This window comes from Octopus bimaculoides, chromosome 2 (assembly GCF_046866305.1).
Source record: "Octopus bimaculoides isolate indiv1 chromosome 2, ASM4686630v1, whole genome shotgun sequence".
Classification (NCBI taxonomy): Eukaryota; Metazoa; Mollusca; class Cephalopoda; order Octopoda; family Octopodidae; genus Octopus; species Octopus bimaculoides.
The window spans coordinates 93627103-93694368 of NC_142929.1; the positions used below are offsets into that span (position 1 = coordinate 93627103).

General features: G+C 38.5%; 1 protein-coding gene and 1 long non-coding RNA gene across 3 annotated transcripts; one reads left to right on the plus strand and one right to left on the minus strand.

Annotated features, from left to right (window-relative positions):
* Positions 1-10221: 10221 nt before the first annotated feature.
* Positions 10222-52385, minus strand: LOC106872192 (pseudouridylate synthase RPUSD1). 2 transcript variants are annotated; one of them, XM_089347186.1, is made up of 5 exons: positions 52296-52385; positions 25706-25930; positions 20595-20718; positions 18123-18327; positions 10222-15800 (listed from the first exon to the last, which is right to left on the minus strand). In XM_089347186.1, the coding sequence occupies exons 2-5, from the start codon at positions 25927-25929 to the stop codon at positions 15505-15507; spliced, it is 849 nt and encodes a 282-aa protein (XP_089203312.1). In that variant the 5' UTR covers position 25930; positions 52296-52385; the 3' UTR covers positions 10222-15504. The 2 variants fall into 2 exon arrangements, with proteins under 2 accessions (XP_089203312.1, XP_014774580.1); XM_014919094.3 differs by lacking the exon at positions 52296-52385 and adding an exon at positions 48471-48608.
* Positions 48660-58563, plus strand: LOC106872199 (uncharacterized). The gene is made up of 2 exons (XR_001409746.3): positions 48660-48872; positions 58292-58563. It is a non-coding gene; the product is annotated as an uncharacterized LOC106872199 (long non-coding RNA).
* Positions 58564-67266: the final 8703 nt, after the last annotated feature.

Genomic DNA, 67266 nt, shown 5'->3' on the forward strand with positions numbered 1-67266 from the left:
ACTTATTTTAAATACGTGGTTTAATTATTTCATCACTTAAAATGTTTATTCATTCTTTTTTTTCTTTTTTTCTTACGTGCTAACTACCATTTGCCAACTGCAAATGCAAATATATGATTCCTTGATCTCTCTTCCAAGCAACCTTCCGACTATCCGACAGCATATTCATCAATCAATCTTACGCTATACTCGCGACCGTTGTTGAACAAATCTGGTTTTCAGCTAAAAGGAAAACAATCATTGAATAAGTTATTTAATTGTTTCTTGCAGTTTGTCCTATTCTTTCTTAGAGAATTACCCACAATAATTATTTCCATAATTACAATACGCATGTCGTCTGTATGTGCATTGTTGTTTTCACGATTCTGAAGTCATGTAAACTGAGAAAGTTTCTTTCCCAAACATCAAACATAGTTGAGCTGACAGCCTACCATTTACTGTAGAGCGATTATTTTTTCTCATAAATTGGTACACAATATCCCTCCTTTAAAATTATTCATATTCATTCGTTTGTAAGCAGATAGTACCTGGAAATTGATTATTAGTGTCGATAGAGCTCACCAATTTTCACGTTGAACTTTCAACAATTTCGATAAATTTTCTTCAGGCGCTGGCCATTACATAATGCCAAATCGTTTCGATCGTTTGGCTTTTGGTAATTCAGAACAAATATTTTGTTCTTCTTTCTCCATTGTCTTGTAGAGTTTCCCATCCCTTTTAAATGCACGATCAACTTCTCGATTAAGTTCTTCGGTACATTTCCCGGTTTCCAGTTTAAATCTTGTTGCGTAGTAACTCTTACGCGATTTATCAATCATACGACCATGATGGAATTACCGAGAAACCCCGGTAATAGCCCTTGAAAATAATTTACTAATTTCGAAATCATTATCACTTATAGAAATCCTTCATAAAATGCAATTTGTAGACAACTGTATATACCAAGAAGGTATTATAGGAAGTTTATTTCTATTTGATGAATTACAAAATAATACAAGAGAAACCGCGGGTCATTTATTTAACTTGAAGTTTAATTATTAATTTCCAGCCTCTTAGCTTTCCTTTCCGACTAACGACATATTTATGGCAGTAGAATTATCATCCTTACTGAGGAATATTGATAAGTCCTTCAACCACTTACTACGCAAAGACATCATCTTATTCACAGAAATCTGCAGAGGATCAAGCGTACACTATTAATATCCATCAGCGTCTGGTGAACACCATGGAACACTAGAAACGCCCATAGCAAGTCCAGGTCGAAACCCAATCTCTGTTCGAGATTGCTGCAAATTCATTTCACTTCTGACGCTTTGCCCTTTTATCCCGGCCCTGGAAGAAATCGATATAACATTTAATAGTGTTATTATCTATCAATGTCTAACAGTTAGCAAAGAATGACATACAATGCCCGTATGTGCGTCTGTATATATATATCTATATATATATATATCTTATATACACAGGTATGTTGATGCAAACAGGAAAAGTACCAACGCATGAAACTCTCAGACCTTGACTTACTCTGTTACTTCTGCTATATATTAATACACACACACACACACATATATCTATATATATATAAAACAAATAATAAATGAGTATATGCATATATACGTACAGGTATGTGCATACCTACGTCTACCTGTATATATAGGTGCATATCTGGGTACAGGACATTGCAAACAAAACGTAGACAAGAAAATAATAATAACCAGAGTACAGAAAACACACAAGCCACATAGAGAACATTTTCCTTCATCAGCTACCCCCATTTTAACACCGGTGTTTCCCTAAAAATGGGGAAGGCTGGTTTATGGGATTACCTTAGGTTTCCAGTCCATAAACGATGGGAAACCGGCCTTCCCATTTTTAATATATACTGCTCTACATCTGAGAGAGTGTGTCTTTGTTCAGATTTATGTTTTCTACAAACAATACACACACACACACACACACGAGTGAGTGAACAAATGAAAGAAGAACACTTAACACATTTATTGGGAATTACATGTATGGATCAAAACAGTTTGATTCAGATTCCAGGATACTTAAAGTTTCAAAGTATAAGATGCTTATCCTCAGCCATCGGGAATTTATATTATAAGATTTCTTATTCAAATTTCCAATGGCTGTGGATAATAAGCATCTTATTATGCTTTGAAATTTAAGTACCATGAAATTTGAATCAAACTGTTTTGATCATTACATATATATGTAAATAGGGTTAAGATCAAAGCTATATCCTCTTGAAGCACATCTTGTCCCAACACTCCAAAGTCATATGTAGATGCAGTGTTTGTGTGAGGTATGCATAAGAGATGAAAATTCCGGAAAATATTTTTTGCTGAGTAATTTCACAAGATTTTATAATTGTAATATTAGAACTGCTGAATTTTAGTTGCTGTTGTTTCTGAAAAGATTTATGGTCAAATATATTTCAGCCATGACTATTCTCACTTCCAGATATTTCATATATAGGACTACCAATACACAATGTGTTACTCCGTTTTTTTAATGGTACAGAGTATTTTGTACAAGATTGGGCTACTAATTATAGCATATTAAGTGACTGCATTGAAACTCCTGCATTGGGTTTTGGCTTTTAGTTGTTGCGGACAAAGTGGAGGTGCACAATTAGAGTACTGGGTTTTTACTCTCAGCCTTAGAATCAATAAATAAATCTATGAAGAGAATCACCAGTCTTTATTGATTGTTGACACTAAATTGATTCTTTCCAATATCAATATAGATATTACTTTTTTACATAGGCACAGAGCTTCAAATTTATAAGGAAAGAGATATAAAATTTCTCAAATCCATTAGCAATATAAATAAAATGAAATGGCTACTGTCAAAAATTCAAACTGAAATGTGGATTCTATGGTGATTGCCAAGACCTATAAAATTGTTTTTAAATCTCTCAATAGCAAAATTCGCCTGTTTAATCATCTATAATTTCCACTCAAAACATTGTAACAAACAGCTCAATTCAAATAAACTTAATTTCTGTAACTTATTTAGCAGCAACGTTTGGTTGTGTGGGGTATAGAGCACTGAGAAGCTAAGGAATCTTTTCCCCCAGTTTAAAGCTGACCAGAGGCTACAAGCAACGGTTTCCATCCCATCATTTTGTGGCACTGGAGAAGAGATGGAGTCTGGAGAAAAAGAGGAAACACACTAGTCCAAACTAAAGGCAAGTAGGAGATTGGTCAAAATCCATACATTATTCAATATGTCTCTTCCTTTTCAAGATTGTAGGGTGTATTTTGAACAAGATTTGGTTACTATTTATAGCACATTCAGCAACCATATATAGACTCCTGCATTGGGTTGTGTGAATTTTCCTGATGAAGTGAAGGAGCCCAGTGAGAGTAGTGAGTTTTAATTTTCTGGTTTAATGTCACTGAATAACAAATGTATGAAGAGAGAACCTCCATCCTTTATGGACTGTTGAAACAAAATTGATTCTTGTCAATATCAATATATATATTGCTTTTTTATACAAGCACAAAGACTCAAACTATTGGAAAAAGAGATAAGATTTCTCAAATCCATTAGCATTGTAAATAAAATGAAATAAAATGGCTACTGTCAAAAATTTAAACAGGGACATGAGTTCTATGATGCTTACCAATTATTGTTTAGTTTTAAATCTCTCAGTAGCAAAAGAAATCCTTCTATTCAGTCATCAATAAGCTCCACTGAAAACATTACAAAAAAACAGCTTATTTCAAATAAACTTCATATATGAATTGACTTTGTTTCTGTATTAGATAACTTATTTAGTTATTAACATACCGTCTAACCAAAAGTATGGTTTTTTTTTAGTCATTGTTCTTCTTGAAGGCAATTATTTGAAAGATTATCTAACCTGACTCAATCAAGTGATGTTATTATTTCTGAGTAAGCTTGATACATTTGATCAAACCAATGGCGCATCTTCACATGCTTAGGAGCAACAACCTGGATCAACAAATATAAGATGCCTCGTTCACTGGTTACAATGATTGCATTTAATGAGCAGCCTAGACTGTCTTTAATGAAAATAATACCGTCATAATAAATTTAGATAAAACATTTGATTCCTGTTTTAAAGAAAATTTAAGGAAATTCAGTGATTGTTGTGTTTAACTTTAGGCTAACCTGATTGATCAGATCTAGGATCAAAAGACTTTCCAGCTATGACTGTGCCATCTTTTTCTCAGTACTATATTATCCAATGTATTCTTTCTTTCTGATGACAGTTGGATATAATTTGAGGCAGATTAGACTGTTGTGTCTAGCAGGTTGGGCAGTTACAGAGAACCCCCTTCAATCACTTGATTTGGAAGTTATACTGAGCAGGTTGAGCAACTATATACCCGCAATGACACAATCAATCAGTAATATGATATAAATATTATACAAATGATTGACAATGGAGCAAAAAGGTTCCATAAATTAATGATATAGGGTAATTATGGTAAGGTGGATGAAAGAAATCTATTGGAAAAGTAGGATTACACTTTTCTAATTTTAGCACAAGGCCAGCAATATTGAGTAAAGCGAGGAAGTCAGTTACATTGATCCAAATGTTCAACTGGGTCTTCTTTTATCAAACTTTAAAAAATGTGAAAAGTAAAGTCAACCATTTGATTTCAGAATGTAAAGAGCCAGAAGAAATGCTGCAAAGCATTTTGTCTGGTGCAGTAACCTGCCTTTACAACTGAAAATAGTGAAACCTAGAGATGAAGTGACACTAGACTGTAATTCACAGAGAAAAGTTTTGTTATAGTTTTAGCAAATTCAGCATAAAATAGAAACAAAACAGTCAATAAGGATAATGATAATGATGGTAATTAATCATTAGCTTAAGTAGTGATTAACACTTGCCAAACTATTAAAATAACAGCATTTTTAACAACACTTGAAGTCTGTTGAATAAGTGAGTCACTATGAACTTGCTCAACTTGCTAGAAACAACAGCCAAATCTTCCTCATATCCTACTGTCTTAAAATTATATTATACAATGTCATTGATATACAAAATAGATGGAAAGGTCATGGCCAGAATGCTATGATCATAGATCTGCTCAATCAGAGTTGACCTAGAGTTAACAACATCAACACCTGATGATTATTGTTTTATTCACAATACTCAATGTAGACGATTTCTCATTGAATTTGAATCACTTGGACTGTGATTGTGACTAAGAATACCATTTGGGCTTGGGTATCAAAGGTTGGTTGAAAAAGTACCATGGCTTAATGGTGGTAGTTACCCGTGGCAATGGTAGATTAGGGGAGGAGGCCTGAGAAAATATAGCAATATTAGAATAAAAAACAATTGGGACTCATAGACATGCTGCCACAGAATTAAGACAAATGGTGATATACTGAAAGCCTTTCAACTAACATCATGGCTAATACATACAAAGTACTTGTAGTGACAATCATAATGGTTTCAAATTTTGGCACAAGGCCATTAATTTTAAGGGAATGAGTAAGTCGATTACATTGATCCTCAGTGTTCAAATGGTAGTTATTTTATTGATCCTGAAAGAATGAAAGGCAAAGTCAGCCTCAGTGGGATTTGAACACAGAACATAAAGTGCCAAAACAAATGATGCAAAGCATTTTGTCCAACACGCTAGAAATTCTGCCAGCTCATCACCTTGATAGTGGTGATGATGAGGATGAGGAAATGATGACTACACATTGGTGGGTAGTTAGAGCTTACTGGAGATAAACTAACTGAACAGAATATAATACAGGAATGATAAATAAAATTAAACATCCTTGGTGTTATCAGTTCAATTGAAATATATAATTTAAATTCGATTTCAAGTTACGACCATTCTTTCTATATTAGGTTTATTGACCTAAAGATTAAGATGTATCCTCTAGGATTCACAGGTACACAAAATAGTAGGAATTACTGGAAGGAAGAGAAATTTAGCTGCTGTGTTATCTGTAATTAGACATATTATTCTACTTATATAATACTATGTGCATTTGTCTGTGGTTGCAATGTCTTGTTGACAGTCACACAACAATGAGATAGAAGAAAAACCTGCTGTAAACCAGGCAAGCTGAGACATGTGATATGCTGAGGGACAAAACACACAATATCTGTAGTAATGTTTGAAGCCTTGACAACATGATTAATATACCAGCATCTTAACTTCAGTCATAATGCCTCTTTTGAATTCTTATATTTTTATGAGAAACACAAAGACCAGACAACATATTAATTGTGAGTCAAAGGCTGTCGGAATTATTTCCAACATTGCTTGCTGCAATACATTTCATCAGGTATTTATCCATTTCTCTCATAAGGAATATGAATATCTATAGGATCTCAGCCTTGAATAACACCAAACCATATATCAGGATTAACAGAAGAGACAGAAACAAATCTTTCTTTTGAAATTTTAAAAGCAACCAAGCAACAAAAAAAAAAGCACACACACCCCTCAATAATCTACATTCTTGAATCTATTGGATAAATAAATGAATTAAACTTTAATTTATTTTTTATGTGTCTTCCAGAGAGTATCAGACTTCTAATTACATCACTTTTGATTTATACCTTGTCATTACTGATGCTGTACTGAATCTTTGGTCAAGACATTCAAATGACCCAGTTCACTTATCTGTAAATAGGTACCATCAGTGATGTAATTTGGTAAACAGTATGAGCCTTATATTAAAGGGTTGTATTAGCTTGCAATGCTGTGTTTATTATTTTTATAGGGAAGTGCTTCACCAGATAGTGTAAAAAGTGAATAAGGTTTTCGAAGGGATCCCTTTCATTCAAAGGTTACCAAGTTAAAAAGCTCACTTTTATTTATAGTATTTTAAAGCAGGTCTAGTTTAATTTGCAACTTTATCTCATTTGCTTTGATCTGTTGAATTAATCCTCAGCTCATCTATATATGTTTAATATATTTATGGAATTAATCACTAATATGATCTATCCACATTGCTTTGATATATGTATCTATTCCAGCATGGCTGCTGTGTAACCCATTAGGATTTTTTTATCTATGAAATATAAATATAAATCTTTATATAACCCTTTTTATGTTGCAGGATCACCATAAAATAATTCATTATCATATAATATCAAGAATAAGATGGCCTATTGCGAAATTATTACCTTCCTTGGAAACAGGTAAGGGTTGGTGACAGGAAAGGCGTCCAGCCATAGAAAATCTACCTCAACAAACTCTGTTTGATTCATGCAAGCATAGGAAAGTGGGAGTTAAATGATGCTGATGTTTTAAAACTTGATTACAATGAAAAATAGCTGATACAAAAAGCAACTGAAGTGAAATGATTAAAATGAGGACCAAATTTAGTTTGGAAATTCAGTTTACAAGAAGCTACTCTGAAGCAAAACTATCTACATACATCATTTAAAATTTGTTATGCACAGATGGAAGATGGAATAAAACATAACTCTATGACCCAGTTTTGAATCCCTCTTGCAATTATTTCAGTTGCTTAATTATGAGTATTATATTTTGACAGAGTACAATTTTACACATATATATAAGAAAATAATATATACCTAATTTAAAATCTATTCCTTGTAAATCAGTGAAAAATGCTATGAAATCACACAGTAGCAAGAAACTCTGGAGAGAGTTGAACAGAAGGTCTTTAGAGAAGTATTCTCTACCCAACCCCATTTCACTCTCCTGCAAGTGTTTTGGCTTTTAACTCCTTATACTCTAAGGGTACTGGATCTTATGCAGGTTATGACTCCTAAATACCCCTCTGCTTTCACATTTTATGCTACTGTTTGCATTCCAGCCTATATCTTCCTTGATGGTCAGGGTGACTCAGAGCAAAGTTACCTTGGATGGCATAAGCATCTAGGTCTGAGATGCCACTTGAATATTGAGTAAATTATTCCTTCCAAAGTTCACTGTCATTCCTCCTTGACCAGATCCAGTTGGAACTCTTCTCAGCTGCTTCTGGAATTGCCCTAAGAGAGCTCTGGTTCTCTGTTTCCCAGAAATTGAGAGATATTTAATAAGATTATAGGAGATTTTTGCTTACAAACTCCCTTGCTCTCACTTTGGCTTAGAAGCCCGATTCTCTCAGTTTGCTGACTAAATTACCATATTTCTCAGTCTTTTAGATGTTCACTTCCTCTATTCTGATTTCATATAGCACAGTGAGTTCAAACAGAATCACTTGCTTTGATGTTTGATGAGAGTGAGCAGAGTACACTACCCAGTCTCATACTATTTTATTATACAGATGCATGTCTGTAAGAATATACATATATGGACACATTAAACATACACAATATCTATCTATCTATCTATCTATCTGTATATATATATATATATATATATATATATATATATATATATATATAAATTAAAAGGGTAAAGGTTTATCAATTTATTAATTTATTAATAAATCAACAATTAATAATTTTTACCAAGCCCTTCAGTATGTAAGCACCATTATCAGTGGAGAACTTATTTAAAAGTTCATATACATTTATAAACATAATTAAGGAATCAGCAAACATTTGCTTCACCACATACCGAAGTTCAGAAATAGCAGCTAAAAAAGCTGAGACTCCAACATTACTTGTAACTCACAAAGGCAAAAACAATCTGTTGGAGTCTCAGCTTTTTTAGCTGCTATTTCTGAACTTCGGTATGTGGTGAAGCAAATGTTTGCTGATCCCTTAATTATGTATATATATATATATTTACTTGGAGAATGGAGCAACAAATACAAGAAAAAGCATTTTCGTTGGACTAGATAGCCGTTGTTTTATTTCATTTAATGTCCACTTTCCATGCTAGCATGGGTTGGACGATTTGACTGAGGACTGGTGAACCGGATGGCTGCATCAGGCTCCAATCTGATCTGGCAGAGTTTCTACAGCTGGATGCCCTTCCTAGCGCCAACCACTCTGAGTGTGTAGTGAGTGCTTTTACGTGCCACAGGTACGAGGGCCAGTCCGGCGGTACAGGCAACGGCTACGCTCAAAATGGTGCTTTTTGCGTGCCACCTGCACAGGAGCCAGTCCAGCGGCACTGGCAACGACCTCACTCAAATGATTTTCTAATGTGCCACCGGCACAAGTGCCAGTAAGGCGATGCTGGTAATGATCATGCTCAAATGGTGCTATTTACATGACACTAGTACAGAAGCCAGACAGCTGCTCTGGCAATGATCACGCTCAGATGGTACTGTTAGTGCTCCACTGGCACAGGTGCAGGTCATCGAATATGGTTCAATTACGATTTCAATTTCACTTGCCCTAACAGGTCTTCACAAGCAGAGTTTAGTGTCCAATGAAGTAAGATACGAATAAGTGAGCTGGCTACACTTCTGGCAGAGGCCACAGATTATGCTCTCACTTGGCTTGCCGGGTCTTCTCATGTACTGCATATTTCCAAAGGTCCCGGTCACTAGTCATTGCTTCGGTGAGGACTGAAGTTCAAAGGTTGTGCTTCACCACCTCATCCCAGGTATTCCTGGGTCTACCTCTTCCACAGGTTCCCTCAACCGCTAGAGTGTGGCACTTTTTCAAACAGCTATCCTCATCCATTCTTGCCACATGTCCATACCAGCGCAATTGTCTCTCTTGCACACCACAACTGATGCTTCTTAGGTCTAACTTTTCTCTCAAGGTACTTACACTCTGTCAAGTATGCACACTGACATTATACATCCGTCGGAACATACTGGCTTCGTTTCTTGTGAGCTTACGCATGTCCTCGGCAGTTACAGCCATGTTTCACTGCCATGTAGCATGGCGGTTCGTACACATGCGTCATGCAGTCTGCCTTTTACTCTGAGTGAGAGGCCCTTTGTCACCAGCAGAGGTAAGAGCTCTCTGAATTTTTCCCAGGCTATTCTTATTCTAGCAGCTACACTTTCAACGCACCCTCCCCCGCTACTAACTTGGTCACCTAGATAGCGGAAGCTATCAACTACTTCTAGTTTTTCTCCCTAGAATGTGGCAAAGGTTGTTTTCTGCACATTTTCAGTGTTTATTGCTCCTGAGCATCTGCCACATACAAAAACTATCTTGCTAGTTAGCCTTCCTTTGATATTGCTGCACCTCTCATGTGTCCATAGCTTACTATGTCTACAGGTTGACTCTAAGGCCCTTCGATTCTAGTCCTTGCTTCCACACCTGAAACTGCAAAACAAACACACACACACACAAGCACATATAATAAATGAAGATGAATAGATATTCAACAATTCATTTTATTCTACAAATGTTTCAATAGCATAGCAATTTATTTGCACTCAATGTATTACATTATTTTATATACTAAATTGCCCTTCATTTCATCTGGCATTTATAGTCTCAGGTTCAGTCCTACTGCACTCTACTTCAGGCCAGTGTCTTCTAATATAGCCCTAGGTCAATCAAAGCTTGTGAGTGGATCTGGCAGAAAGAAGCACATCATATATGCATGTGCATGTGTTTGTGTGGTAGGGAATTTTACAACTGATCTGGACTCACAAGACATGAAAGTACACAGTGCTGTACAGAACAACTCTATTGAAAATGAATATTGCATCTGCAACAAAAATCCAAGACATTTGCAGGCTTTAAAAGCCATTGTAGGTCCTATAACCATTGAAAAAATACCCCAGAAACAACTTGTCAGTGATGGTCATAGTCAACTAACAAGCTGATACCTATGATGATGATCATCATCATCGTCATTATATATATAATTACATATATAAATATATATATACCCCACTACACTCTTGGACTGGTTGGTGTTAGGAAGGGCACCCAGCTGGAGAAACTGCCAGCCCTCAGTTAAACCATCCAACCCATGCCAGCATAGAAAGCAGACGTTAAACGACAACGATGATGATGATAACGTGTGTGTTTATATCTTGTGTGTACTAACAGATTTACGACTGCTACTGTTCAGTTCAGAGCTCTACATGGATTATCATCATCTAGTTTTCTTCCAGTGTAGTGGTTAAACAACTACTATACCTAGTAGTATTACTAGTTATGATATACAGAGCAAATGTACAAGAAATTATGAAAAACAAGTTTATTTTATTTGTTCCTATACATGTTTCATCATTGTGGTTGTTTAGAACTCTGCATTGGATATTCAACTGAATGCTTAAGCACAAGAGATCATCATGGAAAGCTTTATTACATTATGTTACGGAGAAGTAATGTCTGACATTAGTTCTGTTGCAGTTAAGCATCCAATTTCACTTGGAACATCCAATGCAGAGTTCCTAACAACCATAATGATGAAGCATATGTAGGAACAAATGATATAAACTTATGCTTATTGTAATTTCTTATATATATAATCATCATCATTTTTATTTAGCATTTGTTTTCCATGTTAGCATGAGTTGGATGGTTTGACAGGAGCTGCCCAGGCTCCGTGTCTGTCTTGGCATGGTTTCTACGGCTGGATGCTCTTCCTAACTCCAACCACTTTACAGAATGTGATGGATGCTTTTATGCAGCACCGACATGAGTGCATTTATGTGGCAATAGTATGGGTGCTTTTTACATAGCACCAACACCCATGAGTCTGCAAGGTTAGGAATGCTCAACTGGAAAGGGATGCAAGAAACAGCCTGTATGCAAGGATAACCATGCTTTTACTTAGCTTGATGTGTCTTCTCAAGCACAACAAAATACCAGGAGTCTCAATCCCCTGTCTTCCCCTCTGTGAGTCCCAATGTCTGTAGATCCTTTCTCACCATTTCATCTCACATCTTCCTGGGTCTACCCCTTCCCCATGTTCCCTCTACAATTTGAGGTCAGTACTTCTTGATGTAGCTGTCTTCATTCATACGCATTACATGGCCATGCCAGCACAGTCTTCTCTCTTGCATGCTACATCTGATGTTTTGTATACCCAGTTTTCTCTCGTCACTTACACTCTGTCGTATATGCACACTGGCATTACCCGTTCATTGGAGCATACTGGCTTCATTCCTTTCAAGCCTTTGCATATCCTCAGTAGTTGCTTTTTTTTTCATCCTTTCAGGGTTGATAAATTAAGTACCAGTGAAACACTGGGGTCAATGTAATCGACTTCCCCCTCCCCAAAGTTTCAGGCCTTGTGGCTATAGTAGAAAGGATTATTGTTGTTGTTGTTATTATTATTATTATTATTATTTGTTGTTGTTGTTGTTATTTCTGTTGTTGTTGCTGAGAGAGAGGGCCTTCATTACTAACAGAGGTAGTAGCTCTCTGAACTTTGCTCAACCTATTCTTATTCTAGCAGCTATGCTTTCAGAACATCCTCCTCCACTATATACTCATACACATTCTGCTTCACAATCCAAGCAAAAAAAAAAAAAAAAAAAAAAATTAGAGAATCATACAAGTTACACTCTCCTCAAATATTGAATATGGAAATACAGCTACAATAAATGAAAATACATTTGGAAGTTTTGCCTTTATAATTGATCAGAGCTGTTGGTTTTGTTTTAAACATGTTCAACTAAATTGTCTTGATTCAATACAGTGTTCATATCTAGTTTGCTTTGATTTCAATTTTAACTAGTTAGAGCAGTCTATAAACACTGCTTTCTTTGGATGAGGCAAAATACTAATTTTGTTGTAATGGAGTTGATTAAATCAATTTCCAGTATATTACAGGTAGATAAGTTATCAACACTAGCATAATGAAAAACAAATTTAACTTGTAAGATTTTAACAGAGACTGTTGTAAGGCAAAACTATATAGAGGTGCAGGCATGGCTGTGTAGTTAAGCTTGCATTGCAAATATTTGGTTTTAGGTTCAGTGCTACTGCACAGCACCATGGGCATGAGTCTTCTACTGTAGCTCCAAGCTGACCAATGCCTTCTAAGTGAATTTGGTAGCCTGAAACAGAGTGGAATCCTGTCATGCATGCACATGCATATATGTGTGTATGTTTGTCTACCCCCCCCCACACACCATTTGATTTACAGTTCTATATTTGACAGATAAGGAATTATGTACATTATTTACATTTGATGGATATTTGTCCTCATCTTGTTTGTTGTTAACACTTTTCAGCTGATGTACTCTCCAGCCTTCATCAAGTGTCCTGGGGGGATTTTGAACCTGAGTTCTCATTCCTAAGGTATTTTCCCCATGATGATGATGATGATGATGGTGGTGGTGGTGGTGGTGGTGGTGGTGATGATGATGATGGTGATGTTGTTGTTGTTGTTCTTCTTAGTAGTAGTAGTAGTAGTAGTAGTAGTAGTAGTCATGTCACTGCCTGGAATTGAACTCAGAATCTTGGGGTTGGTAGCCTATGCTCTTAACCACTATCCCATATGATCTAGTGCAGATATGAGTAGCATACGGGAACCAGTGTTAAGGAAGGATAGGAAAATATTAGATTTATAGGCCCTAAAATTCACTCCATAATTGCCCGTGGGCATATAGCATAGTGGTTAAGAGTGCGGGCTACTAACAACAACAACAATAACAATAATAATAATAATATCAGAAAAATACCTTAGGAATGAGAACCCAGGTTTGAAATTTGCCCAGGACACCTGATGAAGGCTGGAGAGTATATCAGCCGAAACATTGTGTTAACAACAAACAAGATGAGGACAAATATGTCAAATGTAAATAATGTACAATGTTAATTTGCTTACATCTCCATAACTTAGCAGTGTAGCAAAAGAGATGAATAAAATACAGGGGTTGGACAAAATAATGGAAACACCTAGCATCATAGCATCAAAATTTTGAAATACCTATAAAACCGTCAAAAGCTTGTTTGTTTTTATGTTTTTTGATTTATTATTAGTGTTGCTTGACATGTTTTGCTAAAATTGTTGTTTCTTTTCAGATATCATCAGAAAAAGATAATCACAATTCAATAAAATGACAGATCTATTGGACTTTCAAAGAGGTCAAATTGTTGGTGCTCGTATGGCAGGTGCTAGCGTAACAAAAACAGCCGAAATGTTTGGTGCATCAAGAAGTACTGTCTCAAAAGTAATGACAGCCTTTGGAAAGAGGGAAAAACCTCCTCATCGAAACAAAACTCTGGAAACAAACCAAAACTTTCAGATAGGGACTGTCGGACTCTTATGCAAATTGTTAGAAAGGATCACAAAAGTACAGCTCCCAAAATTACTACAGAGCTTAATGACTGCCTTGAGAACCCAGTTTCCACAAAAACTGTTCACCTGGGGCTGCACAAAGCCAGATTTCAGGGGAGGTCTGCAATCAGAAAACCACTACTTTCAAAAACAAACGTTGCAAAGCATTTAGAGTGGAGTAAAAACCAACAGAATTGGTCCCTAGAGCAGTGGAAGAATGTTATTTTCTCGGACAAGTTGTCCTTTAGCTCATTTCCGACCACTGGCCGAGTATACATGTGAAGACAGCCAAAAGAAGCATTTGACCCAGACTGCCTTCTTCCAACTGTTCAACATGGAGGAGGATCTGTGATGATCTGGAAATCTGCCGGCCCAATGGTTTCTCTTCATGGCAGAATTAATAGTCAAGACTATTTAAGCATTTTATCTGATCAAATTCATCCTATGATTGCAAAACTATTTCCAGAGGGAAACACAATCTTTCAGGATGATAATGCACCAATTCACACAGCTAAAGTTGTTACTGAATGGCATGAGGAACATTCTAGTGAAGTTAAACATCTTATCTGGCTACCACAGTCCCCAGATCTCAATATTATTGAACATTTATGGTGCATTTCGAAGAACAAGTAAGGAGTCGATATATCCCCCACCATCATCACTACAAGAACTGGAGACTGTTTTTGCTAAAGAATTGACAAAAATTCCTTTGGAAACGATTCAAACTTTGCACAAGTCCATACCTCATAGAATTCAAGCTGTAATTATTGCCAAAGGCAGTCCTACGCCATATTAAAATAAATTTGTTTGAAATTTTAAGGTATTTCCATTATTTTATCAACCCTTGTAAGTACCAGAATTTAAAAAAAAAGTACTGAGGTTGATTTGTTTGACTAAAACCCTCCAAGGCAGTGCTCCAGCAAGACCACAGTCCAAGTAAAAGATAAAACAAGTAAAAGGCAAAATAACATGCATTAAATGATATTCAATGATGCTAATCCCAAGTTAATTTTTAGAGATTTCATTTGACCAGGGAGAAAGTAATTTTTAATTATGTTTAATAATAAAACTTATTTCATTAAACTCAGAGGAGTAAAGGATTGAGCAATGCCATCTCAGTCAATTCCACCAATTTATCTTATTTTATTGAAAATTATGCTATAGTTCATTCTGGGTAATTCATTACCAAAATATTTTCTTCTTTTAAATTGCAGTGCCATGAATTTTTCTGAGTTTTCTTTGAATACTTACGGTTAATACCTTAATATTTAGCTTCAATTTTGGAGATAAGTTCCAAGAGGAAAACAGGTGTGTAGTTCTTTGGAAGATTCTGGCAGATTCTCATTCTTTTAAATTCTATTCTTCTATTTCTAGCAATTTCATTTTTAGCACGACTAGTTCATGATGTCTACTATTTTGGTTTGTCTTCCACAATTTTTCGTTTACTAGCCTCTGAAGACTCAAAATTGACAACAGCTTCTGAATAGTCAGAAAAACATTCTGATGGCTCCCATAATGGGCAATTATCAGGTGTAAAAGGATCTTCAGTTTGAACATCAATTTTTTCAAGTGCTGTTGGTGCACTCAGTTGGTAAGCATGTAGCATCATTCGGAATGGTTTGCTATCTTGTTTATCACTGTAGGTATGATCTCCAACAATACAATGTCCTATGTGGGCACAATGGACCCGTAACTGATGAGTGCGACCTGCAAATTTAAAACAATTATTAATGTACATACTATCATATTATGATCATTGAAATATGGAATGTGATCAACTGCACATTGTATATAAGGTCAACGAAATGAAAAGAACTGAGTTTTGCATTTAATAAGTAGTGAAAATATCATAAATGGAGAGTATACATAACTGATTGACTTATCACAGGATGTAACTAATAAGGAAAATAATTAGACATTCGAGCGAGATCGTTGCCAGTGCCGCCGAACTGGCTCCTGTGCAGGTGGTACATAAAATACACCATTTTGAGCGTGGCCGTTGCCAGTACTGCCTGACTGGCCTTCGTGCTGGTGGCACGTAAAAGCACCCACTACACTCTCGGAGTTGTTGGCGTTAGGAAGGGCATCCAGCTGTAGAAACTCTGCCAAATCAGATTGGAGCCTGGTGTAGCCATCTGGTTTCACCAGTCCTCAGTCAAATCGTCCAACCCATGCTAGCATGGAAAGCGGACGTTAAACGACGACGACAATGATGATGATGAATAGACAGGGCCTTCACTAGTAAGATATGAACTCTGAAATGAAATCCTTTCTACTAAAAGCACAAGGCCTGAAATTTGGTGGGAGGGAACTAGTTGATTACGTCGACCCCAATGTTTCACTGGCACCTAATTTATTGACACCAAAAGGATGAAAGGAAAAAGTCAACCTCGGCGGAATTTGAACTCAGAACATATCAATGGGAAAAATACTGCTAAGCATTTTGCCCAGCATGCTAACAATCCTGCCAGCTTGCTGCCTTGATCCACATGTAATAATGGTTTCAAATTTTGACACAAGGCCAACAAGTTCAGGGAATGGGGGTTAGTCAATTACTTCAATGCCAGTGTCTTAGGAGGGATAGGAGAAATAATTACGATAGTAAATCAGATTTCAATAAAGAAAACAGCCATTTATGTATCATACTTAATGTATATACATCATCGAAAGGCAATTTACTGTGGTATTCTTCTGGAGATAACATTTCTTATGGACGTGCTGTGTTTAAAAACACAATATACATTAGAAGAAGAAAACAATCATCCCAGCATTTCAGCCTTGTCCGGCCTTCTCAATAGCATGTACTCAAAGCCAGCAACATGCTTAATGTGAGATTTGTTGTCTCTGATATATAGAAAATGGAAATAAAACATTTACTGGCATTGCAAAAAGGTGCTCAGCTGAATTAAAATCCGCTATATGCAATAGAAGCAGTATTAACTCTGTACCATTAGAGCTTATTCTGTCAAATGTAATACATATTTATTCACATTCCTTTGAAGATTTTGATGATGTGACTGTTTATTTAAAGAATGACATTGTCACATAGGTGTGAGGGGCTGGACCTGACCAGTTTGAACATAAAAGAGGTAGAATATTTGGCCAGTTTAAATGTGAAAGGGTTAAAATAGCCATCTATGTATTATATTTAATGTAGATACATCACTGAAAAGCAATTTACTACAGTATTCATACAGTATGTTGTTTTTAAATACAGCACATCCATATGAAATGTTATCATTGAACAAATACCATAGTAAATTGAATTTCAATGATGCATTTATATCATGTATGATACACAGATGGGTGTGAAGGTGCGTGGCCTAATGGTAAGGCTATTGCATTCACGATCACTAGATTATGAGTTTGACTCCCTGATTGGGTAGCACACTGTGTTCTTGAGCAAAACACTTCATTTCACATTGCTCCAGTCTCCCTTTTAATCAGGGGGGAATGTTGGCCTGCTCGCCTAGCCAGCGAGGCGGTGGCATTTGAAGGCTAAAACAATGCAAAAACACATTGTCATCAGTGATGTGTAACAACATCTGACAGCCTGGTCAGTCATATGATCATGTGATCTATGTCATGTGATCATGTGATCATGTGACATAGATGGTTATTTTAAATCAATGTTGTTTGTATTGCATACAAAAGGAAAAAAATAGAATTAGTTATTTAACTAAACCTTTCTGAATTCCTGATTATAACAAAAAACTAATTAAGACAGTGTTGCTGCTACTGTTTAGCCCCTGGTAAGACCAGATTGAGCAGATTTTTGATCAAAGACATTCCAACCATGACTATCTTCCATTTTATACATTTGGAACTAAATTATCTAATCTTATCCCTTTTCTATTTTAGATAGTAGGGTATGATTTGAGGGAAATTTTGTCTTCTCTTTCTAGTAAGTTGAGCTATTTATTGGTTTAGTTGCTACTCTTTTGTAACAGGGTATTAGGATACAGAATATGTTACAGATATCTATAAGCATGTAAACATATAGTATACATTGAAAATTAACAACATGACCTGTTTTGGGAATCAAGAGAACTTTTGATACAGGATCTCCGTCATATGTTCCATGTTCTAAGCAGATAATATGCGTCAGACATGATCGAGCATTTAAACATCCTCGTGTACCAGAGGTGCACATTTTATGAAAATCTGTAATAAAACTGTTTTTGCCAATGCTGATATCAACATATTGTTGTTTGATATTTACATGCCCTCGTACCTGAAAAAGAAAGAAAAAAAAGTACAAATTTAACACATTCAAATATTTATAGATTTATCCAACCCATGTTATGATGTAAAAAAAAAAAAAGACTGATAAAATGTTTTTATTTAATTAATATAACATACTTCTGTTACTAGTCATTATTTGGTAAGTGCCTTAAACAAAGAAATAAGATCCTGCAAAATAAATCCAAAACTAAACTTCAATTCCCAGCTACAGCTAATAAGACTATTAACATGAGAAGTTATATTTTATCTCTTCTTCTGCTTCAGGCTTAGCTAAACACAAAGTCATGTGTCCTACAGTGAACTTGAATTTAAGGTCTATGATGGTAACCAAATATCAATTCATTTTTTTTCGTCTCTAATCATCATATGACCTGGTAGTTATAATGGAGTTATAATGACCTGGTAGTTATAATTGCTTTAGAGCATTTAGTTTGGTGTCTTTGTTGAATTGAATTCTATCAAGGCCAACTTTGCCTTACATCTTTTCTGGATTAATACAATAAAGCCTGATAAGATACTGAGAATGGATAAGTTAATAGAACATAGAGGACAAACTGTGATGAGGAGCAGACAGCTGATATTCCATTATTGGTGGATGTGATGTGGGCCGCTTATGCCTTAATGACCTAGTCTACTTGGCTGCAAACAGGTACCACCAAGTGGTATGATTCTTTACTATAAGCAGTAGTAACAATTGTAAAACTAATTAGTAATGTGCTGGCTTATAGTACCAAGTTCAATTCCACTAACATGATAAGTTACCTGTGATAAATTGGCATTCTATCCGAGGGGTAATGCTTCTGTCACCAGCTCATCTCCACAGAAACTGGAGATATATGCACCAGTCCAGTGAATTGTAGTGGTCTGTGAAGGGAAATAATAAAATGGCAACAATGAATTACTCACCTGTACTCCTTCTCCTCAGATAATTCACATTGTACTTGACAAAGAAGTTTAATAGAAAACAACAAAGTCAAAATCGGGCTAGCATTATAGTTGAGTGCAAAAGTAAGAGGAAAAACTCTGTTACTGGTTTTTAGATACAAAACGGAGAGGGGTCACCATAATAATTAACTTTTATAATCACATTCTATCATTTAATGCTGCTACAGTTTTATTTTCTACAATAGAGTGTCTTGGATGGGTCGTCAAATTCTTATGATTGTTTCGAGCAAGCATCCTACAGCTTGATGTATTAGGAACTTTAGTTGGCTAAGTTCATATCTCGTTACAGACACTGTGACCCAGGCAAAGAGACTTAACTTTCAATGCCCCTATCGTCCACATAACTGCAAATAGGTCATGATCAGGCTACTCAACACTGTAGGTATTAACACCAGAGCATTATATAACCAACATGTTCTTAGATAGCTTGCATTGCTAGTTCATATAGCTACAAATATGTTTTATAAGATGGTCCCATTAAACACTGAAGACAATACAAACACCATATAACCAATGAGTTTTTTATTAACTTGCACTGCTAAGTTGATACCCCAACCATGAGCAAAAACGTATAGTAAAATTTGTCATTGTGAGATATGTTAAGCTCCAAGCACTCTTATGTACTACGTATCTCTCAGAGGTAAATGATGTACAGAAAAGTCAGAAGTGAAAGTTTCTGTGTACATTACAGCCATTTATGAATTTGAGGATAAGATTCTTTCTGCTATAGCCCTCCTAACATTAGGCTAAACATGTCAGGGTGGAGAAAAGGATAGTAACTCTCATCAGCCTACAAACACATCTCAATTTATTTCACATAGCTTATGTCAACCAATGGATCTGAAGGATATAACAGATTTACTGTAAAGAAGAATCTTGGATCAACTATATTTCTGACATATGTAGCACATCACTATTATCAGTGTTTTATATTTGCTTTTTATGCTGGCATGGGTTAAAAGGTTTGTCTAAGTTCATGTCAGTTCTTTATTCAGAATTAATGCAACACAAACAGTAACTGATAACAACTACAAAAATTACCTTTTCTCTTGTACACATACACACACATGCACATGCATAAAACCAGAAGCTCTGCAGACATGAGAAATACAGCTCTATTATCAAGTGGGAGCAGGCAAACAAGACATGGTTGCAACTCCGAAAGGTTGGAGGCATAGAAATGAGAAGTAAGTTTAGGTTTCAATCCTTTCAAGTTATTATACAAATTATCTAACCATTAGAACAACATTAAATAAATCTATTTTATTTATTTGCCAGATACACAAAGGAGTGAACCTGAAGTGTATTTACCAAGGCCAGATAGTGTTTGATGACTTCATGTCGAAGAAATGCCATTTGCATTTTCTTTGCTGCTTTCTTGTTGAGAGCCAAACATAATGCACCACTTGTTGCATAATCCAAACGATGTGTGAACCTTTAAAAAATAAAATACAAAAGATCATCATATATGTGTATGTTTGTGTGAGTGTGTATGTATGTATTCATGTGTATCTGTGTACACACACACACACAAACCCACATTTAGGGAGAGAGAAAAGTTGATTAGACATACTTTGAGAACACCAAAATCTTTTTTGAAACACAAAAACCAAGTTAGAATTTTATGTTGGAGGAACTATGCAAAAAATATACTTTTCCTAATGAAGAGCTGGCCAGATGAGTTATTAGACTTAATGAAGTTACCAAATCAGAATGGCTTATGAAAGCCATGCAAGCCATGTACAGACAGGTAATCATCAAGATGAGAGTTAACAATGATTTCAGAGAGGAATTTAGCATGCAGACAGACATCCATTAGAGCTTGGCTTTCAACCCACTCTTGTTTACAATGGTTCTCCAGGCCATAAAAATGGGTTTCAAAACCAGCTGTCCATTGGAACTTTTGTATGTTGATAACCTACTTTTTATAGGAAAATTTGTCAAAGAATTAGAGAAGAAATCCCAAATATGAAAACAAAGCATTGAATTCAGAGGAGGCTTTACAGTAAACCAAACAGAGATAAAAGTTTTAATTGGTAAGAAAGATAGGACTCTAGTGCCATCTAGGAAGTGGCCCCTACTCAATAAGCAGAAAAAGGTAGGATTCCCTTGTATCCAGAGTACACAAGAGGAATTTGTATATAGCAGATGGGCAGAAGTATAGATATCCATAAATATTACGAGGGCTCTCTAGAAGTAGTTGATAACTTCTGTTACTAGTGGTGGAAGAGAGTGTTCCAAAGGCATAGTAGCCAGAGTAAGAATAGGTTAAGAAAAGTTCAGAGAGTTATTCCCTCTACTGGTAACAAAGAGATTCTTTCTCTGAGTGAAGGTAGATAGTATGATGCTTGTGTACAAAGTGTGATACATGGCAGTTTGACATAAGCACTGAACGTGGAGGATGTGCAAAGGCTAAGAAAAAGATAAGGCAAGCATGTTTTGCTAGAGTGTGTGATGTTCATGTATATAAATGATTTAACATAAATTAGCTGAAAGAAAAACTAGATATAAGAGGAATGAAATCTAGTGTGCAAGAGAGAAGACTTCACTGGTAACATGCGATGAGTATAATAGTTGGATAAAGAAATGCAAGTGACCCAAGTGGAAGAAGTGCAGAAGAAGAGAATCAATGAGTATATGGTAATAAGAGATGAAAGCTGATCTCAGGAGGCTGTACCTTACAAAGGAATGACAAAAGGCAGCAACAAATGGTTAGATGTTGTGCTTGAGAAGACCTGTTTAACCAATACAAGCATGGAAAAGTATATATAAAATTTTGATGACGATGACATATGTATATATGTGTGTGCATGTATGTTGAGATATACATACATGTATGTTTGTGTTTGTTCATTTGTTTTTACGTGTTTTTTTCCATGGGTTAGACAAATATATTACTGAGGTATTGTTTTACTGCCAAATGCTCTTCCTGTCACTAACCCATACTTGTTTTTAAAGGAACTGTTATCCTACACATCTTCAAAGATGCAAAGCTAGCAGACGATTTTTCAACCACTTGGTTGGAATGTACTGTGTGCCATGTATAGTTTGATATGAGTTTTTGAGATGAATTAGAAACTACCAAGATATTTAGAAAACTCAAGTGTTTTGAATGCATTGCACTGGTCCTTAGGTTTTCCTTTAATGCAAAAGCAAATCCTTGGTTTGTTGGCGTTAGGAAGGGCATCCAGCCGTAGAAACTCTGCCAAATCAGATTGGAGCCTGGTGTAGCCATCTGGTTTCACCAGTCTTCAGTCAAATCGTCCAACCCATGCTAGCATGGAAAGCGGACGTTAAACGAGGATGATGATGATGATGATAATGGTATGCTTATTTAGTACCTTATTCAGTATGCTATGAATGAAAAAGATTGAAAGATAGCAACCCTATGGGCTCAGCTAGATACAATGAAGAGTAGCAAGCTACAGGTATCATTTGAGAGTGAGTTTGACTTTGTAGTATGTACCATCATCATCATTTTTACACATGCTTTTCTACCTTGCATGGATTGTATGGGTTTTTTACTATCATCTCTTTCTGAAGTTGACCATCCAAAGATCAGCTTTGTTTTTCTGCCCATGTCTTCCTTGGTCTTTCTCTTCCACAGTTTCTTTCCATTTGAATTTCCTGACACCTCTTTATCCATCTGCTATCACCCATACATATGTCCATACCAATGCAGTCTTCTCTCCTGCATGCAACATCTAAATTCTCTTATAACCAATCTATCTCTCAGTCCATTCACATGCACAAACATTACACATCCAGCAGAGCATACTTGCTTTACATACCCTCTGCATTCAGCACCGAGTGAAACATCCAGAATGTAACGAGAGAGGGGGAGAGAGGGGAGGGGTAGGGAGAGAGAAAGGGAGGGAAAGAGTGAGAGAGAGAGAGCTGAACCAGCATTTGGTTGTTACTCATTTTTAGCTGAGTTGATTGGTGCAACATAAAGTAAAGTGCCTTGCTCAAGGACACAATAAGCAACCTAGTTGAAGAATTAAACTTAAAGATATAGTGATTGTGAGCTCAGTATCCTAATCTCTGATTACAGACCTTCATAAGAAACTAACATCACCACAATGATGACGACAACTGCGGCAGCAGCCGGTGCCACCACCACCACCACCACCACTTTAACGTCCACTTTCCATACTTGCATGGGTCAGACAGACTCTATTGAGGCAGATTTTTTTTATGGCTGGATGCCCTTCCTATCACCAATCTTCCCCTGTTTCCAAGCAAGGAAATATTTACCCGTGACTAGACATGTTCTTGCAGAATATTTGAAATGAATCATACTGCTTGTATGACAGTGACGAGCATTTTACAACACAGTCAAAACAATGAGACACAAATATACACACACTCACATATACATATGATGGGTTTCTTTCAGTTTCCATCTACCAAATCCACATACAATATCTTCAAACTACAACATCACAATATTGGTCACTGTGCAATGTCTTCAATAATAATAATAATAAGAAGAAGAAGAAGAAGAATAACAATAATGGTTTCAAATTTTGCCACAAGGGCAGCAATTTTGGGGGAGGGGATAAGTCGATTACATCAACCTCAATCTTCAACTGATACTTATTTTATCAACCCCAGAGAGGTGAAAGGCAAAGTTGACCTTGGCGGAATTTGAACTCAGAAAGGAGCGACAGGCAAAATACCACTAAGCATTTCATCCAGTGTGCTAACGATTCTGCCAGCTTGCTGCTGCTGCTGCTGCAGCAACAACAACAACAATAACAACAACAACAACAAATAACAAAAACAACAACAACAACAACTATAATAATAATAATAACAACAACAATAATAATAACAATAATAATAATAATCCTTTCTATTATAGCCACAAGGCCTGAAATTTTGGGGAGGGGGGGAAGTCGATTACATTGATCCCAGTGTTTCACTGGTACTTAATTTATTAACCCTGAAAGAATGAAATAATAATAATAATAATAATAATAATAATAATAATAATAATAATAATAATAATAATAATAATAATTGAATAAAAAGGAAAGAACATGTATGATTATTGACATAGCATGCCCCAGTGACAACAGGATCCATGTGAAAGAAGAAAAAATAAATAACTATGACAATTAAAGTGGGAAATGCGAAGGTTGTAGTCAATGAAGAGAGTAGATGTGATACCAATAGTAATTGGTGCACTTGGAAGTATCAGCACTCGACTACCAAGATGGTTGAAAAAGATCGGTGCAAGTGAGAAGGTAGAACATCTACAAAAATTAGCATTGCTTGGAACTGCAAGAATTCTTCACAGGGTCCTTGAAGCATGACCAGTAAACAAGTATCACCTTAGTCTGCTGGCTGTGGACAGCTGACACTTTCCAGCATACCCAGCAAAATAAGTTGTGAGTTTTCATATAATAATAATAATAATAATGGTTTCAAACTTTGGCACAAGGCCAGCAATGCAGAGGAAGGGGGTAAGTCAATTACATTGACCCCCAGAGCTCAACTGGTACTTATTTTATTGGCCCTGAAAGGATGAAAGGCAAAGTCGATCCCAGTAGCATTTGAACCTAGAACATAAAGACAGACAAAATGTCACTAAGCACTTTGTCTAGCATGCTAATGATTCTTCCAGTTTTCCACCTTAGTAATAATGATTTGTAGCTAGTAAATGATCTTTGAATAACACGCTAATTAATTTTACCCAAATCAAATAGATGTATGAAGCAGTGCTGAGCATATGAATCTCACTCTGAATGGAGTGGTAACTTCAATTGTAATCTGGTTCTTATTATTACCCATAATATTCAAAATGAAATACATTACAACCCAAACAAGGAATTTCTATGTGATCATCTGACCTGCTACAAAAACTTACAAATCTTCCTAAGAAACCCTCTACTATTTTATAAAAACAAAAGACACATTGGATAATGTACCCCTAGATATACTAAAAGGCAAAATTATCATAGTTGGAATGTCTTTGATCACAGATTTGTTGATTAGAGCTGACATAGGGCTAAAAAAACAGCAGCAACATCAGAAGCATATATGATAAAGAATTCTGTCCAGATAGCACAACAAACAAGGGTTGTAGTGGTTATGAACTTGCAGTTTATGAATTGATGCAAGTTACTTGGTGACCTCACTGGTGTTGATGCTATTTGTAAAAAGCACCCAGTACACTCTGTAACATGGCTGGTATTAAGAAGAGCATCCAATCATAGAAACCATGCCAAAACAGACATCGTAACTTGGTGTAGTTCTCTGGCTTACCAGCTCCTGTTGATCCATCCAACCCATGTCAGCATGCAAAACAGATGTTAAATAATGACGAAGATAAAGATGATAGAATTGCTTTAGACAGATGAAATAAAATGAAACAATAGTTAAAACAAACAATGAAACAAATTAGTATAAGTTACCTGAAACTATGTGACACCTTTTCATCCCGTAAGTCTGGGTAATCTCGGCAAAGCAAGGTCTCAACAGTAACTCCATCATCAGGTTTATTTGTGTTTATTTTCATGTCAAAGTGTTTGTCCACAACAATGTAGTTGTCACTCTTGTACAAAATATTACATTGCATCTGTGATTGGCTAACGTCATCATTGCTGTGACTTTCTTCATCTTTTGCAGTATCTCCCATTCTTTTAAAAGAAAGTAAAGAAAATGTTCAGATGTAATCAATGGACATGTAGTTTGTCAATGGATAGTACTCTTAAGTTAGCAGTGAAACGCAAATACTGTGAAAGTAAGGCAATCTATTACTAATCATGACATTTCAAAATCATATCCTTTGTTTTGCACCTGAGTAAGGGTCTTGACTTTGCTTGAATCAGCTTATGTTACTAACAACAAGAAAGGACATATTGGATAACATGGTTTGGGGTATGCTATACACAACAAAGAAACAAGACAGGATGATCAAGGTTGACTGCTTTTCATCATAGGCTTGCTTCATCAGGGAAATTTATCCATTTCATTACCATCACCATTTAATGTTTGTTTTCTGTGTTGGTATGGATTGGCTGGTTCAGCAGGAGCTAATAAGCCAGAGAACAACACCATGCTCCAATGCCTGCTTCGCCATGATTTCTACAACTGGATGCCTTTTGTAATGCCAACCACTTTAAAGTGTACTAGGTGCTTTTTATGTGGTACTGGCACCAATGACGTCACCAAGTAACTTGTAAAACAAGATCATTCAATTGAGGGGTGAAATAGAATTGAGGGAGATAGCTTTATATCAGGAATCAAGATAGATTTATATCAGGAATCAATGGTAGAGGGACAGGAACAGGTATCATGCTATAGGGGAAATATATGGTTATCTTAGTTGTAAAAGAGAGAAATTACAGGAAGTAGTACAGAGGACTGGACAAAAATTAAATTCAAATAAAAAATAGAATTATTAGTTTCCAAGTGATAGAATCATGAAATTTTCAAAGTAGGTCTGTTCTACAGATTAGACCTACAGATTAGAAACAGATTAGATTTTGGAAACAGAGAACACAAAACTAACAGAACATCAGTGTTGAATGATTCTAAACTCTGAAACAATGACTTGTATGGCAATACTATTTCTTTAAACAGCTAGTGTCCTGCCTCCAACTGACTTGCTTTGTGGTGGTATTAATATTGATGATGATGACTTACATAAATTACAATAATAGGGAATGCTTTTCAAAATTGAAATATTTGAGATATATGTAGAAAACTATATTATTCCTGGTGGCTGACTGCAACAGTGTAGAATCATGTTCATTGAAAATAACTACTGTAGAGATTTCATCACAGGATCTCAGGTTCAGTCCTATAGTGTGGCACCTTAGGCAAGTATTTTCTGCTATAGCCCTGGGCTGACTGGAGCATTGTGAGTGAGCTTTGGTGAAAGAGGTTTGTCATATATGTATGTGTGATGTATACTCTTGTCTTGGCAACATGTGATGATTGTAAAATGACTGTTGCCATCATACAACCGATGTTTGTTTCAGGTCTTGTGTGAAGGCCATGGGGAAATGTTGCTTTGCCTGGAAACAAGTGAGATTAACACGCGTGGAAAAGAGAACATTAAATTATGATCATGAGGGAGATATCAGAGTTTGAACATTCCTCTATTAAGTTTTTCAAAGTGTTAACATATTCTGCCACAATTATGATGGATTATTTAAAAGAGAGAGAAGGGACACATTTCCATGAGGGCCATGGCTAAAATGCCTAGCTGTCTGACACATAAACCAACTTCTACACGACTGCTTGATCTGCCAAACAAAAGTAACTAAACTTCCCTCAAATCAAACAACTTTAACAAAAAGATTACAAAGAATAGGATAATCTTGTTCTGGACACATATCACCTTAAAGAAAACAATAAATAATAAAAGAGTGGGCTGAATGTATCTGACTATATGAATTCTTGCCAAATATGAATCCCTAATTTTTCAAACTTCATAATATTATTGTTGTGAGCACTACCACATTTCTGAAAACTGGGTCATTAAGTTTCCTTGTAATAACAATAATTATTTCTAGTTCTCATAGGGTAAAAATAGACAGAATTTAAAGACACAAGAGAGAGGGGTACCTATTGTGGTAACAATCATATTTGACAAAACAATTTCTCACTGACATTAATGTACACTTTTGGTTTAAGAGGACCACCTTGGGTTAATGCAAATGCCCTTGTCTTAAAACATGGGCAGAATTCTGGTTTAAGCACCCCATATAACCACTCATAATTGTTTTTATATTTTCTGATATTTTCAGAAAATTTTTGCAAATTTGTGTTCAACAAAAAGGAATTTATATGATTATGAAAAAAAAAATTTTTTTCACTTTTTTAAATCCACCCAATCCTAAAATTTCTACTCTTAAAATTTTTTTTTTTTAAATCAGAGTTTAAAATATGGACAGTCAACATATTTTTCTTAAATCCCAGCAATGGAGCACCCTTGGGTGCATAATCATTCCATTAAATGTGTTTATGGGAGAAAAATATTGAGAGGGTAACGAAAAAACAAAGAAGGTATCAGGTGGTTGTGAGATGTGTTAAAAATAACAGCTAAATCGCCCTTAAATTACACAAAAAAAAATTTTTTTCATAATCACATGACTTCTTGAGCGTAGAAAGTTGTAAAAATTTTTAGAAATTTCCAAAAGATAAAAAAGTTATGAGGGGTTATTATAAGGTACTTAAACCACAATTCTGCCAAAACATGTAGCCGCACATACTAACTAGTGCTGAGTGTAACCACTGTCACAGATTTTTTTCTCTTCTCATACACTAGGTTATATTATCACATTTAATGGCTAGATGAGACAAAAGTTGATATCACTCATTCAAAATATCTTCTTTGTAATCTGACAGAAAATTTTAAAAAAATTCTTTGCCCTAAAATACCTAACTATAGTTAAATTAAAGAAATGAAAGTTTGAAATGAATTAATAGATATTTTTGTTACAAATAATCTAAAAGACCCAGTTACCAGTGACACACGAAAAAACTATTAATAAAAAATAATAATACAACACTAGAACATAAACATTATTTCCTTCAAGTAAAATTTAGTGAATATAAATAAGGTGAACCTGTGGAGTAGCACAGTGCATCAAACTCTTTTCATTACAATTAAAAGGAACCTCTATGTAGTCACCTGACCTACTAGAAATAACAGTCAAATATCTCTTGTAATCACAGCTATTGTCTTAAAAATGGAAAAGGCACATCAAATAATGTAGTTCCAGATAACCTTATGTTCACAGCTGGAATGCCTCTGATCAGAGATCTGTTCTGTTCAATCTGGATTTAAGCAACTGGCAAAATGTAACAATTCATTTAATAAAACTATGTGAAACATAAAAGCGAAATGTGCCATCTAACAAATTCAATCTAAGTTTAATTTTGGAGGATGTTACAGAATCAGTGGAAGAGTATTGGTCATTACCACTATTACCATGTTAGCATAGAAAGTGAACATAAAGCAATAATCAACATCAGCAGTGTTGGGTGATTTCACACCTGCTTTATGTGCTAATATAGATTAGCTGGGTCCTCATGGTATAAGTCTGCACTTATTAGGGGTTGTTCCGCTCCTAGACATCTCAAAGTGCAACATCTTACTTGTATGTTTCATTTTTGGTTTGTTTTTTACAGTATGCCCTTCTTATTACTTTTTAGAGTGTACTGGATGCATTTTATCATGGTACCAGCACTAGAAAGGTTGTTCTATCCTCAATAAAACTAAATGGCCCTCTCATCTGATCTTGAATATAAAGCCAACAAATTTTCTTTTGGTTTAGAAATTGATTTTGGTTGCTTTCATTTTAAAATTTGAAATATTGTAAAGGTTAATCTATAGGAGTCTGATTACCCACCATTTAGCATCTCTTAAGCATACTGGTGTTACTGTTTGTATAGAGTAGGCTAGGGAGAACCCTTTTTGTGTCAGGAACAAATTGCAAGTTCATAAGAACTTGAGGGTATATCAGTACTGAGAAAAATAAGGGCTTTTAATCTTCAATGTGCTGATTAAATTTTAGCTGATCAAGTAACATGCTAATCATATGAAAAACTTCTCACAACCTATTTCTGTTGGCCAGTAAAAATAAAAAAACAAATGTACTACATCATGAGATGTGGAGAATTCTGGAAAATATCTCACTGTCAAAAATGAGTCAACCTGATTCCCGTGTCTTAAGTACACATGCACAAAACTGAGTATATTCAGTTCCAAAGCCTTATTGGTTACATAGATATCTATTATCATTATCCTCATCATCATTTAACATCCGTTTTCCATGTTGGCATGGGTTAGACAGTCTGACCAGAGCTTGCAAACAGGAGGGCTGCTGCCACATAAAAAAACACCCATGCTGGTGCCATGTAAAAAGCACCCATGCCGGTGCCACATAAAAGTCTCTGTGCTGATGTCATGTAAAAACACCCAGTACACTCTGTAATGTGGTTGGTGTTAGGAAGGGTATTCAGCCATAGAAACCATGACAAAACAGACATAGAGCCTGGGCAGCTCTTCAGCTGGCCAACTCCTATCAAACCATCCATGCTATTATAGAAAACAGATGTTAAATGATCATGATGATATAAACAGGGTGTGGTGAATATATTGTCGTCTAAATTATGCAAAAATGAATATAACACTGAAATCTCATTTTAACAGATATGTTTACCAAAATTACATAAAAATATCTTGGAATACTAAAGAGTAAATTTATTCAATAAAATCGCCATTGATTTCAACCATTGCCTCCAGATGACTTCGGAATCCCCTGCAACTCTTCTGGATGGTCTCCTTGTTTAAGCTAGTGAATGCTGCCATAACCCCTGCCTTCACTTCACCTTAGGTGTTATACGAAGTTTTGTTGGTCTCCCGCTTAACTGTGCCCCACACATAATAATTAAAGGGGTTGCAATCTGGGGTGTTAGGTGGCCAGATGTTAGGTGTGGTGTGGTGTGGTCACAGAAATTGTCTGACAGTCATGACTGGGTCCTCCTGCTTGTGTGGCATGGTGCAGAGTCCTGTTGCCAGATATAGGGTCTTCTAGTAGCCACCCTCTCAACCCAGGACAGCACTACCTCCTTCAGGCACTTGATGTAGACCTCCATGTTGAGTCTGAGGCTGTGTGGGAAGATGAATGGAGGTATAACATCGCCATCACTAATGATCACTCCAAACACCATAATGTTGACTGGATGTTTGATTTTTATCACTCTTGGTACATGTTTTGGGGACACAGCAAGCCAACGGTTGTTCTGTGTGTTCACCATCTGTTTGTATTGGAGCTTCCAGTGCAAATGCCAAGCAGTACAGCATGACGTTTCCAAATTTCTGGCAGAGTGAATTGCATCATGGTGCTGTTTTTCTCACAGAAAGTTCCCAACTGACCCTATTATACTGTGTAGCCAACAAAATCAAAAACAAACAATGTGCATGCGCGAAATTAAAAAAATAAAATGGCAACAATTTACCCACCACACCCTATATATATATATATATATATATATATATATATATATATATATATACATACTAGCAGAGATACCTGGCCTTGCCTGGAATTAAAATGGCATAGTCTTTTTTATTACTTTACTTCTTTCAGTCTTGTGACAGTGGCCATGCTGGAGCACCATCGCTGGTTGAGCAAATCGATGACAGGATTTATTCTTTGTAAGCCTAGTACTTATTCTATCAGTGTAGTTTTACCAAATCGCTAAGTTATGGGAATGTAAACACAGCAACATCGGCTGTCAAGCAATGGTGGGGATATAAACACACACACACAAATATACATACATACGAGAGCTGCCATACAGTGGGACAGAACCCAGAATCATGTGGTTGGGAACCAAACTTCTTAATCACACTGCCTTGCATGTGTGTATGTGTGTGTGAGTGTGTGTGTGCATGAGTGAGCGAGAAAGAGAGAGAGAAAAAGACTTCTGTTAGTTCATAACTTTCCTGATTTAGCAGCACCAATTCTACATCCAGTTACACCAAGACACTAGTATATTTAATGTCGCTAACAAATAGTAGACAGGGAGAAAGAGAAAGTGAGGTGTGTGTGTCTGTTTGTATTAGCGGTCATTGACTCTCCTGAGTTCATTTGCCCTTCAACAGGTTCTGTTTATCAACCATCCTGCAGTAAGACTAAAAATCACCTACTTCACCAAGCAGGCAACCATCCAAGAACATGTATGGGCTTCCTGATAGACTTTCATATAGTTTCAGTTTAACAGACAAATAAGCACACATACATACATAGTTCAGATATTTTGTTCCAAAACAAATCTTCTGATAATGCAAATTCTTAATTTCAATCTAAGTATTGTTGCACTAAAGTAAGATGGAGATAGATAGAGTGGGTAAAATAGAGAAAATGTAAGAGAGAAAGGGTGTAAAAGAAGCACAACAGGGGCTCTGACCCATGGTCCCAAATTTTCAGCCCTCTCCCCACAGCTTTTTTGCCTCTTCAACACCTCTTTCCTTCAAGGACTCCATCAGGATTCCTCTTCATCCTAGTTTATTACTCCCTTCATGTTGCTCCTTTTAATGTTGTATAGATCTAGATTCACCACTCCTTATACAACCAACCCTATCATCTTTCAACTCTATTCCCCATCATTTTTCCCAATAACTCCTGTCAATATCCTTTTACTCACTCCTATTCCCTGCTGTACTCTCTTCTTTCTTATCATACCTCTTCCTTCTGCCTAGAATCATCACCCACTCTTCTAATGTCCCTCAGTTGCAAATAGTGTCCACTTTTGGCCCTTAGCCTTGCAAATTACAAGATAATTTTCACTAGTGATGGTACCTTGGAAAAAGAAAAAAGCACCCTTAACACTCTATAAAGGAGCTGATGTTAGGAAGGGTATCCAGCTACAGAATCCATACCAAAGTTGTCATTGGAACATGATACAATCCACTGAATCATTGGATCTTGTCAAATCAGGCAACCTATGCTACCATGCAAGCTACCATTAAATGATGATGATATGCAGGTGTGTGTGTGTGTGTGTGTGTGTGTGCACATGTGCAAGTTTATGCCTCCTTGCCTTGACATTGTATAGTGAAAGGAAGACTGGAAGTGACAAGAGATGAGCTACTGATGGATAACAGCGCAGTTTTTCACTCAGAGCAGCTGACATAGATGCTTGGAAGATAGAGCACAAGACACTTTTCCAGAGTTGCATACAAGCCAGGTAGAAACAGGATTATGGAACGGCACCACCGTACAATTAAAGCCATGGCTGAGAGGAGACGAATCTCCCCTATGGAGGCAGTCTTCTAGTATAATATGTCACCCAAGGTAAGGCTAGCTGAAGAGCTGGTTCCGCACAGGGCCATATTCCGATACAAACGGAGACATCCAAGCATGGAAGGGATTACATCTGTACAGGTTGGAGATGAAGTGTGGGTGAAGCCCCTGAACACTCAGTGCACAATGCAGTTGAAAAAAAAGGAAGGGTGACTGCAATCAGTACTCTGAATAACGCATCAGTGAATGGAATACCATGTCATGTCCTAGATATTAGAAAGGTGATTAGCTCTTCCGATGATGAAGGGGAGGTGGAAGGTGGCCCCGAGACCCTATGTTGTCCCCCCAGGTGGATGGATGGACGATTATGAGAGAGAACAGGGGAACAGTGATCTTTAGATCAGGGGGCGTTTGGTAGAAGGAAGACTGGAAGTGATGAGAGATGACATCATGTCAATGAATGAGAAGAAATAGCTTTTCCTTGCATGTGGTTTTTCCTGGGGACATGAGCAGTAACGGACACCAGTTATGGAGATAGAGAGGTTGTGACAACACGGGTGAAGAATTGATCAATCTACTGGTGGTACCTGATTGCAAGTCAAAGTAAGAACAATTTTATTTATGTGCCTTCAAACCACACATTGTGCAACTGCTGTTGTATATGTGTAAATACGTATGCATGAAGGGCTGTGAATAGGCACAGGCATAGCTGTGTGGTAAGAAGTTTGATACTCAACAATATAGTTCTAGGTTCAAACCACTGTGTGGCACCTCGGGCAAGTGTCTTTAACTACAGCTTCAGGTTATCCAAAGCCTTGTGAGTGGATTTGGTAGACAGAAAGTGAAAGAAGGCTGTCGTCTATATATATAAAAATGAGAATGTGTGTCTGTCTGTCTGTGTGAATCCCTAAAACTCGAGAACTATGCAACCAATTTCATTCAAATTTTACAGATGCCTTACTTGAAACACACTACTCCTTTTTATCACCTGAGCAGATTGAAGTAACATGAAATGAAGTGTCTTGCTCAAGGACATAATGCATCACCAGGAATTGAACTCACAACCTTATGGCATATATTCCATATATCTATATATGTGGTTGAGAAGCTTACTTCTCAACTATGCAGTCCTGAGTTCAGTCCTACAGTACGGAACCTTGTGCAATTGTCTTCTACTATAGCCTCAGGCCAAACAAAGCCTTGTGAGTGGATTTGGTAGACGGAAACTGAAAGAAGCCTCTTGCATATCTCTCTCTCTCTCAATCTGAGGTACCATGTTACACTTCTAATGCAAGACACCCATTTTCACTCCCAATACTTCTCCCCACTAGTTGAGGGGTCTTGTCCTGCAAGTTACTTAGTGACCTCACTGCTACTGGTACCACATAAAAAGCACCAAATACACTCTGTAAAGTGGTTGGTATTAGGAAGGGCATCCACCTGTAGAAATCATGTTAAAGCAGACAGCAGAACTTGGTTACGTCTTCTGACTAGCCAGTTCCTGTCAACCCACCCAACCCATGCCACCATGGAAAACCGATGTTAAATGATGATGATGGTTGTACGTGTCTTGTCAAGATATCATCTGGCTGTAAATGAGCATCATCCACATACAAGTCAGGTTGTTCAATTCCAGTCTTCTGTGAAAAAGATATAACTTTGATTGGAGGGTTGGTGAAAGAAAGGTCATCAGACTGTAGAAAATCTGCCTCAACAAATTCTATCTGGCCCATACAAGAATGGATAAGTGGACAATAAATGATGATATTATACATATATATATATATATATATATATATATTCATCAAGCTGAAGATATCCAAATTATATGAAGGCTACATTGTTGTTAGGAACCCCAAGTTAACTCACCAAAGTCCCGGTCACTAGTCATTGCCTCGGAGAGGCCTAAAGTTCGAAGGTCGTGCTTCACCACCTCATCCCAGGTCTTCCTGGGTCTACCTCTTCCACAGGTTCCTTCAACCGCTAGGGTGTGGCACTTTTTCACACAGCTATCCTCATCCATTCTTGCTACATGACCATACCAGTGCAGTCGTCTCTCTTGCACACCACAACTGATGCTTCGTAAGTTCAACTTTTCTCTCAAGGTACTGATACTCTGTCTAGTTTGCACACTGACATTACACATCCATCGGAGCATACTGGCTTCATTCCTTACGAGCCTACGCATGTCCTCAGCAGTCACAGCCCATGTTTCACTGCCATGTAGCATGGCGGTTCATACACATGCGTCATACAGTCTGCCTTTTACTCTGAGTGAGAGGCCTTTGTCACCAGCAGAGGTAAGAGCTCTCTAAACTTTGCCCAGGCTATTCTTGTTCTAGCAGCTACACTTTCAGTGCACCCTCCCCCGCTACTAACTTGGTCACCTAGATAGCGCAAGCTATCAACTACTTCTAGTTTTTCTCCCTGGAATGTGGCAAAGGTTGTTTTCTGCACATTTTCAGTGTTTATTGCTCCTGAGCATCTGCCACATACAAAAACTATCTTGCTAGTTAGCCTTCCTTTGATATTGCTGCACCTCTTATGTGTCCATAGCTTACACTAGGTACATCTTATAGAGTTTCTACCTATGCCTTTTCTGCAGATCGAGCAGGGCCATCTACCCAAAGGGGTTTGTGTTTTGTCTACCTTCCTATTTATTAGGACTTTGGTTTTGGCTAGGTTGACTCTAAGGCCCTTCGATTCTAGTCCTTGCTTCCACACCTGAAACTTCTCTTCTAGTTCTGATAGTGACTCAGCAATTAGGTCAAGGTCCTCAGCATAGAGGAGCTCCAAGGGGCATCCCATCTTGAATTCCTGTGTTATATATATATATATATATGTATATATATATATATATATATACATACATACATATATATGTATATGTGTATATATATGTATATGTGTATATATATATATATATATATATATATATATATATATATACACATACATATATATGTATATATATATATATATATATATATATATATATATATATATATATACATACATATGTATATATAGAGAATAGTGATGTAGTAGGAGAGAAATGTGTTCGCATGGATGATGGTACGCTTGCTCTAAATGAGGCTGCAAAGAAAGGTCTGGAGATGCCACTACGATAGATTGCTTAATAAAGAGAATGAATGGGAGAAAGAGAGTCTGCCATATGTCGACCCAACAGAGGGACCAGCTATCCAAGTTGCCAGTACCATGGTAGATAAAGCAATTAAGAGTATGAAGACAGGGAAAGCCCCCGGCCCATCAGGAATCACTGCAGAGATGCTCAAAATATCTGGCAGTGTCGGCTATAGCCTAGTCACCCGTATTACGAACCAGGTGATACACGAAGGAGTCATACCCAATGACTGGTGTAGCAGCACCATAGTCAACTGCTACAAAGGTAAAGGTGACGCTTTAGATACAAATAATTACAGAGGTATCAAGCTTTTAGATCAGGTAATGAAAGTCACGGAGAGGGTCATAGCTCAACTGCTTAGGGAGCGAGTCAGTTTGGGTTCGTGCCTGGGAAAAAGCACCACTGATGCTATATTTCTGGTAAGACAGCTTCAGGAGAAATACCTAGCCAAGGATAAACCTCTGTTCCTGGCTTTCGTTGATATGGAGAAAGCCTTTGACAGGGTCCCCGATCTCTCATTTGGTGGTCAATGAGGAAACTAGGGACAGAAGAATGGTTAGTGAGAGCTGTGCGAGCCATGTACAGAAACTCTGTCAGTAAGGTGAGGTTTGGCAGAGAGTACAGTGAAGAATTCCGGGTGGAGGTAGGGGTCCACCAAGGTTCTGTCCTCAGCCCCCTCCTATTTATCATAGTTCTCCAGGCTATAACAGAAGAATTCAAGACAGGATGCCCATGGGAGCTCCTCTATGCTGATGACCTTGCACTAATTGCTGAGTCACTATCACAATTAGAGGAGAAGTTTCAGGTATGGAAGCAAGGACTAGAATCGAAGGGCCTTAGAGTCAACCTAGCTAAAACCAAAGTCCTCATAAGTAGGAAGGCAGACAAAACACAAACCCCTTCGGGTAGATGGCCCTGCTCGATCTGTAGAAAAGGAGTGGGAAGTAACTCTATAAGATGCACCCAGTGCAAGCTATGGACACATAAGAGGTGCAGCAATATCAAAGGAAGGTTAACTAGGAAGTTAGTTTTTGTTTGCAGCAGATGTTCTGGAGCTATAAATACTGGGAATGTGCAGAAAACAACTTCTGCCACATTCCAGGGAGAAAAACTAGAAGTGGTTGATAGCTTCCGCTATCTTGGTGACCAAATTAGCAGTGGAGGTGGGTGCGCTGAAAGCGTAGCTGCAAGAATTACAATAGCCTGGGCAAAGTACAGAGAGCTCTTACCTCTGCTGGCGACAAAGGGTCTCTCTCTCAGAGTAAAAGGCAGATTGTATGACGCATGTGTACGAACAGCCATGCTTCATGGCAGTGAAACATTGGCCGTGACTGCTGAGGACATGTGTAGGCTCGCAAGGAATGAAGCCAGTATGCTTCGATGGATGTGTAATGTCAGTGTGCATACTAGACAGAGTATCAGTACCTTGAGAGAAAAGTTGAACTTATGAAGCATCAGTTGTGGTGTGCAAGAGAGACGACTGCACTGGTATGGTCATGTAGCAAGAATGGATGAGGATAGCTGTGTGAAAAAGTGCCACACCGAGGCGATGACTTCTGACCGAGACCTTTGGAAATATACTGTGCGCAAGAAGACCCGGCAAGCCAAGTGAGACCTAAATCTAAGGCCTAGCCAGTCCACTTATGCGTACCTTCCTTCCTTTATTGGACACTAAACTCCACTTGCGAAGACCTGTTGAGGCAAGTGAAATCGAAATCAAGTCAAGTTGGACACTAAACTCCACTGCGTAGGCCTGTTGAGGCAAGTGAAATCGAAATCGAGTTAAATTAAATTGGACACTAAACCCCACTTGCGAAGACCTGTTGAGGCAAGTGAAATAGAAATAGATCGTTGCCGTGCCCCTGAACTGGCTCTTGTGCGGGGCCGTCGTAGGATTTTCGAGCGAGATCGTTGCCAGTGCTCTTGGACTGGCTCATGTGCGGGCGACACATGAAATCTTTCGAGCGGGATCGTTGCCGGTGCCCCTGGGCTGGCTTTTGTGTGGGGCCGTCGTAGGATTTTCGAGCGAGATCGTTGCCAGTGCCCTTGGACTGGCTCATGTGCGGGCGACACAAGATATCTTTCGAGCAAGATCGTTGCCAGTGCCCCTGGACTGGCTCTTGTGCGGGTGACACATGAGGTTTTCGAGCGAGATCGTTGCCGGTGCCCCTGGACTGGCTCATGTGCGGGCGACACATGAAATCTTTCGAGTGAGTTCGTTGCCAGTGCCCCTGAACTGGCTTTTGTGTGGGGCCGTCGTAGGATTTTCGAGCGAGATCGTTGCCGGTGCCCCTGGACTGGCTCATGTGCGGGCGACACATGAAATCTTTCGAGTTCGTTGCCAGTGCCCCTGAACTGGCTTTTGTGTGGGGCCGCCGTAGGATTTTCGAGCGAGATCGCTGCCAGTGCCCTTGGACTGGCTCATGTGCGGGCGACACAAGATATCTTTCGAGCAAGATCGTTGCCAGTGCCCCTGGACTGGCTCTTGTGCGGGTGACACATGAAATCTTTCGAGCGGGATGGTTGCCAGTGCACCTGGACTGGCTCATGTGCAAGCGACACATGAAATCTTTCGAGTGAGTTCATTGCCAGTGCCCCTGAACTGGCTTTTGTGTGGGGCCGTCGTAGGATTTTCAAGCGAGATCGTTGCCAGTGCCCTTGGACTGGCTCATGTGCGGGTGACACATGAAATGTTTCGAGCGAGATCGTTGCCGGTGCCCCTGAACTGGCTCTTGTGCGGCGCTGTCGTAGGATTTTCGAGCAAGATCATTGCCATTGCTCCTGGAATGGCTTATGTGCGGGTGACACATGAAATCTTTCGAGCGGGATCGTTGCCGGTGCCCCTGGGCTGGCTCTGGTGCGGGTGACACATGAGGTTTTCGAGCGAGATCGTTGCCGGTGTCCCTGGACTGGCTCATGTGCGGGCGACGCATGAAAACTTTTGAGTGAGTTCGTTGCCAATGCCCCTGAACTGGCTTTTGTGTGGGGCCGTCGTAGGATTTTCGAGCGAGATCGTTGCCAGTGCCCTTGGACTGGCTCATGTGCGGGCGACACATGATATCTTACGAGCAAGATCGTTGCCAGTGCCCCTGGACTGGCTCTTGTGTGGGTGACACATGAAATCTTTCGAGCGGGATCGTTGCCAGTGCCCCTGGACTGGCTCATGTGCGGGCGACACATGAAATCTTTCGAGCGAGATCGTTGCCGGTGCCCCTGAGCTGGCTCTTGTGCGGGTGACACATGAGGTTTTCGAGCGAGATCGTTGCCGGTGCCCCTGGACTGGCTCATGTGCAGGCGACACATGAAATCTTTCGAGTGAGTTTGTTGCCAGTGCCCCTGAACTGGCTTTTGTGTGGGGCCGTCGTAGGATTTTAGAGCGAGATCGTTGCCAGTGCCCTTGAACTGGCTCATGTGTGGGCGACACATATCTTTCGAGCAAGATCGTTGCCAGTGCCCCTGGACTGGTTCTTGTGCGGGTGACACATGAAATCTTTCGAGCAGGATCGTTGCCAGTGCCCCTGGACTGGCTCATGTGCGGGCGACACATGAAATCTTTCGAGCGAGATCGTTGCCGGTGCCCATCAGCTGGCTCTTGTGCGGGTGACACATGAGGTTTTTCGAGCGAGATCGTTGCCGGTGCCCCCGAGTTGGCTCTTGTGCGGGTGACATATGAAGTTTTTCGAGCGAGATCGTTGCCGGTGACCCTGAACTGGCTCATGTGCGGGCGAAACATGAAATCTTTCGAGCGGGATCGTTGCCAGTGCCCCTGGACTGGCTCATGTGCAGCGACACATGAAATCTTTCGAGCGAGATCGTTGCCGGTGCCCCCGAGTTGGCTCTTGTGCGGGTGACATATGAAGTTTTTCGAGCGAGATCGTTGCCGGTGACCCTGAACTGGCTCATGTGCGGGCGACACATGAAATCTTTCGAGCGAGATCGTTGCCGGTGCCCCTGAACTGGCTCTTGTGTGGGGTCGTCGTAGGATTTTTGAGCGAGATCGTTGCCAGTGACCCTGAACTGGCTCATGTGCGGGTGACACATGAAATCTTTCGAGCGGGATCGTTGCCAGTGCCCCTGGACTGGCTCATGTACGGGAGACACATGAAATCTTTCGAGTGGGATCGTTGCCAGTGCCCCTGGGCTGGCTCTTGTGCGGGTGACACGTGAGGTTTTCGAGCGAGATCGTTGCCAGTGCCCCTGAACTGGCTTTTGTGTGGGGCCGTCGTAGGATTTTCGAGCGAGATCGTTGCCAGTGACCCTGAACTGGCTCATGTGCGGGTGACACATGAGGTTTTTCGAGCGAGATCGTTGCCGGTGACCCTGAACTGGCTCATGTGCGGGCGACACATGAAATCTTTCGAGTGGGATCGTTGCCAGTGCCCCTGGGCTGGCTCTTGTGCGGGTGACACATGAGGTTTTCGAGCGAGATCGTTGCCAGTGCCCCTGAACTGGCTTTTGTGTGGGGCCGTCGTAGGATTTTCGAGCGAGATCGTTGCCAGTGCCCTTGGACTGGCTCATGTGCGGGCGACACATGATATCTTTCGAGCAAGATCGTTGCCAGTGCCCCTGGACTGGCTCATGTGCAGGCGACACATGAAATCTTTCGAGCGAGATCGTTGCCGGTGCCCGAGCTGGCTCTTGTGCGGGTGACACATGAGGTTTTTCGAGCGAGATCGTTGCCGGTGACCCTGAACTGGCTCATGTGCGGGCGACACATGAAATCTTTCGAGCGAGATCGTTGCCAGTGCCCCTGGACTGGCTCTTGTGTGGGGTCGTCGTAGGATTTTCGAGCGAGATCGTTGCCAGTGACCCTGAACTGGCTCATGTGCGGGCGACACATGAAATCTTTCGAGCGGGATCGTTGCCAGTGCCCCTGGACTGGCTCTTGTGCGGGTGACACATGAGGTTTTTCGAGCAAGATGAGCGTGGCCGTTGTCAGTACCGCAAGACTGGCCTTCGTGTGGGTGACACGTAAAAGCACCCACTACACTCTCTGAGTGGTTGGCGTTAGGAAGGGCATCCAGCTGTAGAAACTCTGCCAAATCAGATTAGAGCCTGGTGTAGCCATCTGGTTTCACCAGTCCTCAGTCAAATCGTCCAACCCATGCTAGCATGGAAAGCGGACGTTAAATGACGACGATGATATACATACATATCATCATCATTGTTTAACATCTGCATGGGCTGGATGGTCTGACATAAAGCTGGCCTGCTGGGAGCTGTCCAGTCTCCAATTACTGTTGTGGCATGGTTTCTAGGGTTGGATGCCCTTCCCAATGCCAACCACTTAACAGTGTGCTGGATGCTTTTTACGTCCCACCGGCATGAGTATGTTTATATAGCACTAGCATGGGTGCTTTTTATATTGCACAGATAACTATATATGACCTCCCCTCCCTGCCACTGCAGTTAAGGTGCCTTGTCTTGCAAGTTACATGGTAACCTCTCTAGTGCCAGTATCATGTAAAAAGCATCCAGTGCACTCTGTGAAGTGGTTTGCATTAAGAGGGCCATTCAGCTGTAGAAAAATACCAAACAAAGCTGGTATTAGAGATTGGCATGGTCCTCTAGCTCATTGGTTTCTTGTCAAACTGGCTAACCCTTGGCAGCAAGGAAAGCAAACATTAAACAATAATGATGATGATGCTGATGATATATATATATATATATATATATATATATATATATATATATATATATACATACATACATACATACACACACACATATGTTTATATATATATATGTATATATATCATCATCATCATGATATATATACATATATATATAAACATATGTGTGTGTATGTATATGTATATATATGCATATAATATATATACATCATTTCCTAAGCAGACATAAATGATGTGTATATATATAAATACACACACACATATATAAATTTTATAAATCTATGTGTATATTGAATTTTAATTATTTTCATTCAGTTCTCCACAATTTAAGGCCTATTGTGAAAGAAATTTGCTTCACACTCACATTTTTTTCTGGTTCAATCTCACTGCATACCGTCATTAACAAGTGTCTTCTACCATATGCTTCAGAGAGAAATCTGCTGGCTGAAACTCTGTGAAAGCCCATGAGAGGACCATTGCTGTTCTTGGGTGGAAGGTTTAATCTGTCACCACTTTATCATGACAACCTGACCCCTGGGTACTTTTAGCAGAGTACTCTGTTGCAAAAGTTAGGAACAGGTTTCCAGATAACTTTCTTCCATCAGTTACAGATGTTTTAATGTCCACTTTTTTATGTTTCCATAGGTCAAATGAAGTTTACTGAGGCAGAATTTCTATGGTTGGTTGCCCTTCCTGATGTCAACCTTTACCTGTTCCCAAGCAAGCTATTATTTCTGCATGGTTAGGTACGTTTTCCCATTAATTTACAACAATCATGCTATGTCAAATCAAGGAAATGCAACATATATACATACATATATGCACACACACAACAGACTTTTTTCAGTTTCCCTTTATCAAATCCACTCCCTTTGGTCAGTCTGAGCTATAGTAAGAAGTCACATGCTTAAGGTAACATGTAGTGTGACTGAACAGGAAACCATGTGATTGGGAAGCAAATTTGTCAACCACACAGCCACACTTACTCTTATCAAGATATTATCACATATCTTCTTCTATAAATTATAATAACTGGTACCATAACACATCCTCATCTATTGGGTACAAGCATATTATTTACCAGTAGCATTTAATACCTTCTAATTCTTACTCAATAATATTCCTTGAATTTGTATCCTTTCTCAGATTAAATCCACCTTCATGTAATTTTCATGCAACTTTAGTTCCAATTGATCTTTTAGCTTTTATTTGTTTCAGTCATTAAACTGTGACCATGCTGGAGTACCATCTTGAAATAAACCAACCTCAGTACTTATGTTTTTCTAAGTATGGAACTTATTCTATTGGTCTCTTTTGTTGAGCTATAAAGTTATGAGGACATAAACAAACCAACAGTTGAGTGGTGTGTGACAAAGACACACACAATATATATAAATATATATATATACACACACATTGGGCTTCCATACAGTTTCCATCTACTAATTTCACTCACAAGAAGCTATAGTAGAAGGCACTTGCCCAAGGTGTTACACAATGTTAAATTAGTACAAATATTTCACACTGAACAATCACAGAAATACCATTTTATTAGAAGGATGGACCTATTTGCTCGTGATAATGTTCTTTGAGCTCAAAACTGTCATGTCAACCATTATATTCCATATTCAGTCAGGATCATTGAGACTGATGTAAGAGTTGGTTTGCATATTTTTTAGGATGAAAATGTAACCCTTTTTCTGGTTTAATGCCACCACCAGGACTTTGGGTGCCTTCAGGAGAGGCCACTCTGTTGCAAGTATTTGAATCATATATCCAGTTAGAGGATAGTAGCATTGCTACTTACATGAGTTGTGTAGGGTTTTTTTTTTCAAGGCTCTACAATCAGATTTGCTGTCCTTCCTCCTCTATCAAAGTGATAAATGGAGAGAAAAAATTACACCCCTATCTCTTTCATCACCTGAATCAAAGAGTATCCTTTAGCAAGGTACCCGTGGTGGTGACACGTAAAAGGCACCCATGCCGATGACATGTAAATGTCTCTCATACTGGTGACATGTAAAAGGCACTCATGCCAGTGACACGTAAAGGGCACCAACTACACCCTGCGGTGTGGTTGACATTAGGAAGAGCATCCAGTCATAGAAACCAAACCAAAACAGACTGGAGCCTGGCACAGATTTCCAGCTCACCAAGTTCCAGTCAAACTGTCCAATCCATGCTGCTTGGAAAACAGATGCTAAATGATGATGATGATTATGAAGATGTTAAAATGTAAGTTTCAGAGAATTCAATATTAACTTTGATAAAACAATGATACACAGAGAAATGTGTTGGGCATATTAAATGATAATGAGGAGATGCTGCTGTAGTAATTTAGAGATTATAGGCTTGAATGATGAACAGCAGGTTTGAAACACCAGTGTGGTACATGTTCAACTGGAATAGCACAAACTCTTTCTCAAGACTTTTACCACTAGAAATGCAGTCAACTATGAATCAGTCTTTGGAAACCTTTAACCAACAAAGCTTATTACTCATAAGATATTAACCCTTTAACTGCAAAATTAAACTTCATCGATATTACAGTAATATTGGTATTTTCTGCAAGTCATTTACTTCCATAAACTTGACATATCTCAACAAAAAATAGTTTCAAACACAACATTCCTCAACAAAAGATGGATTGGTATATAAAACTGCTTCCTGCAATTAAGGGTAATGAAATTTTGTGTGGATATAACTGATTTCCGCAATAAAAAAGTTCAAAAAAATACTCATTGCTTTATCTCTCTCCTTTTTGCATAACTGCCAGAGTAACTAATGGTGGCAGTGGATCTCTCCTACTCACCACACCATGTTCCAGTGTAACCAGGGATATCACTGTCCAACCCTCTCATCTTTCCAACTCCACCTTTCTCATTTATATAACTCTAGCTCTGTCACTCATCACAAAGTATAGGCATAAAGAATTATGAATCAGAAACTCTACTACCCATCATTACTGTTTTGTCCCCGGGCTAATCATTATTGACATTCATCACATACCATTTATCCACCTCTATTACTATCCAACATTCTCACCTCCTTCACCACTCTTTCTTCCCAATCAGTGTTTCTACTATCACTCTTGTTCCCTTAACACAGTCATCACTCTCTTAACCTTGAATGAATGAATATAATTTAAAAAATGTAAAAACTGTACTCCAATTAATCATGTGGAGGACAAGGCAAACTCCACAAATGTTGATGCCACTATAAAGTCCCTGTAGAACACTAAATTTATAGGTGAATGAGTGGATATGTGGTGTTAAGATGCTTTAGTCATGAACATGCTTTTCTCTCTAGTGTTGATACTATTCTCCCATTACACTCTGTAAAGTGGCTGGTGATAGGAAGGGAATCCAACCATAGCTGACATTGCAGGTGACAACAACAGTTTCAATAAATTTCTCAAAGAGAAAGCTCAATGGTGAGTGGCTTAGGAGAGTAAATCTCCAGTAGATCTGGTTTTGCAAAAAGCATATTGATGGTCATTAAAGAGGCAGGGGGATCCAAGGGGTAAGAGAAAGTTAAAAGGTTATCTTCATCACCTTTGATATGTTGGAAGTGTGATAGAACAACAGTTGGCAAGGTTAGAAGTAATTGGGGGATGAAGACACAGTGTAGTAAGAGTCTAAAAGATTGGAATATATTCATGTAGAGATCGAAGAGCTTGGTAAGGATAGAGGTTAGCTCTGAAGTGCATAGTTTGAGGGTAATGGAAATGTTGCTTAATTTTCATTTAAACAATAAATAGATGTAATATCTTTAAATAATTGTTCAAATCTATAATTAAGTAAGGAAGACATAATGCCACAAATGTATGTGAGATAAGTACCACTGTTTACTTTATTTCTGAATGAAAATTCAGTAGGTTTCTGAAGGTCTTGGAGTTGGTTTTAAATGGGTTTTTTTAATTACAGTGGCTGATATAACAATTACAAAACTGTTTTGCCAGAAACAACAGTTGTAAGTGACGTCTGGCCATCATACATCAATCTATTTGGCTTTTAACACCTACTGTCAATCTTAATGATGCATGTACATATGCAACTACAAACCATGTTGAATTGCTGTAGAATTGTGCAAAAAGTAGAAATAAAGAAAACATTGGTACTTATTGCATAAAAATGAATTTGTGGCATTATGCTTTTCTTATCTAATGATGAATCTGAACAATTATTTACAGATAATTAAATTTATCATTTGTAATAAATAACACTTCCACTATTTGTCCAAAGAAATGGCAATTCTTCCTATTGTAGTAGTAAACTCAACAGAAATTACAAATATCTTTTGGGGGTCATCAAAACGAAATACTTGTCCAGGGTGGTAGTTTGGCAGAATTGTTCAAATTTTAGTATTTATTCCAGTTCTTTGTGTTCTGAGTTCTTGGGTGGTAGATTTAATCCATTACCTGGTTTAACAGCACCGTCAGAGCGTGATCATTACCAGAGCAGCTGTCTGGCTTCTGTGCCAGTGGCACGTAAATAGCACCATTTGAGCGTGATTGTTACCAGCGTCGCCTTACTGGCACTGGTGCCAGTGGCACGTAAAAAACAACATTTTGAGCGTAGCCGTTGCTAGTACCGCTGGACTGGCCCTCGTGTCGGTGGCACATAAAAGCACCCACTACACTCTCAGAGTGGTTGGCGTTAAGAAGAGCATCCAGCTGTAGAAACTCTGCCAGATCAGATTGGAGCCTGGTGCAGCCTTCTCGTTCGCCAGTCCTCAGTCAAATCGTCCAACTCATGCTAGCATGGAAAGCGGATGTTAAACGATGACGATGATGATGATATAAATATTAAATATATATATATATAATATATAAAGGTTAATTGTACATAATGTGTGCATTTGGTAGAACAAACATGAAAAATAGAATTCTATATGGGTATATACATAATTAGGAGTGGCTGTGTGGTAAGTGGCTTGCTTACCAACCACATGGTTCCGGGTTCAGTCCCACTGCGTGGCACCTTGGGCAAGTGTCTTCCACTATAGCCTCGGGCCGACCAAAGCCTTGTGAGTGGATTTGGTAGACGGAAACTGAAAGAAGCCTGTCGTATATATGTATATGTATGTATATGTGTGTGTGTTTGTGTGTCTGTCCCCTCAACATCGCTTGACAACTGATGGTTGTGTGTTTACGTCCCAGTAATTAGCGGTTCGGCAAGAGACCGATAGAATAAGTACTAGGCTTCCAAAGAATAAGTCCTGGGGTCGATTTGCTCGACTAAAGGCGGTGCTCCAGCATGGCCACAGTCAAATGACTGAAACAAGTAAAAGAGTATATATATATATATATATATATATATATATATATATACTCTTTTTAATAATTTTAATCGGCACAACATTACAAAAATAACCCAAGGACTGAGTTTTTGTGCATAGCACTTGTCAAAGTTTCGTAAGTACCATATACAAAACTCTCGGTCTTTGAGTCACTTCGGTAATTTCAGCTGAATAATTATAATGAGAAGAAGAAAAAAAGCATATCTATATCTATATACAGGAAGAAAAGAATTGCACATTAATGTTTATCCCTTTTTTAACCAAGTATATCGCGACGCTGTTCATTTGAACAGAAATCGTTTTTCTGATAAAAGCTTAACAAGAAATGCATCACGTTGGCCAACGCTTTCGTATACTATAAATAGTTACAGAAACACTGATTTGTTCCCAAGGTATAAGTTAATGCTCAAGCATCTTCTGTCGACATTGACTCCCACGCACTATATATATAATATCCATACATATTCACAACACATACAATAGCTGTTATAATAAAGCTGAACACATTTTTGCTTGCAACTGTTTAAAAGTTATTTTGCCCCGATCGCACACACATATTTATGTGTGCATTCTTTGTTTGCGAGGCGGACAGTGCCCAATACGCACCCCGCTTTCTTTGTGTTTTCAGGTGCAGTCTCTTGTCCAAATAAATGAGCCACTGAATCGGCTTCCTCTCTCTCATATATATAAACACACACCGAATAAGCTGTTATGGTAATTTTTCTGGCATATGAATTTAAAATAAGCGATTCTATTTTTAAAATATAGTGAATGCACACAACGTTTTTCTTATATTCAGCTTTAGAGCCAGAAAATCCTTTAATATTTTCTATATTTTTTTTTTACGGGGGAATGAAGTGTCACTTATACTAAACTTTGAAAAATAAATAACGTAAAAAATTTTATAAAAACAGGAATAAACAAATGATCGGTAAGTGTATAAAAAACTATAATTTACATTAAAAGAAATATAATTCGAAATAATTACATTTTTCTTTGTTTATGTATATTTGTGTGATCAAAATATCTAAATACATATAATATTTTCAACGTTAAATTTCTAAAACCATTTTATAAATACAAAAATATAAAGCTCTAGATAAATAGCATGTGAATATTGTGTTCGACTTTTTCTTAAAAAGTTTTTCAATCCAATATTTACATACTTATTATCTGTAGCTTTATATGTGCTTCGAGATCCAGTTCCAAAACAATTATTTCACGTTCTCTTGAAAGTTTAGAAATTCTTATTATGTTAACAAAAATATATATTTGATTAAGCAATAAAATAATATAAAAACGAACAAAATATAATAATATGTCGGTAATTCACCCCAGAATCTCGACACGTGTTTTAGGTCGCCATTCGTCAGCTCTTCATTGAAACGAAACAAACTTCAACCTACATTTCCGGTGATATGGACTAATAATAACCGTTTTATAAGCACTAACTCTGTAAACTATATTTTTCAAAGCTATAATTTAAAATGTCTAAAAGCAAATCGACAGGATTACTTGATCTGTAATATTAAAAACAAAAGTCATTGTTCCCAGTTGCTAATTAAAGTGAAAGGCAAAAGAAAATGAAGACCACAAGATGGAGCATCGTCGGTTTATTGTGAGCGGCAAACTATTTCTTTAAAACAAAATATTCTTTCCACATGTAGATATGTATTTATTATTACACTGTATTGCTGCTAGTGAACATATTGATGATATAAATCAGTTAAACATGGTAAGATACAAATATTTTAGGCATTACGCATACATACATTCATATATATATATATATATGTGTGTGTGTGTATGTATATATATATATACATACATATATATATGTGTGTGTATGTATATGAATTTGTTTTGCAAGATTCCTGTTTGTGAAATCGTGTTCAAATATATTTTGTTATATTTCCAGAAATATAACCTCATACACACACATATCTATATATCACTTCTCTAATTGCTTAACTAAAATCTGTAGTGCTTTATATTTTATAAGTCTTACTATTATTTCTTTATGGTTAGTAAGGAAAAAATGTAGAATAGATCTCCAAAAGTTTGATCGTTAATTTTCCGGTTTTATAAATTGTTTTACATCTCTCGCTCTCTCTCTTTATCTATATATATATTATGAAAAAAATAAGCTAAAATCATATTTTAGCTTACAACTTCTCAAAGGAAGTGATACACCTAAGAATATAGGTTACATATATCCTCTATTTATATATATATATATATATAGTGACTGTGGTAAGAAGCTTGCTTCCCAACCACATGGTTCCCTGTTCAGTCCCACTGCGTGGTACCTTGGGCAAGTATCTTCTATTATAGCCTCGGGCCGACCAAAACTTTGCGAGTGGATTTGGTAGATGGAAACCGAAAGAAGCCTGTCGTATATATATATATATATATATGTGTGTGTGTGTGTGTATTTGTGTCAATGTGTTTGCCGGTACTACTAAAGCAGCGCGGACCCAAACGCGCAGTCGCGCGTCCGCGCTAGCTAGTTTTGAGTGGTCGATCCTAACCCTATCCCTAACCCTAACCCACGTGTGCAAATGAATACGTGGTTAGGGTTAGGATCGACCACTCACGACTAGCTAGCGCGGACGCGCGACTGCGCGTTTGGGTCCGCGCTGCTTTAGTAGTACCGTGTTTGCCTCCCCCCATCGCTTGACAACCGATGTTGGTGAGTTTACGTCCCTGTGATCTAGCGGTTCGGCAAAGGAAAAGGATAGGAATAAGTCCTAGAGTCGATTTGTTCGAGTAAATGCGGTGCTCCAACATGGCCGCAGTCAAAATGACTGAAACACGTAAAAGAATGAAAAAAAAAAAGAATATATATATTATTATTATTATTAATATTTAGCAGAAGTAACAAAGTGACTGAATGAGAGCTTCGTGCGTTTTTCCTGTTTACAGTAACATACCTATATTTTATAGATAGATAAAATCAAGTACTTGAAAAGGTATGCACCAGGTAGGGTTGGGTAATCTCTGTGGTTCCAGCCTATGATTAGTGAGGGTCGAAATATCGGATAGAATATTTCAGTCAAGTGCACAGAGAAAACCAACCGTATGAGTATTTAGCGCCTAAAGGGCTGGCCCAAATTACACGTTACTGAGTAGTACGTTGATGGTATATTCTAGGGTGTCCGACAAGTAAATTCCCTTGGTGTATTATTCGAATATTATTATTAATTTAATTATATATATGTATGTGTGTATGTAAGTTGTCTAAGAGTCCATAACTCAGGGGGAAAAAAAGTTCCTAGGCTAGTTGCGTGCGCATTAAGTAATAGCAATGACCTTCATGCAGTGTGCCGAGTGATGTAGCTGTGTTTATTTCGAAAGTTGTGTTTTTATGATCACATGTATTCTGTAGTCTACGATATTGTCATGGACAGGAAGTTGAAACAAAGAATCAACGTGAAATTTTGTGTTAAACTTGGGAAGTCTGCTACAGAGACATTGAGCAAGCTTCGGCAAGCTTACGGCGACGAGGCAATGGGTCGTACGCGATGTTTCGAGTGGCACGGGCACTTCAAAAGCGGAAGAACGTCTCTGGAAGACGATGAGCGATCTGGAAGACCTGCCATGAGCATCACCCTCGGAAATGTGGAGAAAATTCATCAGCTGGTGCATGAGGATGGTCGGAGGACAATCAACGACATTGCTGATGTTGTTGGTCTGTCGTATGGGTCCGTGCAGGCAATCCTCACCTCTGAATTAAACATGCGGCGTATCTCTGCCAAGTTTGTGCCCCGCCTACTGACCATTGAGTAGAAAGAATATCGCGTCGAAGTCTGTCAAGATCTCTATCAGCGTGACGCTGATGACCCATCCTTCATGTCGAGGATCATCACCGGTGATGAGAGTTGGGTATACGGGTACGACCCTGAGACGAAGCAGCAGCCGTCACAATGGAAGAGCCCTTCATCTCCACGACGGAAGAAAGTACGACAGAGCTGCAACTCAATCAAGACCATGCTCATCGTTTTTTTTTTTTTCGATATCCACGGTATTTTGCATCGAGAATTCGTTCCTCAAGGCCAGACCGTCAGTCAAAAGTTCTACTGCGACGTTTTGAAGCGCTTGAGGGAAGACATTCGGCGAAATCGACCGGATCTGTGGAGCGCTAAGAATTGGATTCTTCACGACAATGCACCCTGTCACCGAGCTCTCTTCACTCGTGAGTTTCTCGCCGAAGACAACATGGTGTTGCCTCCGCACCCGCCCTATTCGTCAGATTTAGCACCTGCGGACTTCTGTCTCTTCCCCAAGATGAAGATGCAGCTCAAAGGTCGCCGTTTTAACACCGTTGTCGAAATCCAGAGCGAATCGTAGAAGGTCCTCGACTCGTTCACGGAAAACGACTTCCAGGCCGGATTCCAAAAGTGGAAGGAACGCTGGGACCGGTGTATTGCTGCGCAAGGTGACTATTTCGAAAGAGATGATGTTAAAACTTAGGTAAATAAGTTATTTTTTTATTAAATATAACTAGTCCGGGAATTTTTTGATGCCACCTTGTATATAAAATGTATACACGCAAACATAATTTTTCTTTTTAGAAATTTTCACTACTCCCAAAATAACTAATAAAGTACATGCAAAACTCAGTTACTTAATTCTAAACTAAAATTGAACAAAGTTCTATTTACATACTGCTAATTATATTTTCGAACTTATGTGTTAATCGTCGGTAAATAACATCTAATTGAATCCAGAGAAACATTTTCAATTAATTATGGTTCCTTAGTGAGTGCCGAAGATTAAACTTTCACTATCCTGAATAGGTATCAGATTCTAAAATGGCTCAAGTTTCAGATTTTGTAGAAGTGAAGTCACGAAGTCACAAATGAATTAAATTTTGGGATGTAAAATTTTCAATGACACCTTTAATTTTTTTTTTTTCCCCCAATATCATGACTTAAAACCACAAAATGTAATTCAAATAAGAAAAAAAAAAAGGCTGTATTGACTTTATGTTATGAACCTCAAAATATTTTTAGCTTATTGTTTGATTTTTCTCCTCCAAATAACGTAAACGGTGAAGGTAAAGGATATGCACACCACCCGTTTTGGGCGTAACAAAAACCCTAACCACCGGATGTGCGTATTTTTTACCTTCGCCACATAAATAGTTCTTGCATACCTTTTTCATACACGAAATTCTGGTTGTGACAAAAGAAAGGCTTGAAAGTAGTATGGAAGATTTTAAACCGCTAAAGTATATTTTGGTCTAAGTTATTAGCCCCCCTTCCTACGTCAACATTATTCATGACCCTAGCTTCGGTCTGTGGTGACTCTTCCACTCATTTACGCTAACAATAATGGGTTAATGTTTACTTTAACTCCTGGTCACCAAAAAAAAATATATATATATAATAGGTGTAAAAAATGTGTTTTAAACGAATACGAAAGCAAAAATTTGGATGGGGAGAGGACTTTCGGAAAATTCACAAGATCTGATTTTTTTCCCTCATTTATAACTTTTAGGAAAATGGATCTTTTAATGAAATTTTATATAAAATACCTTTCAAACGGCATAGATTACAATTATAAAGAAATTTGTGGGGAAATTTTTTTCTGGGGTGGGTGGGGAGAGGACTTTCGACGAGAAAGAAATTCGTAAATTATTCTTTTGCTTGAGTGTAATGGAAATAAGTTTGAAAAAAAAAATTTTTAGATTAATCTTTTTTTCATTTGAGTAATGGAAAAAAGGTTTTAAAAAAGATCCCAACGGTGGAGATGTGCTAAAAACAACAGCTAAATCGCCCATAACATTTCTTTTTGTTAGTGAAACCATATTCAACACTATATTTATGAATTTGTTTCTCAAACCATGATACATGACTTAGATTGGTTTTGGCCATTATCGGCCCAGGCCATGATTAACTCAATAGCACCACCCGGAAAAGACGGATCTAGTTCAAAACGGGGGCACCAGTTTTCATTTATGTTTTATGTAGTGTTTTTGGTACCGAAAGACTTTCAAACTTCGTATACTTATCTATTTTTGTGTTATAGAACAGAAAAAATGTTTGTATTCGAATTAATTTCATGTAAAAAATTGTCTTATTTCGATAATTTCAACCAATCACTGACAAGTATTCAGCTGTTTACAGTTACTCCTTTGGCAGTTTAAGCGGTGTAAAGCGTATTTAATCTCCATTACTTCTGACATTTTGCAGAGAGGCAACACACGTGTGTTCGTTTTCCCTAACCCTAATTGACTTGCTCCTTCCCTCAAAAACCAGGCCTTGTGCCTATAATAGAAAGGTTTATTAGCTACTGTCAATATGCTTCAGCCATTTTTTGACAAGGAAATAATAATTTTATCACCGCCAGAATCGTTTGTTTACGTAGTCAGCACTTAATGTATTCGGCTGAATGGACGTCAGTCATTGGTTGAAATTACAGAAATACGACAACTTTAATATGAAATAAATTGCAATATAATAATTTTTCTTAAGACTAAGAGAAAAAGATGTTTTATATGACACATTCTACCAGTGTCCCAAGTTTCAAAGTGTTTCGTTAAGAAAATACTGGTGCCCCCGTTTTGAACTAGATCCGAAAAGACTTTTAGTTAATTATTCCAGGACACCACGGACCACTCAAGCAGAGAATTATTGTTGGTTGAGACGTATCCAGGTGTAGGTGGTCTATCCAGTATTTCCTGGAGGAATTTGTCCAGGTACCATTTGAAAGTTGTGGGATCTTTTTCTACTTTAATTTCTTTATGGATAACATTGGGAAGAGCAGGACCATTTGCAGTGAAGAAATTGTGGCGGTGTTCTTATGCGATGTTATCTCGACCTTTATAGGGGGTGCATTGCACGGAGGCCTAGTCTTGGGTGAATTGTAAACATTATACTGATATCATTTGGATAATATTAGCGAAATATTTTCCACATGGTATTGCCAAGAATAAAGTTTCAGCTGTTTAAGTCAAGCCCAATAATCAAGTCCCATCATGCCATTTATTTTTTTAGTGATTGATCTTTGGTGCTCTTTGATCCTTGTTATGTCTTGTTTCTTGTAGGAAGACCACAATGGGCAGCAGTATTCAAGGTGTGGCCTAGTGAATGTGGAGAAGAGAAGGATGATGGTTCCATGATCCCTAGACTGAAAAGTTCTGAGAATCGATGAGCACATTCTGCGGGCAACATTGACTTTTTTGTTGATGTGTACTTTTCAGTTAAGGTTGATATTATCCGATGGTTCAAGTAGGTCTCCCGATGGTAGTGTATATGGCTGTTTGAGTGTGCCCTCATTTCCAAAGTGGATGAATTCAAATTTTTCTTCATTCAACTGCACATTATTTTTTTGTGCCCACTGGGTTACTGCGCATAGGTCCAATTGAAACATCATTCGATCATATGCTCCCTTAATGACTTTCTGAAGCTTAGAGACATCTGCAAATGTTTTAATGGTGCTATGTTCAATAGAATCGGCAATGTCATTGATATAGATAATAAAAAGAAGTGGACCCAGAACAGTACCCTGCGGGACTCCACTGATGACCTTTTTTGGTCTTGAGTTGATACCATCAACCACAACATACTGGGTCGTGTTTGTTAGGAAATACCTAATCCATTGAAGTGGCTTTCCACTGACTCCAGCGTTTGAAAGTTTCCTTAGCAGTGTATTGGGATCTCTTTCAAAACCTTTTTCTATTACAAAATGAATCTAAAAAAATTTTTTTAAAACTTTTTTCCATTACATTCAAGTAAAAAAGTAATTTATGAATTTCTTTCTCTTTGAAAGTCCTCTCTGCACCCCCTCAGAAAAATTTTCCTCACAAATTTCTTTATAATCATAATCTATGCTGTTTGAAAAGTATTTATATAAAATTTCATCAAAAGATATCCATTTCCCTCAAAGTTACGAGGGGGAAAAATCGGATCTTGTGAATTTACCTAAAGTCCTCTCCCCACCCCCAGTTCGTTGGTGCAATTTTTTGTTTTCATATTCATTTAATACACATTTTTTTACACCTATTGCACTTGTTTTTTATTTTTTGGTTTGGTGACAAAGAGTTAAGGTAAACATTAACCCTGGTTAATGTTTACTTTAACTACACTTCAAATTACTCCACTAAACATGATACTCCAATAAATATAAACTCTCAACGACTCCTACGACTTACCTTGTTGCAACCAATACGCTACTCTTTATAAGAGTTCGATGAGTCTATTCTTCCAATCACACAGGGGTGTCAATGACTCTCTCCACAATATATATATACACATGCATGCATACATACAAGGTGCATTCAAAAAGTATCCAACTTCATTTTTCCCCACCAAAACTAATGATATGGTGGGGGGGATGCCACTCTTCCAGCACATGCATGAAAATTTTCATGCCAGTGGGTCATATCAATTCCTGGCTATTATGCCTAGAGTACAGATGTAGTGTGTGCTCATCAGATTTTTGTTTTCACCAAATGCATCAAGTTTTACCAAAAGCTTGGTGATATTCAAGCTCAAATCATCCAGGAGATTCAGCAGGCTTTGGCAATGATGCCATGGCAAAACTCAGATCAAGGAGAAGTACAACTGCTTCAAACATGGCTACACATCAGTGAAGAGCAAGGCACACTCAGGCAGGCCATCCACAAGCCGAAATGAGGAACCAATCAGGGAGATTTCGCAAATAATCATGAAAGACTGTTGTGTAATAAACTAGGAAATTGCTCATGAAGTAGGAACAAGCACAAGATCAGTGCATTCCATTTTAACAGGATTTGTACATTCAGAAAGTGTCAGCAAAATTCATTCCCAAGGTGCTGGGTGAGCAGCAGAATCAACTCCACATGGAAATCACTCGAGATATGTTGGACAGTGCAGACCATAACTTGGACTTCATGAAGACCTAACTTTCATCATTGTTTGGGAACATTGGTAGTGCACTTCTGTACTGCTGTGTATCATCTGGTCCAGTTAACTTCAAATTTTGTTATCTATCTTTCTTGACTATCATATTTCTCCTCAGCAAGCACTTTATTCATCATCATCATCATCGTTTAATGTCCGTTTTCCATGCTACCATGGGTTGGACAGTTTGACTAAGGTCTGGAGAGCCAGTGGCTGCACCAGGCTCCAAACTGATCTGGTAATGTTTCTACAGCTGGATGCCCTTCCTAACGCCAACCACTCCGAGAGTGTAGTGGATGCATTTTACGTGCCACCAGCACAGGAGCCAGTCAGGTGGGCCTGGCATTGATCATATTCAGATAGTGCTTTTTAAATGTCTCTGGCACAGGGACCAGTCAAGGGGTATTGGCATTGTCCACGTTCAGATGGTACTTTTTATGTGCCACTGGCACGGGAGCCAGTCGGGCAGACCTGGCATCAACCACGTTCAGATGGTGCTTTTTATGTGCCACCAGCATAGGAGCCAGTCAGAGGGCACTGGCCACAGCTACAATATTGGTTCTACTTGACTCAACAGGTCTTCTCAAGCATATCATATCACCCAACACATCGAGGGTACTCTTAACTGGGTCGGACATGCATGGCTGTGATCTCACTTTAATTGCTGGGTCTTCTCAATCACAGCCTATCTCCAAAAGTCTCGGTCTCCTGTCATTGCCTCTGTGAGGTCCAATGTTTGAAGTTCATGCTTCACCACTTCATCCCATGTCTTCTTGGGCCTATCTCTTCCACAGGTTCCTTCCACAGTTAGGGAATGGCACTTCCTCATACACCTGTCCTCATCTATATGTAACACATGACCATACAAGCGCAGTCGTCTCTCTTGCACACCACATTTGATGCTTTTTATGCCCAACTTTTCTCTCAGAGTGCTTACACTCTGTCGTGTATGCACACTGACATTACACATCCAGCAGATCTTACTAGCTTCATTTCTTTCAAGCCTACGCATGTCCTCAGCAGTCACGGCCCATGTTTCACTGCTGTGTAGCATGGCAGTTCACACACATGCATCATACAGTCTACCTTTCAACTTAAGCGAGAGGCTCTTAGTTGCCAGCAAAAGTAGGAGTTCCCTGAACTTTGCCCAGCCTATTCTTATTCTAGCCGCTACACTCTCAGAGCAACCACCTCCACTACAGACTTGGTCGCCTAGATAGTGGAAGCTATTAACTGCTTCTAGTTTCTTCCCCTGGCATGTGGTGGAATCTGTTTTCTGAACATTTTCTGCATCTGCCACACACAAAAACTAGCTTCCTGGTTAACCTTCCTTTGATATTGCTGCACCTTTTATGTGTCCATAGCTTACACTGGGTACATCGTATGGAGTTTCTACCCATGCCTTTTCTACAGATCAAGCAGGGTCATCTGCCTGAAAGGGTGTTTTGATTTGACAGCCTTCTTACTTACTAAGACTGGTTTTTGCTAGGTTAACCCTAAGGCCCTTCGCTTCTAGACCTTGCTTCCACACCCTAAACTTTGTCTCTAGTTCTGGCAATGACTCAGCTATTAGAGCAAAGTCATCAGCATAGAGAAGCTCCCAGGAGTAGCTTTTTATTGCCTGGAGGACTATAATGAATAAGAGGGGGCTGAGGACTGATCCTTGGTGAACCCCTACTTCTACCTGGAATTCTTCATTATACTTGTTGCCAACCCTCACCTTACTGACAGCATCCCTGTACAGGGTTTGTACAGCTCTTACCAACCACTTGTCTATCCCCAGTTTCCGCATTGACCACCAGATAAGGGATCAGGGGACCCTGTCAAAGGCTTTCTCCAAGTCAACAACCAAGTACAGAGGTTTATCTTTGGCTAGATATTTCTCCTGCAGTTGCCTGACTTGTTAAAAATAGAAGCCAAATCTCTTTCAACCAAGACAAAGAATTGAAGGGTTTTTTTTTACTTCTAAAAGCTGAAATATTTTGTTGGTTAACTGATTTAACAAATAATTCAATAACCTTAGAACAGATCAATGGTTAGTTTTATGGCCAGTCCAAACATAAGTTTGTGTTGAGATGAAAGTATGAAATCTTTGTATTTCTATAGGATTTTTCACAAGGGTATGCAATTTTCTTAATTTGGATGTTAGTATCTGTTTCAAGATACTTTACTTTTTTTTGACATTTGTCTTATATTACATTATTATATTAATGACATTTCTTTATGAAATTATCTGGATTTTTCTTTCTTTTCTTTTCATTAACAGATACAACCAGAATTTAATGTTGAAAGCCTATATTACTATTTACTCCTCTTCCCAGCATCTGTGGTAGTTATTGTTGTATGTTTATTTCTGAACTGGTTTGGACTGAAACTTTTCCAACACAACTAAACCCACCAGTAAAGAATTTGTCAAGGAGCTGTGTGTATGAGAAATGTTAATATTATTTAAATAAAACTTTTTAAACTGGTGTAAAAATTTATTTTTAAAACTGATGATTTATAAATTAAAAGAAAGAATCCAGATATATGAAATGAGATTTTGTTTATGTTTTTTATCACACAGATATAGCAATCGGGAAATATAATTATATGTCAAAACCCCTGTGCACCAATGAGCTGAGTGTGTTGTACATGCTGTCATTGTAAAAGGGAGAAGTTATTCCCCTATGATATGTCCTACAACGACCAGTATATTTTGTGTCTGAGACTGCCCAGACATGTTAAGAATAAATATGCAAATATTCCAGATCTTGCGCATTGTATAAATAATGATATTTTTTATATACATATACAGTTTCTATGAATCCATGAGTTAGAAAGAAGAAATTTAATTCCATACCTGCTATCTCTGAAGAGCACATGGTTTTAGTTAACTGCCCTGTTATCTAATATCCAATGTAAAATCAGTTTGTAAGATCAGCTGAAATTGATTTATAATACTGTGAACTTTGATTAATATATATAAATACATACACACACACAACATCATCATCATCATCATCATCATCGTTTAACGGCTGCTTTCCATGCTAGCATGGGTTGGACGATTTGACTGAGGACTGGTGAAACCGGATGGCAACACCAGTCTCCAATCTGATTTGGCAGAGTTTCTACAGCTGGATGTCCTTCCTAACGCCAACCACTCAGAGAGTGTAGTGGGTGCTTTTACGTGTCACCCGTACGAAGGCCAGTTAGGCGGTACTGGCAACAGCCACACTCAAAATGGTGTATTTTATGTGCCACCCGATCAAGAGCCAGTCCAGGGGCACTGGCAACGATCTCGCTCGAAAATCCTACGAAGGCCAGTCAGTCAGGCGATACTAGCAACGGCCACGCTCAAAATGGTGTATTTTATGTGCCACCCACACAAGAGCCAGTCCAGGGGCACTGGTAACGATCTCGCTCGAAAATCCTACGAAGGCCAGTCAGGCGGTACTGGCAACGGCCACGCTCAAAATGGTGTATTTTATGTGCCACCCGCACAAGAGCCAGTCCAGGGGCACTGGTAACGGTCTCGTTCGAAAATCCTTACACATGTCACGAGCACAAGTGCCAGAAAAGCGACGCTGGGCACAGGTGCTATCCCGATTTCGCTATTCGCTTGCCCCAATAAGTCTTCGCAAGCTGAGTTTCGTGTCCAATGAAGGAGACGACATTGGCACGGGTGCCAGTCGTCGAATCTAATTCGATTTCACTTGCCTCAACAAGTCTTCGCAAGCGGAGTTTAGTGTCCAATGTAGGAAAGGTATGCATGAGTGGGCTGGCTACACCACTAGCAGATGCCTCAGATTATGGTCTCACTTGGCTTGCCGGATCTTCTCAAGCACAGCACATTTCCAAAGGTCTCGGTCAGAAGTCATCGCCTCGGTGAGGCCCAATGTTCAAAGGTCTTGCCTCACCACCTCAGCCCAGGTCTTCCTGGGTCTACCTCTTCCACGGGTTCCCTCAAGTGTTAGGGTGTGGCACTTTTTCACGCAGCTATCCTCGTCCATTCTCACCACATGTCCATACCAGCGCAATTGCCTCTCTTGCACACCACAACTGATGCTTCTTATGTTCAGCTTTTCTCTCAAGATACTTACACTCTGACGGGTATGCACACTGACATAACACATCCAGCGGAGCATACTGGCTTCATTCCTTGCGAGCTTACGCATGTCCTCAGCAGTCACAGCCCATGTTTCACTGCCATGTAGCATGGCTGTTCGTACACATGCGTCATACAGTCTGCCTTTTGCTGTCTGAGTGAGAGTCCCTTTGTTGCCAGCAGAGGTAAGAGCTCTCTGAACTTTGCCCAGGCTATTCTTATTCTAGCAGCTACACTTTCAGCGCACCCAACCCCACTACTAAATTGGTCACCCAGATAGCAGAAGCTATCAACTACCTCTAGTTTTTCTCCCTGGAATGAGACAGAAGTTGTTTCCTGTTTGTTTACAGTGTTTATTGCACCTGAACATCTGCCACATACAAAAACTAACTTCCTAATTAACCTGCCTTTGATATTGCTGCACCTCTTATAGGTGTAGGAGTGGCTTTGTAGTTAAGAGGTTCTATGATCAGTCCCACTGCATGGCACCATAGGTAAGTATCTTCTACTATAGATCTGGACTGACAAAAGTAGATTTGGTAATTAGAAATTGAATGTGTCTGTATATACATATAAATATGTGTTTGTGGATGTACATATGCCAGAGTGTATGTGTGTGTGTCCTTGTCTTGACATTGCGTAATTGTTGTAAATGAGGTGACTGTCATGCAAGCAGTATCATCCATTTCTAATGTTCTGTGAAATCATGGTTTGCCATGGGGAAATATTACCTTGCTTGAAAACCCGTGAGGGTTGGTGACAAGGAGGGTATCTGGTTGAAGAAAATCTGTCTTAATAAACTCTGTCTAAATCATGTGAGCCTGGAAGAAATGTGGACCTTAACACAATGATGATGTGGTTGTGTGGTGAAGAAGCTCACTTCTCAGCCATGTGGTTTCAGGTTCAATCTTACTGCACAGCACCTTGAGATTCTACTATAGTCCCCAACTGATGAAAGTCTTGTGAGTGAGTTTAAATTGGGTAGGTGGAAACTGAAAACGTCTTTTGGTCTTGACATTGCATGATGATTCTAAAAAAGCACCATTTGTTTCCATTCATGGATGAAAAACATTTGGCCATAGAGATATATTACCTTACCTGGAAACAGGTGAGGGTTCAGTACAGGAAGAGCATTCATCTGTAGAAAATCTGCAAGTGTTGCAAAGGGGACACTAAAATCACAATAATGATATGTGTACGTCTGAGTAGTGTGCATATATACTAGCTTAAAATTTGCACTCCATGTGGACTTTTAAGCTAGCTCTTGTGGCCCAAAACTAAAGGGAGCAGTAATAGAACATTTATTGATACCCTTCCAATATGGTATTTCCTTAAATTCGGTTTAAATTTATATACATATATGTATAAGATATTTTTCAAAGCATGGTAAGTCCTTATTCATGCAGAAGTTACTTTGAAATTGGTTAATTTTGTTTTACTTCAATATCCTCATTTTAGTCATTTAGTTGGACTTACATCAAATTTCTTACCATCGTAACACCTTGAAGCTACTTTAAAAAAGTTCAACTAAAAGTCACCAGGTACTTTAGGTAGAACAAATATCTTAATTCTGACAGCGCTACTAGCTTGTCTTTTCATTGGCTTATTAGGTCCCTACTTATTGATGCTTAATACAAACATACAAAGTAAAATTAAGAATGAACTTATGATGATAAATATGTTGCAAATATAGGCATTCTTAAATGTGTGATGGTGAAAATAAATTGCAGCCTCTTCATAAACCACTCTTGCGGACTATGTCAATGAGCTGGTGTTAGGGCTGCTGTAACAGCCCAGAATATACCCCTGTCAAGACTATACCCCCTCCAGACAGCCAGCCCAGAATATACACTTGTCCAGACTATATACCCCATGCTTGCGGACAAATAACACATGTACCTCACTTGTAAATGTTGTCTCAGAGCATATTCAAACATAGCAATTTAGAATTATCAAATGCAAATATTCAATGTATCAATATAAACCCAATGTATAGGTAGACTGGAAAAAAATTGACGACTCTTGCATGCTGCACAGTGCACCTGTACTATGAGTCATAACCTAGACTCATGCAAATGTGGCCATTCATGTTGTGTTTATATTAGTACATTTTAGAGTATTTTGCATTTGATAATTCTAAATTGCTATGTTTAAACTGAAATTTACTTGTAACTTTTAATTCTTCATTGAGTGATATATTTTATATATGTTCAGAGGCAACTTTTATATGTGAGGTACATTTGTGTTATTTGTCCGTATATGGGGTATATTCTGGTCTGGTTGTCTGGAGCGGGTATATTCTGAGCTGTTACACTGCCAATTTTCAATCCTGTTTAGACTTGTTGCACCTATACTCCCGCACCGATCGAAAGTTGCAGAGAGATGCCTGCATTCAAGTACGTGCGTGTATGCCCTGCATGCATTGCCTCATGTACAATGGTTCCAGTTTTAGCTAAAACCAGAAAACCTAGGGATTTTAACGTTAAAAATCTGAAAATTGGCTACCCCTTTGCAGACCCCAGTTTGGGAACCAAGGTTGTAGACTGAGATACAAGGGTCCCAGATGGACAGACAGAATTTTACGTTTATTATTATAGATATATATTAATAACTGTTTGAGTCTACTCCGTATGAGGTAAAATGCGGGTGTGTAGGATAAACCCATCTTATTGGGAGAAGAGTAATGGATTTTAAGATAAATTCAAGATGGCTTCTAGATTTTCGGCCTCTGTTGGTCAGCTCATTTTATTTGGTACCTGACATGATAGGGTGAGGTGTTGTCACAGATTAATAGCTCAGTTACTGTTCAATGAAGTGTTAACACATTAACAGCAGCAGTCTCTATCTGGGAATAATCAGATTTGATGGTGTTAGGTAATAACTGAGGCTGGATGATCAAGATGAGTGGGGCTGTAGTCTGTATGGGTGATGGATATTAAATACCCAACCTGCCTTAGTGTGTTGGGCATCCAGTCTTCAGGTGGTATAGCTTAGCTGTCAGTAGCTTGAAATTCGTTAACTGGGTGTACTTCTGGTGGCAACAATAAAATGGTTTGCTCTTATTGTTAATGGTTTGCACAGTTTGGTAGAGTATGTTTAGTCTTTTGACCGAGTTAGCCATTGCGAGTTCCATGGAAGTAAGTGGGGTGGGAGGCCTATTAATGACACTCCATTTGGTGTAGGGGAAATTGGTCCAATGGTTGCAGAGTCTCCAGGTGAAGCACAACGGAGATGAAATTTTCATTGTCCTTGCACATGAAGGAATGCATATGTTGTGTTTACATTCTTTTAAAATCATTGACTGTCATGCACCGTTCCATTGATCTCAGTGATCAACTGGTAATTACTGTAAAAACCCATGTAATTTGTGCACCTGTGTAATTTACGCAGGTGATTTTCAGGATAAAAATTGTTAAAAAAAGCTTCTACTCTTGTAAAATTCGCACCCAAAAGTTTTCAGAATTGCTGATATGGGCTGGGGAAAAAGGTTTTCACTTTAGTTGTATTTAGCATAATTTCACTTACTTATGATTAGATTTTATTAAACTTTCATTAAATAAAAATAATTTCTGTTTAACAGGTATCACATTGAAAGCTATTAAATTACAAAGTGTTTGTATTGTTTGTAATAAACTTTATTTTACATTTCTTGCCCACAAGAAATTATGTCCAATCTTTAGCATACTTCTGTATGTCTTCTCAAATCATGATTACGGGAAAAGGATCTCAAACCATGATCAACAAAAACAAAGCTGATAAATATGCACAAGTGTTGCAAAATAAGTTTAATTACTAATAAACATCAGCTTGGATGACACTTTACTCAACCGACAGAGGAAGGTGATCGATCAAACTGATTATGTAAACAATTGTGATTGGTCGAAAGTGTCTTCTTGACTCAAGCTCTGATTTTCTGCCTATTCCTGTCAGAACCTTTGATACAGTGTATCGAAATTTTAATCCCTTTCACACTTATAAAATGTCAAGCAAACTTTAAAATTTGTCATTACCGTTTTAGTTGGGTGACCAAACTGATAGTTTGGTAACCCACTAAAATAAACATTAAAAATTGAAAGGAGAAAATAAACAGCTTTGCAAGTTTAACTCCGTCTTTATTGAACAAGAGAGATGTGAAATTTGAGAAACGACTTGTTAGAATATACACATCTGTGAGGAGATAAGAATAGCAAAAATATACTATACCAAAAGAACTGGTATTACATACATTGCAAGTGTTCTATGAAGAGAACGTAAGATTGCTGCATAATTCAATATGAATGTGAAATGACATAAAACATTGTATAAGGTAAATGAAGGTTTCTGTAGGAACACTAAATAATACTCACTTAGTGAGTTTACATGTGCAAGGATGAATTATGATCTTGTCGTCAACGTTAGATGCAGTAAGAGCTGGTAGTGGCAATGTCGGCAGCAATGAATTTCATTATCCTAACGCGGAGAAAGCAAGCAATAGCTTCCTGGAGGCAAACGCAAGCTAGACTTCTTTAGCAGAGAAAAATTGATCTATTTAAGGAAATTGCTGGGCTCTATCGTGATAGGTAGAAAGTCCAAGTAATGTAAAATATAGCTCAGACCGTGATTACCAGCATGAATGTCAAACTTCAAAATGTAGTTAACCATTTAATGATTTTAGTAAATTTATACAGAAAAAGTAAGCATTATACCATCTTGCATAAATAAAAGTTAACTTTATGATATTTTTTCTATGAAAAACTGTTCTGATTTTAAATGAGTCAACTTAGCCCTGATCCTGAAGCCGGTAACTACTAGTCTATGTTGTGGGGTGCATTCTTTGCCTGGGAAGGTATTGCGAATTATAAGCAGCCATCTTTCCCTTTTTCTGGTGAGGATGTAGTCAATTTGGCTAGCGTGTCTAGGTTACTGGCAGGTTTCCTGAAGTTAGTATTGCAAACCATAAAATCATTTGCATCGCAGAACTCCAGCAGCCTGGTTCCCTCCTCACTGCAGGAACCAAAACCATAGCCTTCATGTATGCCATGGAAGCCTCCTGCATATTGTTCAATATGGCCATTGAAGTTACCAGCCACAAAGAGAAGGTCCCTGTCATTTGTCAACAAGGTAGTCTGCAAGAGGGTGTCATAAAATCGGTTTTTACTGTCTATCAGGTTGCCCCAGCTGAGGGGCATAGGATGAGATAATGGTTGCTAACCCATGATGAAGCACTAATCTAATCTTAAGTATTCTGTTGCATACTCTGACTACCTCAATTACCTTATCAACACATTTCTCCGCAAGAAGTATACCCATGCCCCAACCCCATCAGTGTTCCCTGCCCAGAAAATCTTGTACCTGTGTTCTTTGCCTGTGAGGAACCTAGCGGAACCTCCTCTCCACCTTACTTCTTGGAGGCAGCACAAATCGACACATCTCCATTCAAGCATTTCAACAATCTCACCAGACCTACCTTTCAGTGTGCCAACTCTGAGGGTGTGGGCCTGTAAGTCCCTGGGATGGGGGACAGCAGCATCATGTACCTGAAAAGAAAGCTCGCATTTGGCAGAATTCATAAACAAACAATAGCCTTCAATTCAACCTGCATACACTACACCATCATTTTTATGCACTATATAATCACTACCTTACATAGGTAAACCTATGTATGTAGGGGTGGGGATGGCATAAAGCCTTTAGAAGTGTTCATGGGAGACAACCAAAGGATGACAGAGGATAGGAACTTCTGGTACAGGTGGAGGGGTACCAACAGTACCAGATGGGACTCTATCTATGACTCTGTTGTTGTCCTCAACAACCTGCTGGAGAAGAATAGGGGAGCTGTCCACAGGGTGATGACACAGCTGAAGCTGCAGACCTTCACTGATTCTAATGTCGGTTTCCTGATGTCTAATGTTGCCAAGGCCTTGGATAAAATCTACAAGGTGGACCAGGATTATCTCAGGAGCTTTCTGCCATCTGTAGTGGCTACTGTCATGAAGTTGAAGGAGGCCAAGTTCAAACATCTCCTGTACTGCAGTCCTGTAGTGGATGCAATACTGGCAGGCATCACAAAAAGGTTTGGGTTCCTCCTAGAAGACCTGGAGTACCAGCTGGCCGCTGCCTTCCACCCCAAATTTTGCCTCTTCAGGTTGGAGTAGTATAACAGCCAGGTTAGCAGAGTAACGAATGCCATGGGAGCCGTCATAGAGACAGCCCTAATGGAGACCAATGAAGAAGGTAGCGACACCACCAGCAATAAGAATGATGGGAGAGCAGGAGTCACAGGTCACTTAAACCCAAGGTACAGAGCTTGGTGAAGACCTGGCTGGAGGCCGTCTTGAAGAAGGTCCTGACTGAAGTCACCTTTTTGGGTAAGCAGGTCTTGATCGACCTGTTCACCAAGTTGTTAGCACTCCGTCACTTATGACATCAAGAGTTCCAGTTGATCCGATCAGTGGAACAGCCTGCTCGTGAAATTAACATGCAAGTGGCCGAGCACTCCACAGATACGTGTACCCTTAATGTAGTTCCCGGGGATATTCAGCGTGACACAGTGTGACAAAGCTGACCCTTTGAATTACAGGCACAACAGAAACAGGAAGTAAGAGTGAGAGAAAGTTGTGGTGAAAGAGTGCACCTTGATCATTATCTGATTTTGGCATACTATACCTTTTTGGAAAGCTCTATGTCTAAACTACAACATAAAAATTTCAGTCCTCTAGGTCTGTTTTAGCGGTTCTAGTGTCAAAAAAACCAAACCGAAACTAAATTCATGTGATAAAAGTTAGCGGTTATCATTTAGCGTTAGCTTCTGCTTTTTTTTTTTTTTTTTTGACCTCTTTAGCGATTTGGCGTTTGCGAAGCTAACTTTTAATAGTTAGCGGTTAGCGAAGCTAACATTTTGGTTAGCTGAACCCACCACTGTATGTATATATATTGTCAGTAAATCATAAATCCGAAAGAGAAGCATATTCTAAATTATAGAGCAGTAGAGTAATTTGATAAAGATAGCTATGGTCGGTATATGGGGTTATCCTGGTTCGGTAAAAAGAGATTGATAGAATAGGCTTTTAAAAAATAAGTACTGGGGTTAGACGGCCTGTTTCCGTCTACTAAATTCACTCACAAGATATTGGTTGGCCTAGGCCTATAGTAGGAGATATTTGAGCAAGGTA

Bases quoted from the DNA above. Each gene is read 5' to 3' on its own strand.
- LOC106872192 (XM_089347186.1), bottom strand. From the start codon at position 25,929: ATGGGAGATACTGCAAAAGATGAAGAAAGTCACAGCAATGATGACGTT. The intron at 18,328-20,594 runs GTAAATACACTT...TTTCTTTTTCAG, and splicing joins TCAAACACTATCTGGCCTTG to GTACGAGGGCATGTAAATAT. The intron at 15,801-18,122 runs GTCATGTTGTTA...TTAAATTTGCAG, and splicing joins TCTCTTGATTCCCAAAACAG to GTCGCACTCATCAGTTACGG.